Here is a 72,089-nt window from a genome sequence, read left to right on the forward strand (position 1 = left end):
CTTACATCTGAACAGATACAGTGAGGCTTCCACTGGTTATGCAGTGCTCTTCCCACCTGAAGTCTATTTCTTGCTAAATACGCTACAGCATGTCAGGCATGGCATGTTCAGTTGTGAGGCAGATTGTAGCTATGAGCCCTGGAAGAGAATCTGTTAAGGGTGGAACAAAACACAGGATCTTTGACGAGTCCCCAAAAGAAAAAGTTAAGAGGTGTCAGTTCTGCTGGCTGACCTCGGTCTATCCACTTACCTTCCGATGGGCCGTTTAGGAAATCCCATCGTCAGAGAGTTAGTATGGCTTTGCGCCATTTTGCAGAAACATTCTTGGCGAGCAACGTCAATCTGGGGTTTAAAAAGTATTCCTGTGTATCTAAGTACAAAATTCCGAAGATAGTTTTCTCTTGTGAAAAGAAACTTTGGTCTTCCTCAGTGCACAATACGCATTCAATTTTGGGCTATCACATTCACGTCCCCACGGATTTTAATTCCCTGTCCCAAATCCTTCTATTTTGTTTGTTAACTCTACCACTTGAGTGAAAAGTCGACATATCACTTAAGATAACCTTTACCTTGAAATATTCATCTTTATCCAACCACTGTAAGATTTCCACACATAAGTCCTTATGAGCAATCTTATCAGTGTCTTTTAGTTCTTGCAGCATGACGTTTGGCGTATGTTAACACAACAGTTGTGCAGGTTCTCTGGTTTGAGATGCAACCGATTTTTTAACATAACGTCAAACAGCCATATGTAGCAGCTCTCGAGAAGCACATCTTGGGGATTTTGTGGGACTGTTCACGAAGTTTAGTCTTGCTTGCTCTACAACGTCGTTAGACGCACATCGACGACCTGAGGACTTGTTATGTCGTACTGAACATCCAGTTTCGATTAAACACTTGTGCCACTCATAGCTAGTAGGCCTACTGGGAGGATCATTACCGTATTCTGCACGAAAATAATGTTGCACAGTTGTCGCAGGCTTCAACTCTTTAAACCAAGGGCGCCCATATTATACACTACTGGCCATTAAAATTGCTACACCAAGAAGAAATGCAGATGATAAACGGGTATTCATGGGACAGATATAATATACTAGAACTGACATGTGATTGCATTTTCACGCAATTTGGGTGCATAGATCCTGAGAAATCAGTACCCAGAACAACCACCTCTCGCCGTAATAACGGCCTTGATACGCCTGGGCATTGCGTCAAACAGAGCTTGGATGGCGTGTACAGGTACAGCTGCCCATGCAGCTTCAACACGATACCACAGTTCATCAAGAGTAGTGACTGACGTGTTGTGACGAGCCAGTTGCTCAACCACCATTGACCAAACTTTTTCAATTGGTGAGAGTTCTGTAGAATGTGCTGGCCAGGGCACCAGTCGAACATTTTCCGCATCCAGAAAGGCCCGTATAGGACCTGCAACATGCAGTCGTGCATTATCCTGCTGAAATGTAGAGTTTTGCAGGGATCGAATGAAGGGTAGAGCCACGGGTCGTAACAAATCTGAAATGTAGCGTCCACTGTTCAAAGTGTCGTCAGTGCGAACAAGAGGTGACCGAGACGTGTAACCAATGGCACCCCATACCATCACGCCTGGTGATACGCCAGTATGGCGATGACGAATGCACGCTTCCAATGTGCGTTCACCGCGATGTCACCAAACACCGACGCGACCATCATGATACTGTAAACAGAACCTAGATTCATCCGAAAAAATGACGTTTCGCCATTCGTGCACTGAGGTTCGTCGTTGAGTACACCATCGCAGGCGCTCCTGTCTGTTATGCAGCGTCAAGGGTAACCGCAGCCATGGTGGTCTCCGAGCTGATAGTCCATGCTGCTGCAAACGTCGTCCAACTGTTCGTGTAGATGGTTGTCTTGCGAACGTCCCCATCTGTTGACTGAGGGACTGAGACGTGGCTACACGATCCGCTACAGCCATGCGGATAAGATGCCTGTCATCTCGACTGCTAGTGATACGAGTCCATTGGGATTCAGCACGGCGTTCCGTATTACCCTCCTGAACCCACCGATTCCATATTCCGCTAAGTCATTCGATCTCGACCAATGCGAGCAGCAATGTCGCGATACGATATCCCGCAATCGCGATAGGCTACAATCCGATCTTTATCAAAATCGGAAACGTGATGGTCCGCATTTCTCCTCCTTACACGAGGCATCACAACAATGTTTCACCAGGCAACGCCGGTCAGCTGCTGTTTGTGTATGAGAAATCGGTTGGAAACTTTCCTCATGTCAGCACGTTGTAGGTGTCGCCACCGGCGCCAACCTTGTGTGAATGCTCTGAAAAGCTAATCATTTGCATATCACAGCATCTTCTTCTTGTCGGTTAAATTTCGCGTCTGTAGCACGTCATCTTCGTGGTGTAGCAATTTTAATGACCAGTAGTGTACTTAGTGAGGCGGGGGGAGGGTGGGGTATGGAGTATATTTAATAACCTGGAAGATGAATGATGACTTGTAAGTAGCCGTAAAAAAGTTCCAGTTCCGCTCCCGTTAAATACCTACATAAAACCGACTTTTAAGTCACTTTATTGAGAGAAAAACACTAGAGTGTGCTGTCCTTCCTCCTTTCTCTGAGATCTGGGAGGGGGGGGGGGAGTGTTGCAGCCTGCAGCTGTCCTTGCCCCCTGGGTATGGGTGCCCTTGCTTCAAGCCAAAACACACACCGAGCACACTCTGAACTGGTGAAGTCAGCCATCTTTGCTTTAGTTGCTGCTAGCACTTGCGGCTGCGCGATTCTTTACTATTGTACCAAATGAGTCAATTTTAGTTCAAGATGGTACCAACACTAAGTCTAAATAGTATGAATAGTTTGTGCAAATTTTCGAAATTGTAAAGTTGTTTCTGATACACCCTGTATTTGCCAAAATCTTGTATCTTGAACGGTATCTTCCTTCCTTCACTCGATAGTTCGTTTCCTATTTTGTGTGCCAGTTAACTTCTACACGTCGCTCATTGTGTTGAATAGACTACACGTCGCTCATTGTGTTGAATAGACTACGTACCGCTCTTTATTTTTTTTTTAAAAAAAAAGAAACAGTATATGTAATTCGAGCATTGATGACAACCGACAACCCAAGCAATGCCAAATTGTATGTGAATCGATACGAAACACTAGTAAATAAAAGTTTGGGCAAGCAACATTAATAGCTGCCTCCAACTGAAATCTGTTGTGAATCAAACGTTACTCGAGCGACAGTGCCGCTAACTACTGGCTTGCCTCCCCTGTTTTCGAAGTATATTCAATTTTTGTGTTAAGTGCACCGAAAATACAAGTGCCAATCCAGGTCTCTCGATGAACTCTATCTCTTAATGCCCTGAGCCAAGGGCGCCCATACCTAGGGGGCAATGGCGGTCACTCCCCCCCCCCCCCCCCCTCACCCCCAGCTCTCAGGGAACGGAAAAAATATAATGAGTCAGGCGTTTTTCTTTCAAGAAAGTGACAGGAAAGTCGCTTTTACGTGGGTATTCAACAGGGTCAGAACTGGATCTTTTTAATGGCTTCTTTCAGTTTGGATTCCGTTGCCCTAAGCCCAGGCCTAATTGGTTGAAGTGTAAATCGAGTTCTGAAATGGTTCAAATGGCTCTGAGAACTATGGGACTTAAATTCTGAGGTCATCAGTACCCTAGAACTTAGAACTACTTAAACCTAACTAACCTCAGGACATCACACACATCCATACCCGAGGCAGGATTCGAACCTGCGACCGTAGCGGTCGCTCGGCTCCAGACTGTAGCGCCTAGAACCGCTCGGCCACTGCGGCCGGTAAATCGAGGTCTGACCTCTATACAAGCTTTGAGTTTGTGAAGCATCAGGCAACTGAAGCAAAATGCATAATTGTTTTTCTTTTTCAGTGACATCTCTTGAAGAAATGTAGTGGCCATGATGCGCTTGATCACCAAATTGACTGAAAAGCGGCGGAAAAGGGGGAGGGGGAGGGAGAGAAAGCTGTTACAGCAGTGAAGACTAACATGTGTTTTTTTACATCATCTGCTATACTGCAAAATGTAAAGTGGAAGTACTTGTCTGCGATCACCTTAACTAACGACTAGAACAACACTAAGCAACTGACTCGCTTACGAATGAAGTTTTGGATAGCCAGTCTGTTTTGTGGTTTTTACTGTTTTTAATAGTCATTTGAAAAACCACTTTCTGACGCAGATCTTAGATCGGGCTCACAAGGTACTATGAGTGGACAATTAGGCCCAGTTCCAATAACGGCTGGCGCGCGACTAAACCGCGTAGCAGGGTCTAGGTTGCCATTGAAATGCAGTCAGCGGCGCGGCATAGCCGGCTCTGCGTCATGTCAAATCGCGACCGTTGCCGCGTGCTGCGTTGCCGATCCGCGTTGCCAATCACAGAACACGCTGAACGTGACGTCAGGTACGGAATCCCTCGCTATACGAACTTTAGCCGAAGCGCTGGCGCAGACGCGACGGTAGCTACGAAATACTTATCACCCAATTTCAAGAAAACTATTTGATCGAAAGAGTTTCATTCTACTGCGTCTCACAGCTTGATATTTTCGCCAAATAAAGGACTAAATTACTTTTCGTTATTCGGCATGGTTACTTGCTGTATCACTACACGAAATTTTATTGAGTGTGAGGTAAAAACGTACTGCATAGATTTTACGTATAGTTCATTTTAGGTAATACATTACTGCGTATGAAATTTAGCCAACATATCGGAATTGCTTTTAAGGTTGAGAACAGAACGGTAGCTGTAACGGTTCTCGAGACTGGCGAATGACATGTCGGCGGATGGGTCGAGCTGGGGCCACGTGTGGGTCGCGTCTGTACTTCGTCCTGCTCGTCTTAAATCATGTGGTTGCATCAGCTCCGTATTTCCTAAGCGGTTCAAGATATCGAAAAATGGTTTTTCGCAAATGGTAGTTCTTCAGGAGTCAGATATTTTGTCACAAGATAAATCTGCAAAATCTATTTCGAGATGTGAAAGTAACTATAGTTTTTCGCAATGGATCGATGAACTTTTTTAAATGGCGTTAAATAGCATGTAAAATGAGAATCACATTGACATGGAACATGTTTACAATATTCTGCATAAACCTACAGAAGTTAAACCGAAACTAATTTGCTAGCGTATCATAAGATGTGATTTGCTAAGTAAGAAACGCTTCTTTCTTGCTAAAGTGTATTTTATTTGTTCCAGACGCGTTTCACCTTTTACTTTTGGGCAACTTCAGTGGAATCTACAATGATTCAATTTTGTTTTGATACACGATATTTGTAGATTATAAAATATTCCACGCCTTCTTTTACGTAAATAAGTGATTACTTACAGTTAATCCAGATTTTGGCTGACATCCGCATTTCATCTCACCTGGTCACATGCCTGGTGTCGTACTAAAACTTAACTCACGAAACATTAGCACATTTTCACGTTCGAACTTTTTTCTTCATGTTCTTTGAGCTAACTGGAGTGGAGCAGCATTTTTTTACTGTCACTAGCTGTAGACATTTTACCGAAAATTGTGATTTAAGGTCGTAACTACAGAGTGTTCACTTTGTCTCTTCCTATTTGGTTTGTTTAGTTGAAAGTGAATGCAGTAGTTGTCAGAGAGTGGTAGAAAGTTATGGTGTTCATCTGATTCGAGTTTTGGCTTAAATGTTTTGTGGAGGGGTTCATGTAAGAGCAAATTCACTGCTTATGTTAATAGATAATATAGCAGAATAACACTTCAACAGATGATTATTAACAAAATATTAGGTCCCAACCCCTTTCTTCGCCTCACTCTTACATGAACCCGCCCACAAAACATTTACATCAAAACTCGAATCAGCTGAACACGAAAAGTTTCAACCACTCTCTGACAGCTATTACAATCGCAACCAACTTTCTACAACTCGCCCTGAATAACTACACACACACACACACACCCACACACCCACACACCCACACACACACACACATATATATATATATATATATATATATATATATATATATATATATATATATATATATATATATATATATACATATGGCTTTAAATCAGTTTTTGATAAACTATCCGCAACTAGTGACAGATGAATAATAGTGTCGTTCGCTCTCTATAATTTGGCTTCCATTACGAAACCGACAATTCCTTGATGCCAAAGAATATGTCCTGTCAACATATCCCCTCTTTTAGACAAGCTGTGCTATAATTTCCTTTTCCCCCGCAGTTCACTTCAGTACCTGTTCTTTAGTTATACGATCTACATAGCTAATCTTCAAAATTCTTCTTTAGCACCACATTTCGAAAGCTTGCATAAAACACTACCGAAGTATTTAAATTTATATTCGATGTCAACAAATTTTCTTATCCAGAAACGCTTTTCTTGCTATTGGCACTCTGCATTTTATATGCTCTGTACTTTTGCTTCTCACTTACTGCTTCACTTTCAAGTCCTTGAAATCTTTGAGCTGCAGTTTGGTTTTTGTTCAAGTTGTAGATAATCTTGGGTCCCTGTGTTTTGCGATACCGCGAGAGTTTCAAAGAGTGTCTTTCACTTGATTGTCACAACCTTTCACTCGTGCTCCTACTGGTTTGTATAGCCCCTTCTCCTCTCCTCTCTACATACACCTTCCCCCTTCCAGCCTTCCCTTCGTTCTGGTTTGCCAAATAAACTCTTGACAGTTGCTTCTCTTCAGAGCAAAATTTTCTTTCCTCTTTTTCTTATTTACTTTCGGAATCTATGTTTTCCACGTGCAAAACCGCAGTCGCGATTTTTGACACTCTGTCAACGTCATTTTTAGACATCTCTATTTCCTATGCCCTACTTTATTTACTGCATATTTATATTGTCCCTGTTGTCAATTAAATTCAAGAATGTCTACTGAACCATTTTCCCATTTACATCCTCTGCTACCTTCATCAATTCTTCTCTCGAAAATATCTATTCGTATTGTAGTGGATTCCTTCTTCAGTCAGTCGTTGCCTAGTAGTCCCTTTAAGTTCATTGAAAAACTCTGGGTCCTAAATTATTCAGGTTCCATTGCCTTAATTTGCTACCGTTTATTGTCTCTTTTAGTGATAAACGGCATTTCATAAGCAATAAATTATCGTCGCAAATTAAAACTGGGTGCCGGGCCGATACTCGAACTCGGGACCTTTGCCTCTCGCGGGCAAGTGCTCTACCAACTGAGCTCTTTTTCTACAATTTATTACTGAAATTGAGTAATTACATTTTTTAGGAAACACTTTTAAATTAGTTTTTTGAATTGAGTAAACAATTTCAATTCGTTTAGTCGATAACAGAACCAGATGATAAATTATTTTAGCAAATAACACTGTTTTGGAAAACAATTACAAAACACTCGCTTTCAGTATTGTATCTGTTCTCAGAATCAGTGACTTTTGTAATGACACCTGCGAAGTGTTCCAAAATTAGTGTTTAAAAATGTGATATTATATTCCGTGTCTGTAAAAACATAATGGAAATTAAAAATTAGGTACAAACGCATTTGTGATTTATGTTAAAAGAGACATACCATTTTTAAAAGTAATTACGAGGTTTGAACACTATTGTTTTAGTTTGTGGACGTCCTGTGGTTTCAACAACAATATTTCGGATGTCCACAAGCTAAGGGCCATCATGTTCCCGGCAAGTACAGGTAATTAGCGAAAACACTACACTCTTAGGCCTTTCTGTTCTGGACACCGTTTGGACAGCTATGCTTGTTCCTTTCAAAATTATTGGAGGCACCGGCAATAGAGCCTGTTCAGCAGAATAGAATGAACCTTGATAAAAAATTGTATATGATCAGATTTACTTACAAAAAAGTCACTTGTACACCAGTTCAATTCTCACCTCTTGGAACAAGCACAAACATTTTTGAATGACACTGTCGTAAAAGAGATGCTTACTCTTCAGAGTGATATGGGTGTACTTCTCTATGGAAGGTAGACTTAACTCGCTTAGTCTTTCCTGCGACTGTATGTTTCTTAGATATGTGTTGATTCTTTTAACAGTCGAGAAAGATCGTTCCACTGAAGATGTAGCATACGGAATTTATTGTCAGTATCAAAGTTGATAATATACGCATTTCATCGAACCCTTAAATCAGGCCTGGTTCGTACATTAATGAAGCTAACTTACATACATTGAAGAAAACTCAGGTGAATTGTACAGTATAATGAACTTTTCAAAGCAACATAGTCTAACAAGAGTGGTCCATGAATTAGTGACAGTTTATGTGAAATATCATCAGGCAGATTTAGTTTATAGTTTTTGTAGTTTTTAGAGTAAAGCAGGTGCATAAGTTCCAGCTTGTTGAAAGCAGAGTACCTTTATTCTGTTTCTCACCGAAGTGATCAACAGTTACTTCACCACTGCATTCACCAGGACGCTGTCAAACTATTGCAACAGCTCTATTCTTTCTTTAACTGTGTTGACCAATCTGGACGACAAGTTCCATTAGTTGGGGCAATTGATGGCAACTTTCTTTGAACGAATTCATATTACGCGAAAGTTCTTTCAGAAGACTTTGAAGGAAATGAATGTGCTTGCGCGCATATATCCAGACTGCATCAATGAGTCCTTTCAAAATTTCTCTCTTCTATTTAACTTGTTCAGTGTGCCGCTCATTTATATAAGATGCAACTCTGTCCTTCGCAATCATTTTAACTGCAAAAACGATGTATATAATTTGGTGATTTCGAATGTCTACTTGCAGTTTTTCTTGAAGAGATCTCACGGAAAACGTCTTTATAGCAAATTACATTTATTTCCATTCTGAGTTTTGAATTGGAACAGAAACGCAAAAGCTATCACGGTTTTTAAAACGAAACACTGCACTGTATTTCAGGCGATTACAAACATCTACAGCTAAAAGCAAACTCCGGAAACCCGTTTGTCAATGTGTCTAGAACACACAACACCCACGTGCGAAAGCCAGTCTAAGCGAGCTGTGCGGTGCTTTCACCGCACACCATCAGTGACGTCAAGTCGCACCCTTCCGTGTTTCCCCTCCTGCCCTCATTTCCTCGACGATGTGTGCGACGTCGCCACAGAAGGCGTCCCAGTCCACGAGGCTCATCTTAACCCGCTGGCAGGCACCGTTTTTTTTTTTTTTTCCTTTCTGTGTTCCTGCTCGTTCGCTGCCGTGGCTCGCAGTTAGTCGTACTCATGACCAGTAATAGAGAACGTACTCTCATTGTCGGCCCGTCCGCAATTCATTTTCCAAAGATTTCAGAAACTGTATTCTAGAATGAACAAAACTGGACCAGGTTGATTACCTGGGCTGGAAAGGGGACCCCTTGACGGGTCTGCCATCATCTTTAAGCGATAAGAAATAATGTTTCCGTTTGTTCCACTACAGCTCTCTTCAGACAACTGGTAGCTTTAGGAAGATGTTGCAGCATCCCAGCTGTGAGAGATTCAGCCTAATGTTGGTATTCATTGATAAACTCACTCTTGCAATCACGTCTTCCAAAGAACCTGAAGGAGGAGAACTATTTTAAATGCCTGGAAGGCTACATGTACAATGCATGTATTCCTATAGTTAAGAATTCACATTATTGAACCTTTCCCCCTTATCCTTGAATGTAGCGTTTACCTTTCCGTAATGCCTTTTTCTTTCACTTTTATTTCTTCAACAGTGATTCATACAGTGCAGGGATTTCAATGCCCATCATAACACAAGCATTTAAACTATTTTATGTCGTTACATTCTCTTCCCATGGTGAAGTTCCCGTAAGTGGCACCCAGTATTTAAACAGAACGGCTTCTTTCATGATACTCTTCTGTTTGGCCATCAGCAGAGTCGTCAGTCTTAATAGTGGATTTAGTTATCTACTCTTACAAATTACATATCCCTCTTTTACGAGACTTCACAGTCTACTCGCCTTAAAATTAAGCTGGTGTGTTGGTTGACGATTAAGTGAAGAGTTTCTGGAAATATGTTTCAACAAGGAATGAAACCCTAATTCGTTTTACAAGTCACCAAGAAATTTTTTCTTCTGCCTTGGAATCTGAAATTACTGTCTATGCGGCTTAGGTAAATCATACATAAGAAAAAAGTATACAGCCCTGTAAGATGGTTAGTAGCTATTTGCTACTTCTCGCGAGGATACTTTTAATTTTACCACTTATGTAGACACATGGCATTGTCAAGAAGATCCACTTCTCTGACCAAAATGTGGTCGGTTTACAGCACCGTAAAAAAATCTTATGCCAAGGCTAACCGCCACAAGGCAAACGGTAGGGTAACGTAAATGCCGTGCTTCACAATCGCGTAGGTTTTCGAAGTCTAAACTTTAGATTACAAGGGCATATGTGGGCTATGCTTTTGAGCTGAACTATTTATTTCTTAAAGTTATTGCGTCTGAAATACTAGAACAAATATTTGAGAAAATTTAGTTTTCGTTAGAATTCGAGTTAAGTACCTGTCCGAAACATATCTGGGCTAAATTTCAGTACACGCCTGTATAATGCAGAATCTACCATTGGATGTCACCTGAGGCAGACTTACCAGTATAAAAGATCTGCGAATTTTGTTAGCAATGGAAAGGCAGTAACAACAGAATTAGTCAGCAGTGCTCACTGAAATCGAAGGTGGGCTAATCACTGGATGTCTCCCAAGCAACAAAATAAGGGATATTTCAACCCTTCTAAGGCTGCGAAACTAGACTGTTGGGGAGGTAATTGTGAAATGGAGACGCGAAGCCATATCTAAACCAAGACCAGGCCGACCATGTACCGACAAACAGGAGCCATCGATCATTGCAGTGGTTGGCTATAGCAAGTAGCACGAAGTCAGCGGATGGACTCAGTAATGAGTTCCAAATGGTTACCAGCAGTCCTACTGCGTGGAGGATTAGAAGAATGGGGTACATTGGTCGAGCAACTCTTCAACCACCCGTTGCTGCAGTCTGTGCTAAGCGACGTTTGAGGTGGGGCACAGAACGTCGTCATTGGACTGATAAATACGGCTTTGCCCTGTGGTAATAGCCTGGAACGATTTAGGCTTGGCCAATGCTTTGAGAACATTAACCTGCCATTGTGCCTAGTTCCCAGAGTGGAGCCACGGAGGTGGTGATGGTTTCCGTATCGGGGTGCTTTTTGTGGTTAGGGCGTTGTGCGCTTGCTGTGCTCATGAAAACTAAATGCGGAAGAATATGAACACTTTCACAGCTTTGTGTACTTCGTGTAGTAGAGGAACAGTCTGGAGAGAAGATTGTATCAGCATGACGACGGAACCTGTCTAAGCAGCATCTGTGAGGGAAAGATTTGTGGATAGTATGATTCCTGGAAAGGACTGTCTGTACTTTACTCCAGAACACCGCCTTTGGGATGAGTTAGGAATCCAGCGTCCAGCATCAATGACCTTTGGTTTTGAACTGTTTATTCAAACACCTCACAAAGTGTCCCGAGCAGAATCCAAGCAGATACGAAAGGTGGGTGCATCCCACTTTTATGTCCAATATGTTGTCCAGATGTTATTGATCCATTAATTATCAGTATTGGTCGAGGAGATATTTTGTCAGAAGTTTACGGAATTTTACTTCATTTACATTTCAAGCTATACTCCCAATTTCCCTTTCCTTGCTCGAAGCTGAAGTAGATAACTCGGGATGTTAAGGGCAAATCTGCGTGGAGAGAGACGACATTGCTGAAGTAGTTTAACTCTATTTTACGATTTACAAAGATTTTTCTTCCCTTCACATTTTAGTCTACTAAGGCTACAGTTATCTGATCTTGATTTTTCCAATAGTTATTTTCGAATCTGCTCCACATTTGTGGGTGGGCTAATTTAATTCTATTATTTGAGTGATTGTGGCTCAGCGGAGGTATGTGTTGACAAGGTTTTAAGAAGACAGGTGACAAAAGAACAACGTTCGGCTTAAATATATGCATTTTATTTGCAAAGATAAATTAGGTACATACGTATCACATGGAATACTAGCAGATATTTGGACACTTAGTGCACGTAGCATAAAACAGCTCTTAGAATCTAACCAGATAAGGGTATCGTAGGACTCTACACCTGCAAGTCTGAAGTCTGCTTTGTTTCATGCAGTAATAGCCTCTAATTTCATTTGGATAGGGTAACAGACGAAGCTTCCTATAGCACTTATGCAGGATTTGACAGCTTCTTAGCTACATGCAGTGTTTAAAGGAAGAATACATTTTGTAACTTTGAAATTACATCTGTTCACTAAGGAACAAAGATATAGTGCACGTGCATTTTATAGTGTGAGTAAATATTTCATTGTTTACAGTAATTATGGTGCAATTGCCATGTGAAATAATACATACGAGATATGGCAACGAAGTATTTGACAAGAACCAAACACTGTTATTCCATAAAATTGTTACAAAAACAGAACATTAAATTATAAACAGTAAACATTTATGTTCATACACACAAACACACAAAACATTCACACAGTAACGCTTAACCCTCCTGGTAGGTAAGGAAAGGATCATAATTTAACTGCCTACGTTTAAGTCCAGATAATTAAACTTCTCTACACAGCACACTAAAGAAGTTAGAAAGCTGGAATTAGAGATCATGATTTTGGAGATAAATAGATCTAACGCACGAAGGAGGTCAAGCGCCCAAGAATAAAATAGTTCTACAGCTACAATACATAAGATGTGATACATTTATACAATTTACAAATGGATATGACGGCGAGAATGACGAGCTAATTTATTTTTATACAGCAGAGGAGAGACGGGCTTGCTGAATAGTCTTCTCCCCACCTCGGCGTTTCCTGGCACAGCCTTTCAGCACAGCGGGAAGGACAGCTTACGCATGAACATATACGCGGGGTGGAGTCAGGGCCCCAGCGCACAGTTGCGCGTACCTGGTCCTCCGCCGCCGATCTGCAGGCCGCGCTCAGAAGCCACGCCTCGAGACTAGTACGTAGCTCACTTGGTCCCATTTCCCATCTCTTATTGCGGGGAATCCCCTTTCAGTGGCACAGAGAACGCGCTGCTAGTGGACAGCGAGCCGCGTCCCGGTAGTCACTCGCAGCGGCAGTTTGCTAACAGATGGCGGGCGCGTCGGCACGTGTGCGCTGCGGCGCCCGCACCGGACTGGCGCCACCCAGAGGGGCGCTCGCCCTCCGGCGCGGACGTCACACTCGCCACTCTGCGCCGCGGCGCCGCCCGCCAGCGTCGCAACTACGACAGAGACGCGCGCTCGACTCCCGTCTGACGGAAGCAGTCACCGGTAGCAGCCGTCTCTCCTGCACCGCTAGCGTGCGCTGGATCTGCAGCGGGAACTATACAATGGGTACAACGATGGGGACGATGCGGACGCTAAGTTCGTGGTGAAGTGCAGGGAAAACGAGGTCACGAGGAGAGTCCCTTAAGCGAAGTTGGCCTTGAGCTTGGCCAGTGCGTTGTTCAGGTGCAGCATCTCGAGGTTGAGCTGCGAGAGGCAGCCCTCCAGCCGCTCCACGGAGTCCAGCACCTCGACGCGCTGGGTGTGCGGGTTGTAGCGCACCTCGAACTTGCGGGACATGCCGCTGGCTACCCACCTCCTGCGGAACACAAAACCACACGTTAGACACCATTGCACTCAAATCTTACGGGCGTGTGTAGTTGAGGCCAGACAAGAAGATGAAAAGGCACACGTCGGTGCTGACAACTCGTGGCAGTTAAATTCAGCGGATGGTTAACGCTACTCAGGGGGCCACCGTATATTAAGATTTTCATATGGCTTCCATCCCGATCAGGCCTTCCGATTTGATGCCATGAATTGGTCTGAAGCAATCCAACGTGTCCTTATTGGGCGAAATACCACCATATTGCAGAGCGATATGAAGTGGGACAAGCATGTCATGGCAGTTGTGGGGAAGGCGGATAGTAGTCTTCGGTTCATTGGTAGAATTTTGGGAAGATGTGGTTCATCTGTAAAGGAGACCGCTTATAAAACGCTAATACTACTCTAGCGTTTGGGATCCACATCAGGTCGGATTGAGGACATAGAAGCAATTCAGTGGCGGGCTGCTAGATTTGTTACGGGTGCGTGATCATCACGCGAGTGTTACGGAAATGCTTCAGGAGCTCTGGTGGGAGCCTCTGGAGGAAAGGAAGCGTTTTTTTCGTGAATGCTACTGAGGAAATTTGGAGAACCAGCATTTGAGACTGACTGCAGTACAATCTTACTTCCGCCAACTTACATTTCGTGGAAAGACCACAAAGATAAGAGGTTAGGGCTGGTACAGAGGCATATAGGCAGTCATTTTTCCTTCGTTCTGTTTGGGAGTGGAACGGAGAGAAGATGCTAGTTGTGGTACGAGGTACGCACCGCCACGCACTGTATGGTGGATTGCGTAGTATGTATGTAGATGTAGACGTTTAAATGAGCACACTACAGTTTAAGCTCAAAATCTAACGGCTGAGTTTCTTTCAGTTACTAGCTCTTATAACTGTCATTCTCTGCTCAACAAGAAGCCAGTGTACGAAAAGGAAGTATCGTACTATAGCCATTTCGTTAATGCTTTTCTTTAATCATCACGACACCAAGGAGTGTCATTTCGTAGGAATCAGGACAAATCGTCCACAATTGCGTTTGAGGAACTGTTTAGGCGTTTGATGGGCTTTTCCTTTATATCCCTTTGTGATTCTACTGGTTTGACACACTTAAGCTTCCGTCTTGCCTACCTATTTATCAGTGAGTAATATCAGATACATATTAAGATCTCAGTACGCTCGTTCGATTTACTGCCCCCTCCCCGCCTCTAGCCTCTCAGTTCTGGCAATGCCCTTTCCAGCTGTCTACGGCTGATTTCTGCTGTAAGTGATGAACTTCACCATTTAATAGCTACGGCCCGCCTGTGAAATTATAAAATCGCTATCTCACTTCCTGTGGGATATTCGTGCAGTGAGAAACTCGGTAACATCCCGTGGCAATTTTCCACTTGTAACGCATTGGCAAGCTGGCGTCGCACGTGACTAGTGCTCTCACAGCCGTCGATCGAGAGCTGAGTTTCCATCGAGGACTGTACAGGCGAAAGTCGCGCCGCCGCCGGCACACTGCGTGCGGCGAAAGTGCGGGTAGCGCACGCAATGTCGCTCCAAGCACGCGTTGCGCACTTCCGAGACGTTACGGAGTGCTGTTTTCCTCTTTGCAGGGATGGGGGCCATTCTGTCCTTCAGGGTTAGTTATCGTAAACATAGCGCTCCAATTTTTATCGACAAATACACCCCGATGTTAAGACTGACGGGGTATACAGGTATATTCGATTGACACGATTGTAGTTCCAGTCGGGTAATTACACTAAGTAGTTCACGTGCGTTACAGGGCGTTGGCTTTTAGGTAAGTTCTGCTGAATCTTTCGCATTGGTCCTCTTACCAGCTGCATAATAAACTGCTTGGAAAGGGTTCATTATTCGTAAACAAATTGAAGCTTCGTTTTAACTACGGAGAGTAACGAATATGGCAGACTACATGAACAAGTTTCATTGTACTGACGTAGTACTACATCAGCGTCACACAGCATAGAGAATGCTGCTGTGCAACAGTTTAGGGCTATTACAGAAAAGCAAAATGAGGTGCAATGGAGACTTAAGTGCGAACATCTTTTTAATGCTTAACCACTTTCCTCAGCACTAGTTCCTGCGCTGGAAATCTCTCAGGACATTTAGAATTCCAATGAACATGCCATTTACTTAGGAATTTTCACGAAATTTTGGGTTAATTTGTGACCTTGAAGTACCATGAGAATGATCTATCAGTATTTTAATTAAAAAAACTGTAGTATCGAATCCTCCTCTGAAGTGGAATGGAAGGACTCATCCTTATGTACGTTAAGTGTTTTATGGTTCGCAGTTACATCATTTTCCAGAAGTTCGAAAATAGTAGTGGCAAAATTGTACTAGATGGGAACTTCGCTTGTGCACAGGAACATGGGAAAGAAATTTACTGTGCCATCAGTTGGCAGTAGCAGGTCATTACACACGGAGCGCAACCTCAGCCTGGGCAAGGAAATCGGCCGAGCCTTGTGGAAAGCATCTCCCTGTAATTTTTTGCCAAAATCACGAAGATAAATCTGGGTGGCCGAATGGAAATGTGAACCGCTGCTATATCTAACACGAGGCCACTGTGGCGTTGCTGCGGCACCTCTTACAGTCATTGTCGAAACGAAGTGGCGAAACGCTGTAGAGCTAGCCTGTGGCGGGAGGAGAGTTCTACGCACCTGAACTTGTCCTTTGCGTCCTCGAAGCTCTCTGCGACGTAGTAGACGGGCTGCACGTCCTGGTCCTGGTAGGGCTGGATGGCGGTCAGCGAGGGCTCGAAGGGCCGGTGCTCAGGCTTGTCGGACACGGCGTGCAGCAGCTCGCGCGTCGACGACAGCAGCCCGGCGCCGTACGCCTTCAGCTGGCCCTTCTCCTTGCACAGGCCGAACTCGACCGTGAACCAGTACACTGTCGACAGCTTCTCGATCTCGGCGTCAGACGCCCCGAGGGAGGCGAGGCCGATCTCCTGCGAGAACTGCGCGAAGCTGGGGTCCGCCAGCAGCGGCATGTGACCGATCAGCTCGTGGATGCAGTCGCTGCGGAAGAAAAAAGCGCGCCCTCTTAGCTGATCGCCGTCTGCTCAGTAGTGTATCCGACACGAGACATTACGGTTCTGCAATGCTCTCAATTTTACTGTGCCAGGAAAGGTAATTTGTACTTTCAAGTTGTCAAGAAAACATCGAAATGGTGCAAAAAGAGGGCAGCTCGTTTTGTATTATCACGTAATGGAGCAGAGAGTGTGGCAGATATGATACGTGAGTTGGGATGGAAGTCATTGAAGCAAAGACTTCAGTCGCGGCGAGCTCTATTTACGAAATTTCAGTCACCAACTTTCCTCTTCCGAATGCGAAAACATTTTGTTGAGCCCAACCAACATAGATAGGAATGGTCAAAATAAGAAATCAGAGCTCGAACAGAAAGGTTCAAGTGTTCGTTTTTCCCACGCGCTGTTCGGGAGTGGAACGGTAGGGAGATAGTCATTGTGGTTCGATGAATCCCTGCCAAGCACTTAAATGTTAATTTGCAGAGTAATCAGGTAGATATAGAACTCCCTAATCCGTGTTTACTAATTTAAGAACTCCAGTTCTGCTGATTTCTCGCAAGTTTTTCAAAGACAGGAAACCTCGTCCCAACTTTTTAGTTAATTCACGTTTAAAGAGAGATAAGGACAGGCGGAATACGCTCAAAATCCAAGAAGAATATAGTAATTCAAATTCTAAAGGACGCAGGTGCTGACTGGCGTGAATATTACAGAACTATCAGTTCGATAAGTCGCGACTGCAAAATACTACCAACAATACAGAAGACTGGAAAAAGTAGTAGAAGCCGACCTCGGGGAAGATCAGTTCGGATTGCAGAGAGAATAGGAACATACACACACACAGGGCAATACTGACGCCAGGCTTCTCTTAGAAGGTTAAGGAAAAGCAAACCTACGTTTATCTCATTCGTAGACTTTGAGACTGCTTCGGATAATGTCGACTGGAATACCCTCTTTGAAACTCTGAAGGTAGCAGAGGTAAAATACAGGGAACTAAAGGCTATTTACAACTTGTGCGGAAACCAGACGGCAGTTCTAATAATCGAGGGACATGAATAGCAAGCACAAAGTTTAGCTTGTCCCTGACATTGAATCACTACACTGTGCAAATACCGAAGGAATGTAAAGACTTTCGAGTAGGTATTTAAATTCAGAAAGAAAAAAAGAACTTTCAGGTTTGCCGAAGTCACTGATTCTGTCATAGGCAGCAAAGGACTGAACAGCAGTTGAACTGAAAGAACAGTCTACATATAGATCATCAATAAAAGCTAAACAAGGATATTGGAATGTAGTTGAAATAGTTCAGGTCATGAGAGGATTAGATTAGTATACGAAACACTTAAAATTAAGGAGTGTTGTTATTTAGGCAGCAAAGTAACTTATGATGGCCGAAGTAGAGAGGTTATAAAATTTAGACTGTCACTGTAAGGAAACTCGTTTCTGAAGAGTTAATTGCTGTCATCGACTATAGATCTATAAAGTCTCTTCTGAAAGTATGTAAATGGAGTGTAACCATGTACGAAAGTGAATAGTTTACACCAGAGAATGAAAGCTTTTGAAATGCGGTGCTAAAGAAGAATGCTGGGTAGATCCTGTAGTTAATGAGGTACTGAATAGAATTTGAGAGAAAAAAAATTAGTGGCACAAGTTGACTAAAGGAAGGTATCAACGGTTGACAGGACAGACATTAAGGGATCGTCATTTTAGCTGCGAAGGAAAGTGAGGGGGTAAAAATCGAAGGAGGAGACAAAGCTGGCAACAGTAAACAGATTCAGAAGGTTGTAGATTGCAGAAGTTGTTCCGAGATTAAGAAGATTGCACTGGATAAAGTAGCATGGGGAGTTGCATCAAACCAGCTTTCGCACTGAAGACTGACATCCTTTGTTCAGCCATACGAGTGCTAGTTGCCTGTTTGTCGAAATAGATTTTGTTGAACAGTTATTGTAACTTACCAGAGTTCATTATGACAAGTTGCCATGCAATGAACGGCAGTAAATCTTATCGCTTAGTAGATTAGCGTTTTAGAGACAATCCGAAATGGTAAATTACTGTACAACGTCAAATTATGATCTCCAACCACGAAAATTTTTTGAAGCAGTATGTGCCACAGTAATATCTGCACAGATCTGCGTTAACAAAATTGTGGACTCAAACACGCCTTTGGGACCAGAGCACTGAAATGCCACACTAATACAGGATACATGCCACGGCGACTGAGCCTGTTGCGACAGATTTTGCAAAAGGATCCCTGCAGTATATTATATTGGGTAATTTGCACTTTGAGCTCTTAAGGAGTCACTTAGATGGGCGTCTATTTTTGGTTTTGAAGCCTCAGCTTAGAGTGATACAAACAACTGCAAGTGTGCGAAGTTAAACTCCGCAGCCTGAGAAGTTGAGGGAAGAGCAGCTAGTTGCCTGTGTTACTGCACTTTATAACTGAGGGGATGAGGGGGAGGGGAAGATGGAAAGGAAACTCTTCCGAGCGAGCTTCAAGGAGCGAGCAGAGGCGCGCAGTCCAGCGCGCCTGGCTGGCGGGCTGCAACAACACGGCGCGCCGGGCCAGCCGGCTGCCCGCCGTGATTGCATTAGCGCGCCCGTAATGGATCCCTCCTCATCTAGCGCCCCACTGACGGCCAATTAACCCCGGGCTTTTAGCGATGTCATTCCAGTCGCTGCTTCCACGTAATTCGATTGCATGCGGCGTGATGATGTTCCTGTCACGGGAGAACAGTTCAGAAAGGAGAGCGGAGCGGAACGGAACAATCTCCAGAGGATGAAGCGAAACTGCTACTCTGCTGTGTGACGCGAAGCCACATTGCTGTAGTCTTCGCAGCTGAAAGCCCTGTATAAAATAGGAGTGGAAGCAGTTTTCTGTGAGCTGACTTCCTATTTGGGAAAGTTACGGGCCTTGTTTAAAGAATTTGGACGTCAAAAATGCTTCAGATAAAATTTGTTGCTGCTTTACTACTATTCGCGCTGAAATTTGTTTATTATCCCTGAAAACCTAAACCATATTCAGTTTGCTACTAATTCATGCAGATTGTTGGAGGAAATATTTGTTCTCTCTACACACATTTGTGTTTGAGCGGGAGGCATTTTTTCTGCAGGTATCACTGAAACATTGTCATTTCATTGCTAATATTAGTTTATTGGTATTAAACCGTGATCCAAGGCATCCTTTGACTAAGATCTTCCACTGCCAGAGATTTCAGAAACTTTAACGGCATATCAGTTTGTCTCAACGAACCGCAGAAAACCGAGCTGTGTATATGTATCCACTCAACAGTCTGTTCGTGATAGACTGCTGCCTTCCACCGTGCAATAGTACCGAACTTTGTTCTAGAGCTTTTAGTGAGGAAGAGTTGGCGCGTTTGTTTTATTTAACACAAAGGCCCACAACGTGTAATTTCAGTCTTCTCCTATTACAGACTTTCTACGAGCTCGCTTCATCCTAGCATAGTGATGATTAGATATTGATAAAACCGCAGTATCTGAATGTGTGGTTCCTGGTCCCAGGGCATGTTTTGCTACTGCTTATTTATCCGCATTGCCCAGGCGTTAATTGCTCTAATTTCTTACGGCGGGCGTTGACGCTTATTTTCGTAGTTATGCACATTTCACCGCAAGTGCAAATGATTTTGTGTACTCCTGCTGTGGCAACTGGTGGGCGTTGGTCCTCTGTAGCGTCCAAATATTAGCGCATTGGAACCAAGAAACAAAATTCGTTTCTGACACTGGTTTTACCAAGATCTAATTGTTAGCACATTTGGACGTAGGGGCCATAGGAATTCAAAAGCTCAAGAAACAACTTTCAATTCTTTGCTATTAAAGTAGGCAAATTGTGGGCCTTTGTGATAACAGTGCCAGCTATTCCACACTAGAAGCTAAAAACCAAGAAACGTTGGTGCCAATCCCCAAACTTAGGCAACGATGTAATGACGTCACGAACCGATCGTTGTATGGAAACAGATCGGTTTGCTGAGCTTATTTGAGACTAGCTGTTTCCCGAGCCGTTCACACCTGATGTCTCCGGCACTGGAAGATGAAACAGAAATATGCTGTGGACCATGGCCTGATGCCCACAAAATCTCAGTAATGAAGCTTGCGTAGTTTGACTGAAAGAAGATATTGGTTATCTGATGAGAAACTACGAAGAGGTACAATAAATCTATACCGTTCTTACGAGAGCGATTGACGTTCAGTGATTTGTGAAGGAGCTAAACTTTTGGTGTATATTATACAAGGTGTGACAGGGAAAGTAACAAAGTGGACATCGGAAACATTTAAGACGATTTTTAACTTTCATTCGTGATTGGAACGACGCGACTCTTCAAACTTTTTGCATGAAGAAAACTGCACAGAATGTCTTATACGCTCTGGCTTGGTACCATCATTAGATTCTCAGTTTTTATCTGGATGGAGTCTCCTTTAATTCTGCAAACAGATGCAGATCCACAGAAAAATCTGTAAAGACTCATCCGTCTCCGTCATACTATTTGACTTCTCAGATGCAAAAATAATTTCACTAGACTATGGTAAGTAAGTTACAATGATACCCAAGTTTTCCTCAAGGGCACGAAAATTATTTCTCTAATTGCGAATGCATTTTTTTTTCATTCCAGAACGGAATGTATTGCGGCGAACGTTTTCCCGTTATATTACACTAACTTGACACGTTAAATGTGTTTATTGACTAATGCGTAAAACGGTAGGTACGAAGTTTTCTGTCCTGCGATAGCTGAATTAATTCTCAAAAGACTTCTCCGTCAGAAATTTTTGCCTGAAGGTAATTCAGCACTGAAGAGCTGAAAGAGGAAAAGAAGTAAAATACGGCGCAGTCTCTTTGAGAATCTTATTAGCGTCTGATCGGGCAATTTTTCTGATCGGCCTCCGAGGGACGGCTTGCGTGGGTCGTTAATTGAGAGTAGCGGCTCAGATTGAGCCGCAGCCCGGCTCTTTCTTTTGTTCGTCTCTGGGGAGCTGTGCGGCGCGGGGGCAAGCCTTCGCCCTCCACCAGTTCTGCTCCCAACTGCCGCTCTCCGTTACTTTGGGCGATATTCCCAGATGGAAGAGAAATGCCCTGATTCCTTTCCGTGAGCCCACTGATTCTATTTGTGTTAGCTTGTTAGGTTTGACACAAAAATGATATTTTTAGGCAGAGGGTGCGAAAATTTGTGGTGTGGTGCAGTTTGCGCCTATGCGTACTGAGTTCGTTGGAGTTTCCACATTCGTGTTGGTCAATTTTGAACACTCCATTAAGTTTTTACTTTTGTCATTACGTAATAAACATTTCTAATGGGAGTGCACCGTTCTTTATCTTCTCGGTAACTCCAGTATATTGCGGAGAGAAACAAGATTAAGACCCAATCTTAAGGGGGATACTCTATCGAGCAACCTGTGCAGTTTTAGTGCAGAACAAACAACCTACAACTTCTCTTCTTGACCGATTGAGTAAGTGCAAGATCACCGCATGTCAGCAACACTCATTGGAGGTAGAGTTTAAGTTTCTTGCTTCTGGGCAGAAGTATCCTATCTAATGATTTTGCACATTGTTTTCGGTTTTAAACATTTAGTTGTCTTATTCTGACAATATTTATATTCTTTATTCCTTTTTATTTGTAGCTAAAAAGTTTAGGGAAAAAATGTCCTAATGGAACAGTTTTTTGGTCAGATCAGAAACCATCAATTTGATTTAGCTTCTGGGACAAGTAGAAGGTATGAGGTGCATATTGTAAAAACGCATTCATTTGAAATCCTGCACATTCGTTTCCTTTGAAAGTGCACGGTTCATGTTTATACCAACTGCCTATACTTTAATTGCAGCCGTACGTTTCAACTAATAACCAGTGCGTGCATGGAAGCAATTTTTAATCCTCACAAGGAAGTAACCAAGCGATGGGTAGGCTGTGAATTTGCAATCGCAGCTGGTTTTAGGAATTAGTTTGGAGATGTGTAACCTCTTACAGACCCGATAAAACATTGCTGTTTGAGGATTATGACAATGTAATTACTTTTATTTTACGTTACAGCCAAGCGTAATCGAAGGAGAATCTCTTGTAATAAGAAAACCAAACGTAAATTGCGTCTAATACTTTAAATTGAGATCATTTCCCCGCTCACATTTTTCCAACTTAACGTCAGTCCAAGTGGCAGTTTCCAGGGTTGATTATGTGATGGGAGGGAGTATCTAAACGACGCCCAGGTCATTTCCGTAATGGAGTATTTCGAAATCGACATCTTTACATTTGCAGGGACGGCGTTCTAGTATACGTCTACCACAATAAGAAATAGTTGCTGACAGATTCTCGAAGGAAACACTATCTTCACGGAGCTATTTTGTTGCAATTCTCTGAAATTTCTCAGTCTTACTATAGAAGGATTTATTTTACGTTATTGTATTATTTGGTTAACGGAGTATTTTTTTAAGGCTAACGAATTTCATATTTCGTTAGTGCTATAAAGGAAGCGTGTTCTTTCTAACTCTTGGCAGGTGTTCGGCTGATGTGTTGTGACAGGGATTTCCAGTCGATGGCGTGTTTTCTTCGAAAGGCGACTTCCCGACATCACCACCATTCGCTTATCACAGTCGTTACTGGAGCGTCCACCGGTCTTTAGTTAACTGAATTCTCTGAACTCAGTCCATTTTAATTTGTTTATCGTGTTTCCCGTCTTCTAGATAATACATTTTACGGTAGATGTACAGTCCAGACGTTTGATTTTTGTTTTCCTTTTCAGCGTAAAATCGGTATTTCGAATTACACTTATTTGCTTCCCTAGTCTTATTTTATGCCGTGTGAGTAGTGTTGCTTTGGTATTAACACCGTAACTGGCACATTAACTATTAATGACGGTCTGGAAAGCTTAGTATGAAGCTTTTCATGCTGACGTTTCCTTTGATTATCATGGTACATCGCTTTCACGTGTTGACATCTGCATCCAACAAATGGGTTACTTCTACATTTAAAATTTGTGCTCCTGATGTGGCTTTCGAAGGAGGAATTAGGGAAGTCAGTTTTTCTTTGAACCGAGTAGAGAAAAGTGACACTGATGTTGCCAGCCCAAATATAATTAAATGTTGTAGAAACAAGTTTATTGTAACAGTTGCACACTAACTCTTGCATGAACCAGTTACGTTTCTATCATGACATCATGGTATTACAACTTTTCAGGAACAGCCCAACCCATATATTTCTGGAACTCCAGAGCAGAAGCCTGCTTCTTAGGACAGCCTTTTTCTGTTCGTCAGGTTGATATCTTGCCGAAGATAAAGAATTTTTGTGGTGACCCAAGCTGTTAAACTATCCGTTATTTAAACGGAGCTTCAGCAGACAATTCTACTGTTCAGTACTTGGGAAGTTACGCACCAGTTGTCGAACGTGCAATTTTCACCACTGCATGCTTCGGGGCTGCGTTATTATAAAGTGCTTAAACTTCCATGCCATTAGGCATCGTAACTGGAAACCCAGTAGCAGACATGCGTTGTAGAACATGAAAATCCTCTTGCGACATCTTGTGTCTGAGTGTTCTACTCAAGCTAGGCTTGAAACTGCAAGGTTTTTACTTTTGGCAGTGCATTGTAGACATAGAAGTTTTAAGCAGTTGATAATTGGGTGACAGTCCCGTAACATGTTGTTGCCAGAGTTTTAGACTTGACAAGTGTGGCATAACTTCAGTACTGAGTCATGTGTGTTTTACGCTAGCTTTAACAGAATTCTCGCTGTGGCAATGAAGAGGAGCAAGAAAGCACTCCGTCTTCAGGTCAGAGGTGGCCCATCGCGACCATCCGACCGCCGTGTCATCCTGGGCTGGAGAGGCGGATAGGAGGGGCGTGTGGTCAGCACAGCACTCTCCCGGTCGTTATGGTGGTTTTCTTTGACCGGAGCCGCTAGTATTCGATCGAATAACTCAATTGGTATCACGAGGCAGAGTGCACCCCGATAAATGCCAACTGCGCATTATGGCCCTGATGGTAATAGATCCAAGCGCCGGCCACGCCCAACAGCGCTTAACTTCGGTGATCTGACTGGAACCGGTGTATCCACTATGGCAAGGCCGTTGCCGAAGATGTGTAAGACAGTAACAACTTATTCGTAGTAACGAATATAAAGAAATCGCGCCCTAACTTATGGCAACATTTAAACTGTCTTAGCAGTTTAGTGTTTGATTTTGAATTAAATTTATGAAAATCATATGCCACACAGGAGTCAATTGGCAACATAGGAATTTAAGAGTGGGTTACGATTTACTGTTGTAACCAAGCTAGCTACTGCATGCAAGCTGATGGTCCCTGTCTAAAATGAAGCAATGGAGCATTGGTGTTAATCTTTAAGATATGTCTGTTGCTAGGCAGATGAGAGGCACAAACACTAAGACAGATGCGAGATACTCACGGTTCAGGAGTGTGCGCGGGCGACGAGGTGTGCCTGACGTACTGCGTGCTCTGGAAGATGCGGAACGCCAGACTGGCCAGGAAGTCGCGTGCCGTCAGGAGCCCGGCGGCGGGTCGGAGCCGGAAGCCCGTGTGCTCTGCGGGCAGGCAGGCAGGTCCAGGTGTGGGATAAACAACACAATGGAAGGGTATGTGGTCCTCAATGAAAGTGAGATCTCTTAAATAGAATGAAGTAATTACAAGATGTGCTCTGAGAGTACAGCGAAAGACAGCAGTAGTCATTAAACTCTTAGTATCAAAGCTAGGCTCTGGAGTATGTTTAAGAGAATATCCGTTTGGAGTGCAGCATTATATGGAATTCAGTCGTGGACTGTGGGAAAACCGAAATGAGAATTTAAGCGTTTGAGACGTGGTGCTCTAAGAGGATACTGAGAAGCTGGTGAATTAATATGAAATGCAGAAGTTCTCCGCTGAATCGGCGACGAAAGGAAACAATAAGGTACAGGACGATAGTGCGTATGATAAAACATCATAGATCAACTTCCATTGTTCTGTAGGGAACGTAAGAGGGCAAGAAGTAGGTACACAAAATACATTCATTTATTAATCTAGGCTTTTGGTTTAAGTTATTCTGAGGTAAACAAGTTTATACTGCAGGGGAAATCGTGGGGCTGTCACATGTGCAGATGTAAGTCTGCAGTCTGTAAATAATGGAAGTTTAATTTTAAATCTCTTACATAATCTCTTATTGAGGATCACTGAAATGAATAATTTTAATTTTTGACAATACTTGGTTGTAATAGCCAAGAAACTAGCAAATGTCTGAATGATGGATTTAATGAAAGCAAACTTTAGTATTAAACCCGTAAACATTAAAAGTTTAAATTTAATTTATGTACATAATTTTACTGTTTATTGACTGAGCATCATTAAAATTAATGAAACTCAAGTTTTTCTAATTACATTTTTGTAATATGTTTATCTGGCATGTTCCACGCTCAGCGGGATTCCCTCTTTTATGGGTCTATGGAATCAATAATTACTCTAATGAAATCAGTCATAAGACTGATAATAAACTTAGCGCTATAATTTTTGATATGGCTGTGACACATTGAACGAAATATTCTTACACTAAGTAAATAAAATGTCAAACTACCACTGCGTATTTTACCTAGTTCTTTGAGGGTTTTACATTCGTCAGGTGACACGTTTGTTGAAGGAACTTCACATGTGTCGGACAGTCAAACTACAATAAATGAAGGTCGTGTTACAATAGTGACTTCATCCTAGTTCTAATCTAATGATCTTATCTATTTGCTGCTCTTCCCGCTTATTTTTTTTGTAGAGTGTTGCTGTGAGGGTTTTCATAAAGGAAGCCTATGTATTTCAGATCCAGTCCAAGTCAACGTCCGATGTTTCTAATTCTGTTGACATTTCGGAACCCGGCAGAAGTGAATTTACGAAGAAATAAACAGTAGCTGGAATAAAACTGAGGTTCCAGTGTAGACAGAAACACGGCCGGTCTGTTAGTGAATGACATAGTATTGCCCAAACAATTGATGGGCGTTTATTGTTTTAGTAACTTACTGAAAGCTTCGAAGAAGTTAACTTACGTTAAAGCCAGTTACCTTTATTCAGAGAATAATTTTGTGTTCAGTAGTAGCTTTTTACTCCCGAACACTTTCGAACCTAACTTTTACATTGTTTTTACTTTGTTCTGATAATTCTTTTAGAGGCATTTTTGTCTTGCCGAGTGAAAGCCTCCTCGAATATGAATTGTGAAATAACTAGACTAAGTGAATGTTGTGCTTTGGAGTCTTGCTGAAACCTGTCTTACATACCGTTTGTAAACCAGTGTGATTATGAAACACTACATAGTCTAAGGTTGCCATTTCAGAAATACTTAGCGGCCGTAAAAGATATTTTAATATTGATTTCGCTACGAGTTATCGCGAGAAGCGTAGACTGCAGCGACGAACGAGTGCTGTACTCACTGCTCATGAAGTTGGACATCTCCTCGAGCTGGGGGATGCGCTCCTCGGTGAAGATACCGGCCTGCTGCAGCAGCTTGAAGACGCGTCGGTACTCGACGCACGCGTACTTTGGCAGCAGCTCGATGGTGGAGCGGAACACCTGCTTCCACGTGGCAGTCTCCTCGGGCGTGTACTCAATGCGGGGGATCGGGTCTCCGCTGTGGACGAAAACCAGTGTGTCAGAGAGTTACACGCGGCAGCAGCGCGGTAAGGCAGAAAAAGCTATCTGGGGTGAGGTACTCACTACTTGTAGGCGAACGCGATGTTGGCTATCATCTTCCTGCGCTCGCGGTACACCTTATCGGCGAAGCCCGGGTGGTTCATGTCCAGCTCTGGCTCGTACTTTGTCATCAGATGGTTGCAGTTGTCCAGGTCGCTGGCGTGGCGCGGAAACCACGGATCTGAGGAACAAGCACACATCCGTTGTCAATACCGTCACGCCGCTTTCAACAAGCCAAGACGATTATAAATAAAATGCAAATTTCACAGCAAGCGGCTAAACTTCCTAAAGACAAGTTTTTCTTTAATGTAAAAAAAAAAAAAACAGCCTTTAAGCTGCGTCGTTTATGCGCAGTCATTTTGTCCGTCGTGGCTCTCGTTTAGAAGTACAATGTTTTGACAAGAAACTCAGTTATTTGTGGCATTATTGAAATTGCCTAATTACAACTTTGGTTTCCGTAAGTTAGTGCCTGTAACCAATTTTGGGAGCAGCCGTTTCTTTAAATGTAAATACCTTCAGATTTATTTTATTAGTGAATGCTAACAGGAAATTTTTTCCAGGTAACTGAATTAGTTTATGCGTCACTGAAGTGTCTCTCAGTGTTGAGAAACCCGAAAAAATGTATCAACCGCAGAACTATTTATCACGCGACCCAACCATTTAGCTCTGCATCACTAGACAGGACGATTCTGAAAAGCATACTCAAAGTGTGCAGTCTATGTTTTATCGTCTATGCAATCATGTACGGTTACAGCCGTGCTAAGTAATAAAATTTTTGCTGGCTTGTCACAGTTAGCTGATGCGTACGCAACTAAATATTACTGGCGCCAAATTTTAGTTTTGAACTAAGACGTATCTCCAACTGTGATTACAGTACTTTGCCTACACTATTTATACTCTCGATCTTAGAGGATGAATTTCTTGAAATAAAGGCATGTTTCAAAGATAAGCTAACATGTGTCTGCATACCCTAGATACTCTAAGTTTTCTAGGTGGCGTAGGTGCCTTTTAGCGCACAGTAAGTTCATCGAAAGTGGTTGCACAGTGGCTAGCGTCGTGACATCAGTTGTCTTCCTGTATTCAAAACCTGATTACTGTTTATTTTTTTAATATGTTGTACCTATGTTCGTAGAGGTTAAATAGAATGTTTTTTTCAAGTTCGGTGAGACAAGGGTATTATATTAATTATAAAATTATAAATGTTTCACAATAACTGGCTTATGTTTATCACGTATGTGAGTATGGTTTGTCCGGGTTTACAATCTTTAAATACCTCTTTTTACATTTCGTTCTTAACTTTTTATATTTTATTCTTATGTATAAGATTCAGGAAGATTTGCTGTATTGCTGGATGATACCAATCGTTGCTACGTTCTGGACCGAAATTCTGAACGACTCCGCTAGAAGCTAGGTTTGTCAGACCACCTTTCCATTCGGTCTCTCTGGGAAGAAACGTCGTTGACAGTGCTGAAGACTTCACGCTGAGCAGCAATTTTGCGACAGACCGCGAATAGCTGATCACATTTGTGGGAACTGGCGCTCGTTTTGACGAAACAGGAATTTCACCGCAAATCATTTCAAATAATTTTTCTCATTCACTTTAATTCCATTCAGGGGCAATTTAACAAATAAGAACGTTATTTTAACATACAGCGCAAAATATTCGTGCAATAAAATTTCGTACACTAGCCACAAGAGTGGCCAACTGCGACGCTAGCCACAAGAGTGGCCAACTGCGACGCTAGCCCCTGCACCGCTACTTCGGTTGGCGTGTTTTCCCGCTAGGAGGCACAAATTACCTCGAAAAATGACTTGTTTCCACAATAACGGTGGGATAGCTTATTTTGTCCCTTCTTCCACTGAGCGCAGGTTCTGGGTAATCGGGCTGTGACATGTGTGTTCTTCAGAGCACGGATGTGTGTGAATGTACAGATGTGAGTTGCCGAGTAGTACAGGAGGTCAGTGAAATGCTGGGTGGGACGCACCCGGGTGCAGACTCACCCTTGATGCTGACGCTGTTGTCTGCCATGAGTGTGACTGCGGACAGGGCGGCGCTCTGGCGCAGCGAGCGAAGCAGCAGGAGCAGCGCCTGGCGCGTCATCGACACGCGCACCAGCACGTCCAGGCTGCCACTCTCTTGCCGCGACTCGCGCGTCTCCAGGTGGCACACCTGGCCCTTGAAGTTCTGCCGGGTAAGACACGAGGCGGTCAGTAAGCGACACTTGTCAACAGTCCTTAAATTTAGAGATTTTATTCACTAATCTGATTTTGCACGACTCTTCAGTAACAGTTTCAGGCAATAACTTCGAAGAAAGCCAGGAAGGTGGTAAAACACACACACACACACACACACACACACACACACACACACACACACACACACACACACACGTGAGAAACATGTAATTTATTCTCGCGCAACTTTAGCACTACACATTCGACTGTCTTACTTGAGGAGTGGGAGATGACCATACCAATAGATTAAAATTCTTTTTCTCGAAATACGAATCTTTCACAATAGTAGCAAGCTACACTCTGTATAGCAATTCCAGCTAACAAACTGTAGCTGTTTGTACTGTAATGAAAATATTCGTGGTGAGCGACGGGAAGCACCGTTTTCTTTCTGAATGTAACAAATTTCTTAGTGGTGCCACTTGAATCCTAGCTGGAACTCTGGAGGACCGAGGTTCAACTACACGTTCTCCAATCACTTTAGCATAGTCCGACAAACTCATGCCCAGTCGCTTCGCCGCAGTTTTCTCCAAATGAGAGAGGCATCACGTTTTGCTGACATTCAGGTCCTCTTCCCAATGTAGTTAACGTATCAACGGGCCAGATCAACAAGGCAACGGGCCCGCTGGTTAAACGCGTAACACGTTTGCAAACGAAACTACCAGGTTTTGTGAGAACTAAGCTACGCATATACATGTTGCTGTTAGTAAGCGGTTCGCGTACAAACGCAACCTATACCTGTCGAGGAAATGGGTTTACCATCTCTTTACCGTAACACTACGTTCGTGTTGCTACACAAGTACAATGTATCTGGGCTATTTTATGCGAGGGATTGAGAAATATCCACCATTCCAAAGGATGTCAGTTCGATATTTTCAAACAGACATTCTAGCCTCTGTCCGACATTATCTGGTTGCGGTTGTATCTGCTGACCAATTTCTAGGAATTGGTTTCCATCACGTAGCAGGATCTCACGAAACCATGTTGAAACAGAAAAATTTCTATCTTTATAATCATCGATTAACTGACGTGCAGATGAAGACATTTGCACGACTGCTTACACGCATAAGTAAGGATTTACAATGCACTACTGATTCAGCATTTTACTACAATCAACACAAATGCAGTTTAGTTACCGGAAACAAAACGTAACTCTAAATGACTGAGAATCAGTCGTATGTTGCAGACTGCTTTTTGACCGAATTAAATGAGTTTACAATGAAGCTCCGTGTTATTGTTTTAACGGTAGATAAAGTGCCAAGTGATTAACGGCGGATCACAAGACAGGTGGGCTATGAGAGCTACGGCCGCGATACGCAACTAATGTGAAACACCTCCAACCGGGCGTGGAGAAAGGTCACCTGGTAACGAATCAAAGGTTTTCTCATCACTGTTTTGACCGTTTCGCTCTCCTCTGTCAGCGGGATATTCTGTTAAGCGCGGTTTGTCAGCCTGAAGAACTTTGATGAATTAATTGCAACCGTCTCTTGGCAGATGTTCATTAGCTTGAATTTGATGTAATTTCTGAGCACTTTTCAGATGACTTACGAACCAATGTAAAAAATCCGCATTTATTGCCTTAGTTTAATCGCTCTGGGACACAAAGGCAGGGAGACTTACCTCTATGGTCTTGAGGATCCTGGCGAGAGAACCGAGCCCCTCGCGCATGCGCAGCACGAGAGCTGCCTTCTGGATGGCCTGCTCGGCTTCTGCACTCTCGCTGGCCGCGTTGGCGAGCAGCACCTCTTCCTCTGTCATCTCCGCATCTGCACCACACCAGGCAACGTCACGTTACAGCTCCTCGAGTAAGTGTGGCTACGGTTAGCTCAAACTGAACTACAGCTGTTATTACTCTCGTGCATTTAGGGATACCAATACAATCAACATGAATTGAAGAAATAGGTATATCAACTGGCTCGTTATGTTTATATTACGTGTTATTTTAGAAACTTTCTTCATGACTTAGGAGAAGAAATAATTTCAAATTACTCTCATACATGAGTTTTCTAAATGTCAAGTACTGTGTGGTATCGAAAGCTCTGAGGATAACTGCTGAAAATTGTTAAGATTATGGAGAAAATTCACCTCATCTGTAAAGACTGTTCTTGAGCTGGCTCTTTCATCCCAAAACTGACTTACATCAGAATGTGTAGTACATAAAGATATGAATATTAAATTGCGTTCTTGCCTGATCCTCGTAAGTACGAAGTATCTGCTTAACACCTTGCAAGAATTAAAAACATGCTACCGTCGTAGCAAACTTCTTGGTAGTCTCCTGGCTGTTATGCAGCCTATTAACTCTGTGCTGTGAGACAAGAGGGTCACATCTGGCGAGAATGGTTTGCCATTGGTGAGCTTCCAGTTAACTGTGACAAGTCATGTCAAGAATACTTATGCAATTTGCGTCTTATGTCCGATTCCATAATTCCTAACTTAACCCTGTTTTGTGCAAACGAACCGCACAAGGCTGTTCGTTCAACCGTAGGAGTGAACTGAAATGAAGGTATGACGTGGGCCTGACACAGCCGCATGGGGCTAGTCTGACTTCGGCGTCTATGAAGATGTATGATTAGGTCAAGAGATACCCAGTCCTCGAGCGAAGAAAAATCTCTTATCCGTCCAGGAATCTAGCCCGGGACAGCGCGATGTTAACCATTAGACCACCGCGGAGAAGTTAGATTCTTCATAGGCTGGTAAGAACTTTATGAACCAAATTTGACAAACGTTAACACTTTCCTCGGTAACTTAATCTCTAGTAACCTGACGGGGCACCGGTACTGTGAATATTTGAGATGCTACATGTACAGAAACGACATTGCAATTGCATTGTTTTTCGCTATTGTTCCTAAATGTTTACCGAGACCTTTGTGGTAACGGCTGCAAATATCGACACACACGTTGCCGTACGAGTGTGACGGTACTCTCGCCGGGAGTGACGTGCTGGGAGAAAGCGCGGCGTGACTCCCCGCCGAGGCACGTGCCCACTGCCCGGTCACCACTGCTGCCTTCGCAGGTAGTGTGGCTGTGCGCACCACCAGTGCGGGAACAGGCTTTCTTTTTCCTTCAGTATTCATTTTCGTCACACGTTTGCATTAGCGAGACTGGAATACTACAAAGGCTCCGGGTTCCATCGGTCCATTTTACTACCCACGGGAAAGTTTCGTGTGTATTAATGAAGTCACACTGAATTTCAATAGAAACCCGAAAATTCAAGAAAATCCGAGCAAATTAAGCCGTATTTCTATTGTATAAGCAAATGAAACCAATTCACTAAGCTTTTTATGTTTTAAACTTCTGCGAAGAAGTACAATAACCGTGCTGCTTGGGGCGTGTGAAAAGGGCGAACAGTGGCAAATTAAAACCGTGTGCTGGACCGATACTAAGTCGGGACCTTTGTCTTTCGCGGATAAGTGCTCTACCAACTGAGTTACCCAAGCACGACCCGTCCTCACAGCTGTACTTCCACCAGTATCTCGTCTCCTACCTTCCGAACTTCACCCAAGTTCTCCTGCGAAACTTGCAGTCCTGAAAGAAATATTGCGGAGACATGTTTCGTAACAGCGCTCATAGCACTGCAGAGTGAAAAATTTCATTGTGGAATTTGGTGATTATCAGAGTCTGTTAGAGACGTGATGTACACTGCAGCTGAGCGTGCCATCGACTTTCTTCCTTGACGGCAGCAGGTCGCGTCTTCTCGGCTCCCTGACCTCTCGCCTGCCTCCCCTCGACAGCTCCCCACTCCCGACCACTCACCGTGACCCTCCACCCAACTCCCGCCGCTTTGCCTTAACAGCAGCTCTTTTGTGTTACGACCAAAAAGGTGGCACCAAGTGAATTTCCACTCCATTTACCCTCTTTTAGAGCTCCAACACTTACGCCCCTTTTATATTTCCTCTTCACAGTTCCGCCACTGAATGCAGCATTTCGTATGTGCTTATTTCTTCCGTACTGTGAAACGTTAAACATTGCAGCAATGGACTGGACTATATCTAGTTAAAAACTATAAAGTTTACGTATAAGAATCTCGCAGTTTTATGTTGCTACTGTTTAACTACAATAAGTCCACTTTGTTTCGAACAAGGCCGGCTAATGAGATGATATAAACCTTATCAACTAGGCGTAGTTATCCATAGCGGTGACTTCAGGCTGCGTTAAGCTTGAGTTGCCACGACAACCGAGTTATTTTCAGGATTGTCCTAGGAAATAAATAGTTTCAGTGGGTGCACTTTTGTGATACTGAACATGAGAAGGATTGCTGTGGCAGTGGTAGAAAAAAAGACAACCAAAGTACGGTAACATGGCCTCGCAGGTGAATATCCCATGGCAGTAATGCAGGAAGGCGTGAAGACTAAATTACATTTCTTTTCCGCATACTGTGACACGTTCTGCTGGAGCTGATTCTACCTAGATAGAAGTTCCTCCTCTGTAGTGTGAGTCGTAAGTTTGTGGAAGCAATGTCTATGGCTTTTTCAGGAAATTACAGTTGCTACGTACTATAGGGTGAATAGAGGTCGAGGTGTGGCATACCTGACCACAATGTTGGCAAGATACGGATAGTGTTAGAAGTACTTAGCCTCAGACTCTAATCGACTGGTTCTTCGAAGAGGGACTGACCTGCTTCGCCGCTGGCTGCGTGGCCGTTCTGCATGGGCTCCTCCGGCTGTGTCTCCTGTAGCTGCGGCTCTACGGCGTCGCTGGGCGGCTCGCTAGAGTCTTCGGTCACTTCTGCAGCGCGCGGCGCCAACAACAACATCAGCACATCACAGTCATGCCAAGCGCTCATGCGGGATAAGGCTCTGCAGCTGCCGGACATGTCCGATACTCCACCCTGTTACTGCTAGGTCGAGTCCGATCGTAGTGTTTCACGGCGCTTGCCATCCATTTACGTGACCAGCTTCTATTAAAAATTACTGTTTGACCTCGTTACGGTATCTGTACTAATTCATATCCCATTCCGTTAGTAAAGCTTTATACGCGGATGGCCAAGCTCGTTTCGTTCGTACGAGGCTGTTAGAATGATCGAGTGAAAAACAGAGTCGCCGGTTTGTGACTAGACACTGAATGTCAGTAGTTGCCGCCGCTTTTTATTTGAAATTATCCACCACATATTTGAAGAAGACACGTAGGAAACCTTAACTGAGTCACTTGACTAGCTATAGGAAGAACTGTTCAGAATTTCGTCAAACTCTCGATTTAGGTATTCCCAACTCATTAACATGGTAAATTCAGCGACGGTTTCCCTTGAAAGAAAACAATTATATCTTCTGCCTGTTTATTCTGTGGTGGTGTGTCTAATGACCGCGTTACGATTTCCCACCTTCCACATATTTTTGCTACGGAATCTTAATACATCGCCATCTACGTGTCTTTCTTGAAGTTACAATTTCAGATTGACCAAAATCTGTAACTTAGGTGTGTCAAGGCGTAATCCTATTCTCCACCGTACGTCATTCATTCAATAATTTAGTTTGTTCTACACAAATGAAGTGCGCTGATCGTGTTTCGTATTTTTACCCTGGCCAAAATGACAGCTTACCAATCATACCAGTTCCGTAATGTTATTACGCACGCACGGTCCTAGCTATCGCTAAATTGTGTGGAAGTAGTTTATTCAGAAGGAATTTAGAAAGGAAACGGCTACAACCCACAAGAACTTTCATGTCCGACAGCGCAAAGATTTCGTGATCCAGGGAGTTTGCTCGGAAACGATCTTACCTGTTGTGGATACTTCCTCTTGCGACGTGTTCTCGATTTCTTCTGCGGCGGGGACATCTTTCTCCTGAACCTCGTTTACCTCAGCAGAGTCAGTTGGAGCATCTAAACAGGGTGATAACATCCACATGCAAGGGTAAGACGAAAGCGGGCTAATATACAAGAACTAAGAAGGCGGATTAAGGATCGTAAAAACACTGAAAGCGTACCGGTCTACTAATACAATTTCATGCGTAGCATTAAGCTGTAATTTACCACTAGCTGCTGAATCAAGTGGAAGTAGATGACGTTACTATTGATGCAAATTTCAATTTTTGGCACATGGCTACAGATTAGAGGCTACGGTTTTCCAGACTAGGCTGCCGACTCACCGTTGTAGATCTGGCGGGCTTCCTCGAGCACGCTCTGCTTGGTCTGCTTCACCACCAGCGTCTCGAAGCGCGCGTCGTCCACGAGAGAGCGGCGCCGGGACGGGTAGCCGTTCTGGAACATGGCGACGCGCGGCGCTCAGCACACACTGTCTACACGTCTACACTCTGGTCCCATTGCGGCGGCCGGTGGCGTTTTCCCTGCCGCCGTTACGTAAAGCGGGGCTCCCCTAGCCGCGGCAGCTGCTGCCGCTATCTTATCGATGCTCAAGCCATTAGGAGACGACCGGCTGGCTGACGGTTCGTCCGTTTTACCACGAGAAGAGGGGAAAAACATCCGGGACTAGGTAAAATTTCATAGACTTAAGTTTGTATTATTTTTACGATAATGAAACCTTGGGGGGGGGGGGGGGGTGGTTGACAAGCAGTAAATACTATTACGTGGAAAGCACCGAATCGTAGAAAGTGGTTATCACCTACGCGACTGGCATTATTTCTTTGTTAACGCACTTTATGTGCTGACTGCATACAGTGAATTGCGTCACAGATCTGCCGCCAAGAAGTGAAAGTGTGCGCCATGAATGGTACGTACGTTCACAGATACTTATATTACTTGTGTTACAACTACTACTTTAGGTATCTAAAAATGTACTTATAGGCGCTACAGTCTCGAGCCAGCGACCGCTACGGTCGCAGGTTCGAATCCTGCCTCGGGCATGGATGTTTTTATGTTAGTTAGGTTTAAGTAGTTCTAAGTTCTAGGGGGCTGATGACCACATGTTAAGTCCCATAGTGCCCAGAGCCATTTGAATGTACTTAGAAAGTAATTTTCTCGCACCTTTTATAAATTACAAGAATGAATAATGGCACCGCACTGAGGAGAGCTAGAGGAAGGCGCTGATTTTCGTGAAAGCTTCGACATTCAGCTCCAATAAATTTAGGGGACTATGGTAAACTTAAGTGAGGGAAGTAAGACAGGAGTTTTTACCTTCGTTCTCAAAATAGCCGTATCGTATCAACTATAATTTAGCTGTTTTGAGCAAAGATGAAGACTTAGCTTCATTCGTATCATCCTCGCGATTCATTCTGAGGACCGTAACGAAGCCGTTGTCAGCTGGGAGCTGCGAGTCCCCCCCACTAGAGCCGCGCCCCCTGCCGCGGCGTAAACACTGTCGCAGACCTTGCCCCCAGCGGCTTCCTGCTCCGCAGGTTGGGCACGAGGTCACTGGTCGACAGCTCTCTCCAGCCAACGGCCGCTCGCGGCGAACTTCCATTCGCTTCTGGCCTCCAACTATATGTGGTTCGTTCTCCCGAGAACCATTAGCCGCCGCACGCTGGACATGTAAGCCAAGGTTAGGCGGCGCGGCTAGACTTTCCTGCCGCCCTGCTACTACCGCGGCAGGCTTACGCAAACAGTGCGAGGAGGTGTGCAGTGTCGCGCCGTTGCACCGCGGTGACGCAATGGCGCCCTGCGGAAAGTCACCGGTGCAGAATGCAGATAAGGATCTGGCGTAGCGGCTGCGAGCACCCCGCGTGTGACAGGCCACGCCCTGCCAACTGGCCGGGCCCCTCCGTAATAACTGGTAACAGTAACGGCGCACGGCCTTGGCTGCCTGGCTGCCGGCCACGCAGCCGCAGATACAGGCGCAGCGACGCACCGCGGGTTGCCCGCCTTACACCTCCAGGCGGGTAGCCGCCCGCACATTCCACTAGCCGCACACTCGTTCGTTCACTTTATTGCTATCTACTGAAGAGTACCACCGAACGTGACCATATTTTCGTTTTTACTTGACCGAATCGTCTCATTAAGGGAAAGGAAACAGACAGTGGTTCACTTTCTAGCCGTTCACTCAGCCAATATCAATTACTATGTACTTACTTGATTATTGGAAAATTCATCACTAGTAAAATAACAATCATGGAAATTCAGTTTCCGTGTTGTAAGCTTATTTGTCCGTCACTGACATAGGAGACCGCAAACCTTCCCTTCCCGTCTGGACAAGCTGTGCAATGACTAGAGTACATGTAAAGCTTACCCGGACAGGCTAAATGCTAGCTACAATGAGGTCGATAATTCGATTGTAATACTGGCATTTTAATTTTCTATTCCCACAACTGACAAAATTTACAAAAAAAAGTAATTCTTTGTCCATTCACACACTCCTGAGAATAGCACATCAACAATTTGCAATTACGCGCCTCTATTACCGGCAGCTAGGTTGATAACTACTCGGCACCTCGCAAGGATAACTTCTAGATCGAGAATATTAGGTAAGTTGTTGGAAGTGGTTAGGCGTTGGTGAAAATCTAGCTTCTGAGCACACTGAGCTGTAGCCGCAGAGCTCTGCACGGAACACCCGTTGGTGCAATGCTGCGATACGGACCGTATCTCTCCCTTCGAAGAAGATAGCCAAGACGTCTACAAGTCCGTACCTCTCGATGGCTGAAAGGTAAGTCCATCTTCTCCTCAATTCCCCATCTCCCAGGCGTACGAAAAATCGGCGGAAGAATACTCAGTTTCGGCCGATGTCTAACGCTATCATCGCCGAAATCCCGCCAACGGCATTTCTGAGATCTACCCAATGATCGAGTAGGTCATAACGCTCTAGGCAGACTAAATTCCCGTCTTCGTCACTTGTTGCCCAGCACAGGTGGATCCGGATGCCGGGTTATCCCCAAAAGCGCCGTATTGTCCCCGCGTTTCCGGTGGCCGCTACCTGCCGCCCACGGCGGCCCGGGAAGCTACGGCCAGATGCTGATTTTATATTCCACAATTCTCAACTTCCGACACTTTTCACCAACGCTTTAAGTTAGTGACTTAGTCATGCAGACATGCAGGGAATAATGCTCGAGAGTGCCTCATATTTATTATAATTCAATAGTAATGATCTGATACACTTACCAGTCCCTTTACTATTAATATAAAAGTTGGTAAGATAACGTGTAAGTGTCCTGCCCTGGCACCTTACAGTGTGTCACTATCGTAACGAGACCTTCAGAACGGCTTTGAAGATAATCTACACGAGCAAGCAGTGGGGGATACTTTTAGATTATCACAATTAGAATGTAAGATGCGTTAGGAAGTAGGCAGTTTAGCCTACATTGCTAAATGATTTAAAGGGCTTGATTTGTACATAAATCGAAACGAGAACTCAGAATAAGTTGTTTTGCCGAGTTCACTTCCACACGGCATGCACCCTGCAACTGACGTCCCAGACCTGAATCTAGAGTCACGTCCAACTTACGATTGAGTAATTTCCGCTACGGTCAGCGAGGCGGCAATTCTGAGACGAGAGGCTTTTGTGCGGGTGGCAGAATCCAATTTCCCGAGAGGACTGCCTTTTGTCTACGCAGCTGATGCTCTAACACGCGACCTAACAGGATATCGTTAAGACGACCCACGTCTTATTTTAATGAACGAAACTGACGTATTTTAAGGAGAAACTTTACGGCCGTCAAAAATTAAACTAAGATATGTATTTCTTGGTCCTTAATATTTTACACATTATGCGAAACTGACGCGTTGCGAGGACTAACCTCTCCGTGTCTTCAATAGAATGCTTGAATAGCTAACGGGTCTATGCCATAACACGAAGTCGTGATACCTTTTTATCAACGGCAAAATAAATTCCAAGGCAACTAAAGCGTATGCATAGGTTGCGGAATCTCACTTCACAACGAGAGAAAGAGCTGTGAGGAAGTATTCATTTCTTTACGGAAGACTGCCTAAGTTTCAGTAGTACTTACATTTCATTGTTCTCTATCAATTTCAGTACAGCTGTCCGGAAACAAAGCAAGCCCCATTTCCATGGCACGTGATTGGGTCACACTCCTGGGGATACGAGAATTCGATTCGCTTGCCGCCGTCTTCCTGCGAGCTATCGTTCCCCGTGGGATTTGCGAGAATCCGTCTTGCAGAGAGGGACGATGGAAAAACGTGCTGTGCGTGTCTAAGAAAAATCCTCCAGAGAAAAGGCGCGGTACTGAGAGCCGGTGTTTTATAGAGAGAATAATACTAATTCTTTGCATTCGTGTAAGTCAGCTTTTATTTGTTAATTATGAGGAGTTCTAATAAAAAAACTCGACACTAATACCTCAAATGCAAAGCTACGACTAAAGTTTTTAAGTAGGGTGATCTACCGTAATTACTTGTGGTTTTGCTAACTGTAGAACTGACTTAGCACCAATCAGTGTAAAACACCGCAGGAGTGTTCATAGCTGCACAAAGTTAGTACTTAAATTCTCGCTTAGTGGCATGTTTAGGACTGAAGCCTAACATATCTAATGTAAGCATATTGTTACAGAAGCAACAAGTTCTACCTACTAACTTTGTTGTGGATGATAATAATAATAATAATAATGATAATCGCTTGTGACGAGGGCTTCCCGTCGGGTAGACCGCTCGTCTGGTTCAAGTATTTCGATTTGACGCCACTTCGGCGACCTGCGCGTCGATGGGGATGAAATGATTAAGACAACACCCAGTCCCTGAGCGGAGAAATTCTCCTACCCAGCCAGGAACCGAACACGGGCCCTTAGGATTGACAGTGTCGCGGTGACCACTCAGCTACCGGGGGCTGACTTTATTATTTGAGCTGTTACAGGCACGTATCACGACAGCTCTCGGCATTCAGTGTTTTAGTGTATCATCGTCATGTAGTTCGTTGGGTGCATACTTTATTAGGATATTCTTTATTTGAGGGCGCCACTATCAGATGCAAATACATCGGTAGACATTTGAACCCTGGAGGAAAGAGGAAATCTAAAGAGTTGAAACTATTACCCTAAGATTATCACGTTCCTCGTTTCATTTGGTGTATGACATCGGTAATAGTGCCCCGTTGCGATCCGTACTAAGATTTCATCTTAAAGGACTGAAATAGTTGCCTCGTTCTGCCCCCTTTCGCGCTGACGACGGAGCGCCTTTCGCGCTGCACGAACAGTTATTGGAGAACAATCTGCGGCAAGCGAGTCAGTGGCCATTATAGCGGGGACAGCGACGGGCCCGGAATAGAAAGGCAGCCGAGGGCCCAGTTAGGCAAGTCGAGCGTGACGCGAGCGCCGCGCCGGCCGGGCCGCTTCCGACCTTCTTAAAAGGTTCCGCCGCCGCCTTTGTCGCCACGGAAGCTTCGGACCCAATTACCGCCCGCCTCCGCCGCCAGCAACAGGTTGTCGGGCTCGAGGATCCGCAGGGGACAGGAATCACGTCTTTTGCAAGTGTTACCGCGCGTCGAGAACTCACTTTGCCAGCACTCGTGCCATCTGGTAATTGAGCTACGTGTGTCATCTGTCGTAACATACAATCTTATTACATTACGTCTAATTTAAGGTCCCATCTTTCGCGTACCCAGGGCAGAAATGAGCTCAACTCAACACTGTTAAAGCAATATTGGTGGGGGGTAGAGAATACTCTAACAAATATTGTGGCTACCAAACGTTAAGAGTCTACAGGTCCAAAATGAGAGCTCCTTTGTTGACCTAGTATTTATCCTAGAAAGTTTTTTCTCACAGTAATACTGAGTCAGTGCGTGGCTACCAAACGTTAAGAGTCTACAGGTCCAAAATGAGAGCTCCTTTGTTGACCTAGTATTTATCCTAGAAAGTTTTTTCTCACAGTAATACTGAGTCAGTGCGTGTTACCTAGTAGGAACAACATTATTAATATGCTAGAGGAGGGGTCTCCCAATTTTTTAGTCCGCGGGCCGCATTGACTACTCCACGAAGTCATGAGGGCCGAGATCTACCTAGTGGGATTGAAACACCCCAGCACTCCATGATCACCGTAAAGTAAGGCTGAAGGAATAGCTAGCGCTGAACCGAACTATTATTTTATTACATAATTTTGATTGGTGGACGTACCTGACCGAAGTTCTGGCGTATTTTACTCTGGCGAATTTCACCGACAAAAAGTATGTCACTGCACATTCTTCACGAAAGCGTCCTGCAAAGTCAACGAAATCTCAAAATCACTGTTAGCAACACTATTACTGCAAGACGTAACAAAGGTAGAGTATGTCAACGCATTCCAAGCGGCGCAACAATAAGTTTAGTTATTTAGCCTTGTAGCGAGTAGCAGAGCCAATGTCGCTGTGTGTAGGTCGCAATAGGCCTCTAAAGTCAATTGTTGGTACTGCAGGTACCACTGCAATTATTTGGCGGGCCGGATCCCGGGGACGTACGGTCAGCTAACGCTGGCCGGTTTGCCGGCCCTCGCGGGCCGGTTTCGGCCCGCGGGCCGTAGTTTGGAGACCCTGTTTTAGAGACAGAATTAAATGCTGAAAATTTAGAGAAGATATCCAACTTTATATAACCGTTCCGACTGTACACTGGCGGTAACTAGTCTCGTCGAAACCGCCTTTACAGATGCGTTAAGTTCCTTCGTCCCCTATGATTAATACAAAATGAAAAATACCCGCTTGAAAGACTTTTAGAAGCACGTCAGATGACGTAAGGTTTACGTACGAATCTTATGTGTCTGCAGACTGATGATGCTAAAGATCAGTCTTTCTCGATGGATTGTCTCAGGAGAAGATGGTATGAAAGTTTGTTTCCCCGAGAGTGGCAGCCAGAACAAAGAGACTACGGGTGCTCCAGTTGGGATCGTCGGTGCCGCACACCTTTGTGCCACCTCTAGCTCTGCACACTTGTCAGCGACCTCGGCAGGCTGGGCCGGGCCCGCCCTCGCCGTGAAATGCCGTTAACCTTGTGGCTTGTGGCCGGCGGCGCATTCACTCGCCCGTCGCCCGTGATCGATACTCTGATGTTCAGGCACGCCTCCACGCGGATCCTCCACACGGCAGGAGCCCAGCAACGCATACTTATAGAGCGTCTGCTCGCATCCCGATTGAGGTTGCTATACTAAAGTTTGCCTTTTCATAGATGGTTGCACACCTTTCTGGGACGAGGGAACGAAGATTTTTGCTTTTGCGAACGTTCACGTAGTCTCCGTTACCGAGACGAATGCGTCACCTCTAGTAAAGTTTGGCTTGTGAGGCTTCAGTTGGGTCAGTTCTGTTTTGTCTCTTCATGTCAAATGCTCAGTGCAATCAACAACAGTAGCGCATATTAGTTATGTTTTAGTCTTGATTAGCAGCAGTAATTTATCTGCGGGGAGGAGTGGGGGCAGTAAGAGTAACAATTTTGAGGGAAGCTAATTTGCCACACGAACAATTATATGGGTGACAAAACCCTATCCAAGACTTTTCGCCATAATATATAAACATTCTGTAATGAATTAAACAGTGCTCCAGCTTCCAGGGCGGGGGAAAATGTCTTCTTTCCTCCCACAAAAGCGCCTCTGTCGTAACTAAGTATTAGCGTCATATGTGTGTCAGTTTATTAACGACTGATTTAACTGATCTACCCTTTGGGCAGTCTTAAAATGTGTGGAAATGAAATGAACGTATGGCATTGTTGGCCGGGAGGCCCCATGCGGGGATGTTCGGGCGCCGTATTGCAAGTCCTTTTTAGTTGACAATTCGGCGACTTGCGAGTCAATGATTATGAAGAACACACAACACCCCGTTATCACGAGGCAGATAAAATCCCTGATCCCGCCGGGAATCCTACCCGGGACCGTGTGCGAGGGAAGCGAGAACGCTACCGTAAGACCACGAGCCTATTATGTGAGGAAAAGGCGTTACTACGGAAGCGTTAACGTTTCTGCTATAGTCAAGTATGTCAGTTTCAACCAGCACAGCATATTACGCTCTGGCGTCTTTGGTAGTAGAAAACCAGCTTTTTTTTTTACTTACAAAGCCATCTTTGGATCCGTCTGCATTTGTAGATATCATGCACGCCAACTGGGCTGGCACGTTAGTGTGGGGGTACGGATTTGGAGGGGGGGTGGGGGGAGTAGTGAGAAGGGCGAAATAGAGTTATTTATAGCTGGTAATTTCGGTCTCTTCATTTGCCAGCTTCCAGCATGTTGGGTTAAAACAGTACAGCTTTTGTTAACCACTGACGCGGAGAAGGTAGTAAATTCACTTTTATTCAATTGATGAATATTTGCTGGTCATCTTATCCCGTTTCCAAATCATCCGAACAGAATAGTGTATTATGTAATAGTATGCAAAAAATGTTAAGGTTTTAAATTTGCACATAAACGACTTCGATATAAGGGTATGTAGACAAATGTACGATTTGAGCATGGTTTGCACGCTGTTACGGAATACGTCATTCTGCCTGGATGATTAAGGAACTAGTTCTGGTAAGTTGTCACATAAAATGAGTTTTGCAACTTCGGCTGTTTCCTGGATCAAACTTCATTTGTATCTCCCGTGCAGTATGCTGTTACCTCACACAGATGCCGACGACATATGTAGGCCACGGTTACGGCACGAGGCGTGGACGCCGACTTACACGGCGACAGGCCGTGTCCTCGCGGCTGTCACTGCCAACCACAGCTGCGTCCGTGCCCTTCCCGTGCTACGTCTCTTATTAACCTCCCTGCTAGGATGTCAGGGACCGCATTACCAAGCTGCAGTCGGCCTTTGTCACACGGTGAAAGACATGCCAAGCAGTCGCAGAGCACACCTGAGGTGTACAGTATAAACAATGCAAAAGCGGTTGATACCAGACTTTAGCCCTAACGATTGCATTATGCATTTCACGTCCACGGTATTTTTGGGTTTCTTGCAGTCTAAGTAAAAATCCTCGACATATCTGCAGCACGATATTCCAGGAGTGACTTCGAGTATGTTTTCCCTGTGTATCCTCGCAGCCTCAGCCGGAAATAGATTCAGCAAGTTGCCTGGAAAGTGCCACCCCTGTGAGATACATTTAGTGTAGTGATTTTTGAGCTATCCGTAGCTGATCTACCATGGTCTAGCTCATTTAACGAGCATGCTAACTTGTTGGTTGTTTTGGGGAAGGAGACCAGACAGCGTGGTCATCGGTCTCGTCGGATTAGGGAACGAAGTCGGCCGTGCCCTTTCAGAGGAACCATTCCGGCATTTGCCTGGAGTGATTTAGGGAAATCACGGAAAACCTAAATCAGGATGGCCGGAGGCGAAATTGAACCGTCGTTCTCCCGAATGCGAGTCCAGTGCCTAACCACTGCGCCACCTCGCTCGGTAGCATGCTAACTGTGAGGACCTTCCTCTATGCTGCACCATTCTCTGCCTAGATGCCTACGAAGAGATCTCATCCCTCCGCTGCAGACGGAGCGCGTCATGCAGTATCTATAGCGCACCCGAGTATTTACGCGGAGGCAGCCGTTGGTGCAACCAGCCGGCCTGCTGATTATATAAGCACAGCGACTTACGACAGGCGAACCTGCCGGGAAGGGACGGGCCTTGCCTTGGCGCTTACGTGACGTGACACCGCTACTCTCACCGGACGCCGACCTTGCCTTCAGTCTTGCGGAGACCCCAAATATCGAACTTTAAGCAATAACGTCGCATTTGTCACGCTGAGTGCATATTTAGTATCAGCGTTCACGTTAGTAGTGCGAAGAAACACTAAACACTGCCGATATCAGCAACTATCCCACGATTACGACGAATCAATAATAAACAGTGCAGGCAAGACTTAGGATGATGTAACGAACCTGTTGAACAGCAAGGAGTACGGCTAAAATGGCTGAGCACTATGGGACTTACCATCTGTTATCAGTCCCCTAGAACCCAAAACTACTTAAACCCAACTAACCGAGGGACATCAAACACCATGCCGGAGGCAGGATTCGAACCTGCGACCGTACCAGTCGCGCAGTTCCAGACAAACGCTTACAACCGCTCGGCCACACTGGCCGGCCAACAAGGAGTACCATTACGTGACGACTTTCGTAGTGAAACGAAATAATTTTGCTGCCTCAATGTAATTCTTTACATCAGAGGGTGCTTGCAGCCCACCATGGTTGAAGGAATTGGTTCCTATGAAAGGGTTTCTAACATGCCGCTAAGGAGGACTATGCCGTCAGACGACGGCAAGTGAATCAGCAGCACAAGTTTATGCAAATTTTACAGTACCTAGATTCGAACCATTTCTGGAATTCAAATATTTGTCATCTTAGGATATGCTTTTACACGTTTTCGAAGTTGACCTCGAAACTTTTTTAAATGATTAAAATCTTAGTTTACCGGAATGACTTATAAAAATATAATTTTTGGAAGCTATGGAGGGACAAGTGTTTACAGAGCAAAGAAATTAACGTAATACCAGTATGAGAGTTACGGGATGAAGCTGACAAGTATCTGATGCTCGTTTAAAGAACTGTTCGCTTCATTTACGCGAATTAGATTGTAGTATGGGAAGCAACACTAAACTCTCCTGGTCAAAGTTTGCAGTATCATTCAATCAAGACTTGACCAAACATCCCTATTCCACGACAAGCGATGAGAGAACAATTGTTAATTGAGAATCCTATGTTTACTAAAGATTTAACATACAAATTCTGTGGAAAGGCAATCTAGATGTTCACATACTCAACCTGTTCAAGAGGTTTTTACCTCTGCGTCAGCTACGTTTAAGGAAAAGCGGCAGTTTTGTTGCAGTGCAAAGTTTTGTAATTGCCCTATTACGAGATGTTAATTTGCCGAACGAGTCCATGCTTTAGCTGGTGCTGTGTAGAAGTTTCTCACAGGTTGTTTGGCTGGCTACGTTCTCCAGGGACGCAAGCTACGCCGATTGCGTCAAGAGCAGTGACTGCGACGCGTAGAGGACATTCTTTGTTTCTCGCAATAACTGGTTCCCCACGAACCGGGAACTGTTGCTACCAGACCTCGCACGAGGAAGCTGCCCCAAGGTTTCGCCGTCCTCGCGCAGCACACGCGAATCTCTGGCCTGGCCGCTTCTGCCGACACCTGTTACGGGTGCACTTTTTCTGCAGCTGCCTGTTCCTCACCTTTTCCGTGAAGAAATTTCACCGTTTGTTTCGTACGTGTAGAAATATTCTGCAATCTAGAAGAATTATCTTTCACTAAACTATATACGGTTCGATGTTCACACCACGGTCTGCGATACACAGACACGATGTCCCAAGGAGCAATATTTCCCCGCTCTTTCTACGCTTCGTTCGCGAAACACGAATGAAGAGTAAGAATTAATGATAACCAAAATGCTCAGAAATAAACGTTTTATCCCTTTTAGATACTCGCTATTTTTCCTCTACAGCACTCTAGTGAAAATTTCCCGTTTACTTTCCGCTATCTCGCACAGCTAGGCTTTTATTCCACTTAGCACGGCTTTCACTACGTTGGTGGACAACATTTTAAATGTTTCAACTTTTGTCCTTTTATAAGTTATTTTGCAATTACCTACCATACGTTACGCTACTTAATGCGCCAAGCAGCCAATTTCTTTCAGGAGACAATGGAGTACTTAAATTTAAATGTTCTACTGGCGTTCATTCACCGTAATTAGCGACTGGCAGTGTCATTAACTTAACTAATGACTACAGTTGCCTGTGTTCGACTGAACGGAAGAACTAATTGTACCATGTTCGGGTATAAAGTATTTACAGTACGTAACAGGAGTTACGTATTCAGTTTTACTTTACATGAAAAGGTTTTTGCCGTTATGTGGCTAATACTGTTGATATGACTTGTTTGGCTAATTTATGCCTAATTGAAGTTTTTCTGCAGTCAAGACCTTGTATTGGAGAATCTAACACGCATTTGAAACAAATGGCGTTCCTCAGTTTTCATTAAATATTTCCGTTTAAAAAAATTTGTAGGGCGAGTTAAGGTTCCAGAGTAATCGCGCAGCGTCCTTTTTTTACACTAATTTCATTATTATTAACTATTCCTCAATCCAAGGAAAAACTTCCATAATTGTTAGTGAAAACTTATCACTCTGAACTGCTTTATTAAGGAGTTTTTCGGTACACTATTTTAATATGTCACGAAGCTTCCCGTTATAGTATGTTGGCGGTTTATCTACTGTGTTAGCCAGTATGTACCAGTCACCCTCGTTTCGTTTTACATTTTTGACAATACTTTGCTAATTTAACTTTTTCCTATCATTTATTTCGTGCGCGTTCCAGAGGTTCTTCATTGCAGTTTGACTAGTGGTTTGGTATTTTGAACTATTATGCGTTATTAATGATCTACGCCTGTACGAAACGGGAGCTTTCATTAGCATTAGTTTAATATTGCACACAATGGAATTATTAGAATGCTGCGAGGCGAGCTGGTTTTGTAGGCTAAATTAGTCTGGAGGCGATGTGACAACGCGACGACAAACTAGCAGACAGCTGAGTTGATAACGGAGCTGCGGCATGCAGAGGCTAAGCTGGCTGCTCGGGAGTGGCTGGCGCTCAAAGTAAACATAGCGGGACGGCGCCTCGCCGAGGTGTTGCGCGGGAGGAAGCCCGATCGGCAAACACAGCGGCGCCCTGCCCGAGGCAGAGGGTTGCTTACCGTGAGTCGTCGTCACGTCAGTACAGGAACCACGTGGGTGGCGGTGTACCCTGAAAGGAACCGCTCTAACTTCGCCCCCAAGCGAATTTGGCGAAAACCTAAAGTGGAATGGTCACGCGAAGAATTTGATGACCGTCCGTCCACTATTCCGACAGCGGGACAGTTTATCCAAGTAATATGCTGCGGGAGGAGAGACGTGGGGTTTGGAAATAAAATAACTGAACCACTGGAATTTTAAGTTTCTTTTCCTTATGACAGAGCAGCTGCGTGTCTGACCATAAATCAAGGTACCGGGTTCAGTCCCCAGTTGCTCCTAGCACATCGCTTTGGCAGTAGTTCGTATTAAAAACAGTGCTTTACAGTGACTTCAGAGTAAACCGTAACTCCCCTTGTTCCTGTTAGATGGCCTGAAGAAGCCAAGGGCACCCCACCTCCAATAGGGCCAGCCTTTGTCTTTACGAAACAGTCACCAGTACAATTTAAAACCTGGATAATTTTAGCTTTCTTATAGAAATCTAGTACAGTTACTAATTACACAAGGAAAACAGGTTTTCCCTTAATTTTATTTACAGAAAACAAATCAATTTTTGCACCTCTACTGATTCTACGTGACGCTAGAGAAATTAAAGGAATCCTAATATCCTTTCATCAAAGAATATTCCACGTAGTGTGAATAATTTTTTCGCAATAGTGCCGTTAATGCTATTAAACAGCTGAAATAACGAAATTTTTCGGTAGAAAAGTAAGTAGTCATGAGCGAAAAGAATTTACATCATTTAAAAAACTAATCTGACAGTCAATTTAAGTAAAACTTGTGAGTTGGCATGAATGTTTTTGTTAAGTGCACAGATAAGCCAAACGTGTAGAACAGTAAACGGCACAATTATTAACTAAAACGAAATTTCACTTGTCGCCATTTTCCCGAGCTTCGTGGTGTGAACAAGTATGTAGACAAAAATATGTCAGCTTCGAGCCATCACTACAATCTTTCCCAATTCTTGCAATCAGAGTGACATTTTAATATAATTCTGCGAAATTCAGTTTTGAATTTTAGGAGAGAAAGGTCATAAGAAAGTTAAACTTGGAGAGTGAGTAGACCGTGTGCTCGTGATCATTTGAGAGCATCCGCGTTTTTTTTTTTTTTTTTTTTTTTTTTTTTTTTTTTTTTTTTTTTTACAGAAACGGTTGCCTGGGTTGCAATACCTGGCATCGGTACGGAAGTGCCCGGTAACAAGTTGTGCAGCTGCCTTGCTTCCCAGTTTACCGCGTGCGTTTCATTGCGACAGAAGCTAATACGGTACTGTGTAAACATCATAAGGGAACTAACTACATGCTGCCAGCGGGCCGTTGTTTCTCAGAGAGGCAAGTAAGTAAACAGCCACTGTTCCTACAAAATTGGATTGCGTTATCTTATTTGACTATGGTTCCCTCACACAGAACTGGTATACTGATTTGCAATGTCATTTACGCGCTCCAAGCCAACAAGGCTTTTCGCTGCTCTAAATTTAAAAACTGTTGAGAGGCTTTTCTTTTTTTTTTTTTTAAATCAGGAGTTAGTTTTGGTGGATTCAACATTTGTGTCAATTGGAAAATCAAAACCGAAAATCGGCCGCCGTTGCCGACATCGGAGTAACGGCAGAAACCTGTTTTAGGATTAATGAAATACAGACTTTTAACAATTTAAAATTTTAACGCAGGCAACATATCACCAGTGGTTGCACTGAAATATTTAACAGTTTCGGTTTCTGATTTAGATTATATCTTTTACAAATCTAGAGTTCTTTATCTTTGAAGATAACACCCCACCCTCCCTCATAGCAAACGAAAGTTTCTAATTTTAATAACAGATTCGCACATTGAGCGAGATTGAAACACAGTTAAAGTCATAACTGGTGGTTACAATGTCTGTGGTTATACAGTGTCACAGTTTCCTTCAGACATGCAAGCAGGTCTGAAAGAACAGATATTGTTCTAAGAATTACAACTGTGGAAGATATTACGAAATACACACACATTCTGCGACTATGAATTGACGTTAACTGTTTATGATACATGAAAAATTTGTGGCGAACCAGCAAAACTTTTCCATGTGGCGCAAATAGCTAATGTCAATGGATAGTCGTAGAATGCGATTCTAGTTCGTAATATTGAAGGATTAAGAGTTAGTACGAGATAACTGCATTTCCCGAACGAATGCTCGTGTTAGACTTTAACTGCCAGTTTTTCCAGCTTGGACGCGACAGGAAACTCACCTCGATGCTGTAGGATTTCTTGATGGCGAACATCTCGCGGTTCTTCTGGGCAGCGGCTACGGCCATCATGTCTGAGGGTTGTCGCGTCTTGGGGCTGGAGGGTCTCGGGGAGAAGCTGTGGCTCAGTACGCCGAACGCTGCGAACTCCAGGCTGGCAGGCGAGTGGTGACTGTCGCCGAACGGACAGAGACAGAAGGAGCTAGAGCTGAGGTGTTGCCGCTCGCCGGACTCTGCACGACCACTGACTCCGCTAGTCGTACACTTCACCACTCGGCCGCAGCTCGTCAGACACCCTCGGCGCTGGCGCGGGCCCTTAAATACAGCGCTGCCCCCACTCCGCGCGCAGCCCCCGAGCGCCCCCTAGCCTTCGCGCGCGCCGCCCGCCTGCAATTATTACGAAATTTCTCGCCCCAAACGTATCGGGAGCGGCGGCGTGGGCTGCGACGGCCGCGAAGCGCCGCGCTGCCCCTTCCTTCCCACCGTGGCGAAGGGGGCCCTTTTTCCCGCCGGCAGCGCGGCCGCCCTCCCATTGGTCAGTGTGACAGGGGTTCCCCTCCTTCGCGGCCTGCGATTGGCGGTGGCTGACCTTAGCGGCGGAGGCTGTTGCGCGACTGCGTGAATGAATGCGGGGACGTCTGCGCGGATCGGGGGCGGCGGTGGACACGAGCGCCCCTGCCCGACGCGCTGTGGGAAAACTACTTTGAATCATCGCGACGAAAACCCTCGCGCCGCCCGCGGTGGCGTCCCCCGCTGTCGCAGCCTGCGCTGCCGGTTGCAGGAAAATGAGGTTGAGACGAGCGCGCTGACGTCACGGCCGCTCTCACCGGCCGCGGCCGCCGCGGTGGCCAGTGCGCCTACTGTTGCCGCCGCCGCCGCCGCCGTCGCAGCATCCGCGTCTCTACGTAAACATTCCGCAGCGTCGCGAGGAGCTCACCGCGCGTCCACGTCGCGTGTGCCAGCGTTGTTCCACTGTCTTCCGAACGGATGCGTAGATTTTGTTTCCTTCCTGTGACTGAGTTTCTTAGTGCCGGTACTGTGATTCCTTGAATTCGTGTGCGCCGTTCAGGGTGGCGAAAACGCACCTGTAGGCTTCTGTCGTGTAGACCGTTCGTCTCAGTAAAGCTTTTCCATTTGTGGATGTGGGACACTGTGACTGTGATGACTAAAGGGTTTGAGAATGAGTGCAATCTCTCGCCTTTTGTGCTAATAACACTACAGGTATCAAGTCGCCTAGCTGTCATCATCAGATGGTACATAGCTCTTTGCTTATAACATTGTGGAGCAGGTTGCGGAGGCGTTGTGCAATGTTATTTGAATCCTGGGGCAGAAATAACTTCGGAAAATGTAGTTAATGTTAGTTACATGTTTCATAAATAATTTGAGCGACTTTTTTAATCAAAATGATGTGCAACGAGTCAGTTTACAGGATATGTATACTTGATTAGTGTTATCATTAAAGGCCGGCCGTAGTGGCCGAGCGGTTCTGGGCGCTACAGTCTGGAACCGCGCGACCGCTACGGTCGCAGGTTCGAATCCTGCCTCGGGCATGGATGTTTGTGATTTCCTTAGGTTGCTTACGTTTAAGTAGTTCTTAGTTCTAGGGGACTGATGACCTCAGACGTTAAGTCCTATACGTGCAACTACACTTGACATTAAGCGTTTTTGTTCAGGCTGTAAGTTTTAAAATGGAAATTCATCCGTGGAATAGGAGCTGTCTAGGAGAAACGATTTTAGGTTAATTTAAAACTTGCATTGCTACCTGTCAGTCATTTTATGTTATTGGATAAATCAAAAAATTTTATTGCTGCATAATGGTTCAAATGGCTCTAAGCACTATTGGACTTAACATCTGAGGTCATCAGTCCCCTAGAACTTAGAATTACTCAAACCTAATTAACCTAAGGACATCACACACATCCATGCCCGAGGCAGGATTTGAACCTGCGACCGTAGCAGACGCGCGGATCCTAACTGAAGTGCCTAGAACCGCTCGGCCACAGCGGCCGGATATTGTTGCATACTGAAATCGTTTTTGAGCTACTGACAACTTTAGTAATAGGTAGCAATGATCATTTTTGTCTCTAGTGTTGTTGGTATGGACATCACTATTCTGGTTGAATTGTGATTTTCGAGTTACGTTAATTAAACAGCACCGCACAAACTTCGCCGAGGTAACAGCTTCCAAGTGCTTCATGCGATGTCCTTTAAAGGTAAAATAAAAATTCTACCACTACAAAAGGCGACTGGTTGCAGTCAATTCTGAAAACGTTTGCGTCACTGTCTTTGCAAGTTCTCTGAGTGTCTTTATAATTCTGGCACTGTCGAAATGTTGACCCCTTGCAAGTCCGTTTAATATTCAGCGGCGATAGAAGAATATGAATATTTCACTGGAAATAGTGCATGTTCAGCGATCAGATAAATCCCTTGTGGAAACGTATTGTGACGACCGCTATTGCAAAACTCGTAAAACATTTTTTCCCTTTGGACTAGTAAGCAAATGTGACGAATATAGTGTTGATGCAAGGGAGTCGTAAAGCTAACGTAACTGATGGTCTTGACTGATGGTCTCCAGTTATACGTGATCTCGACATTCGACTGAAGTATTTTGCCTGTCTTCTTCCATGCATAACCCTTTTTGCTATTTTGGAATGTGCTTTTCGTAACAGTTTCGATGCACTGTCATTTGTGAAGACTACGTTATTATTCCCCTTCGTTTCTTTATTGTTTCGATGTCAATAGTGTGTGGAGAAGGAGTCAAAGCGAATACTGCGTTATCAGAGTATTCCCTGTGGACTGTAGTTGGGACCTGAGGCTGTGAGCAAGCCTGTAAGCCACTGGACTCTCATTAAGTAGAACGGGGAATCAGATTCCTGTCCGGAAATCACGATTTAGATTCTCTGTGTCTAAATTAAGTCGATCCTTGGCCTACGAAGGTTGTGCTGTCTTTTTTCGCTGTAGTTTGGCCGCGATATATACTGAGACCAGTCATGTGGTAGAGTGTTGTCCTCTAGAGTAAATAATTGGAGTCCTATACTTATTCGAATTCTGTATTGGGCAGTAATGTTAATATGCTTCGGAAATACGTGCTTCGTAAGAAGTTTATTTATAGAGTCGTTGAGTCACATGGAAGTGGGCCGCTTTGTTCGTTTTCTTTTCAAATGAAGCGAATTAGATTTTTCCATATTTTATTCGTTTGCACATCTGGATATTGTTTACTAAATACAATAGTGTGTTCTTACGCTTCGGTGTGTACTGTCTTGTACATGAAGAAATTAGCTATGGTGTGGAGACAATTGGTGAAGAAAGAGCAGCTTCTGTGAACTCGAAACTGGAGAATTTGAACTTACAAAAATATCATCAGCTGCTGTAGCCATTTTCAGATGTACAACGAAAGTAATTATTATCGAGAGTACTCATAACTATACCATAAGTTATTTTTCAAGTTGCGTCGTTGTTCTACACAAATTCTGCAGACCTAATCGCTAAATTTTCACATGTCATGAGGGAGTAAATAAAATAACGAATGCAAATATCAGTGATCCGTATTTCGCGTATCCAGTATACACTACAATCATTATAAACGTTAATAAAGCTCTTCCACATTACTGGATGTGACGAAAAAAGGATGTACAGACTTAGCAAACAATTGACATGTCAGTCTGACACGTGACGTACTAGAGTAGCAAAGTTCTTTCCAGCTGTTTAAGATGAAGGTTGACTGAATAATAATAAAAAAAGAGTTTAATGTTACGTGGATGACGAGGTTATTGGAGACGGATCACCGGTTCGGATGGAACAAGGAAGGGAAAGGATTATCCTGACATATACACTAAATTATTAGGGAAATCACGTAAGTTTTATATGTGGATGGCCGGAAGGGGTTTTGAACATTGCTCATCCCATTATCACTGTACCATCTCACCAGGTGCTTCACTACAGAGGTGATAACAGTAAGGAAATAAGTAATTAAGAGAAAGAAAGGAGATCACACCTTACTAAGACATCGGTTCCCACATCCATACCTATCCAACTCTAAATAAATCTTAAGAGATAAATTTTAAGCTATATTCTGCACAGTTTTATGCGAATACTGGACTCGTTTCAGAGCATTTTATACTTGCGCGAAACTAATTCTAAGACTAGTCGTAGCATATACCTGAATGTCACAGGAACTATCACCATTATTTTTATAAAATATGATGGGGTGACAGACGAATAATTATTATTTCTGTCTGAGCGAAATATATATTGATTCTTTTGGTTTCTGCAACGCATACGCTGAATTAGACTAAGTGCTCGTGTCAGGTGCGGTGTTGCGTCGGAAAACGGGACTCGTCACGACAGCGGGGCCGGCCGTGTACGGTCTCCCGTGAACTTGACCAGCCGAGGTGTGTGACAGAGAGTAGTGCTTCGTCTCAGGGCTTTCCACCTGCGAAGCAAATCGCGTTGATGTTCACGAGAATAATACGTCAGAAAGTCAGTGAGTCAGGAATAAAAATAAATGCTTAGGTAGGACATCCTCAAATGAATTGTGAAGATGCTAAGCTCAATGTAAGTGGAACGTTACATAAAAACGTGGAACATCGGTTTTCCCTGTGTCGCGACCCACTGCCTTTTCTGTCTTTTTAAGGAACGTTCATGCACGTGACTGACACGTTGCAAAATGTATGTAAAGGTTATACAAGGTCTAGTGGACATCACTTTTTCTTTGCTGGGCGGAAGGCGTCGTCTGCGATGTGACGCTGTAGACGATATCGTTATTGTGGGAAGAGGTTGTTACGAATAAACAACTGCAGCTATCCCTTCTGGAAAACGTGGTAAGAAGCTTTGCTTAGTCCCTACAGAGAGTGCCAAAAATCTTGATGTCCTATTCTATTAGAAGTAAAATTCATTTTTTACAGTGTGTACAACGGCGTGTGAGACACACAGAATGATTTTAGAGCAACTTGGTCACTGGCTATACATAAAAAAGAAGTAATTCTTGGATAGGTAATTTACAATGCTATAAAAACTTATTGACTCTGGCGTGCATTGAAAAAAATCATCTTAGGTTACTGATCCATTTGGGTCAAAGTGACCCTGAAGGTACTAAATCATTTTCCTTTTGACAACGTTACTTTGTAGCACATTGTTCCAAAACGACTCACAGTACTGAGTTCTTCAGCCACATTCAGAGGTCGTGGAGCGTACTTACTAAATTCTGGTATTTCAAGAATGTGGCGCTTGCGTTTTTTTGTTGACCGCAGTGTCACGTACATGTTTTTGGCAGACAGCGACGAGTTTAACCAGTGAAATACAGTCGCTCTACGAGTTCTCTCGAATGTTTCTTCTTCGCATCAGTGAGTGACAAATACCTGTAATTATTTGTAGTGTTGCGGATAATAATCCAAGTGAACCTTCCCGTAGGCAATATTGTCAGATATCTGATACTACTATAAAGTTGCGTTTTGCCGTTGGAACGACAACGGCAGCCCTACCTCATTTGTTGATTTATCAACAACTTGATAGTTAGCATACCGTACATGACAGATCTATGTTCATTCAACATTAAACTGCAAATTAACGTGATTAAATCCAGCTTCCGAAGGTAAAATTCTCCTTTGTTGATTTTGTGGCCTGACAATAGAAACACCTAAATAAAAACGTTCCCATAGACTAGTAAATTATGACTGGCGTACGTGACTTGCGTGGCGACTGAATATCACTGGCAACCAGAAATGGTTGGACGCCTTCGTAGTTTTTACCGCTTGCAGCTTTTTTCAACCTCCAAGGTGATATCGGCGTGCAGTGCTCTTGTTTTTCTTCTCCTCAAGCCTGCTTTTTTTCCATTGTAGTAGGATAGCATCACGCTCTCTTCTGTTTGTGGGGACACCTGCTGGGATGGAACAGGTTAGCCACCATTAAAAGTCGAGAGCGAATGACTGCAGAGCAAGCGTTACGTAATTACGTCCACTCGGTGCTGGACAGAGTGTTGTCAGTGGCGTAGACTGGCTGCGTCAAATCAATCTGCGTACTCAGTCAGCCATCTCTCCCACTAATCGTTTCGCACAGCATTTACCTGAGAGTTCGCTGCCAGTGAACAAAGGACCACAACGAATAAAAGTTTGCTGTGGTCAACTGCAGTTTATTTTTCTGTTTCTTTGCGGTTGCGCGACAAAGCAAAAATGACCACTAAGGTGGAGTTTTTTCTCCGACCTTTGGTGTGGGAAGTGTAGTCCTTTCTTGCATCTGACAATTTATTGTTGCTTCTTTAGACCGACGGGGGCCCTTGACCTCCACAGGGAGTTAGATTATTTTTTATTTATACCTCGAGAGGAAAATCGTAAATCAAATTGAAGAGAAACCGTAGACTACCCTAGAAACCAGCACCATTGTCATTTTAAGTTTCTTTCACATTCATTTCCATACTCGCATGTATACCAACTGAATCTGCTCCGAAGCTGTATTTCACTGCTCCCGTTTGCAGGTTTTATAAATGCCTATTTCGTTCAGGAGAGCAACATATACTAAGAAAGTCTCAAAAGGTGTTTCATCTCTTCCTATTGTGATAATACTGCAAATCTAACGCCTTCGTGTGTGACTCAATGTTAAAAACCATGCCCAAACGATATCATTTCGTAACTGAAGATTTCATTTGAATGTTTTCTTGGAGATGAAAGGTGTTACGTATATGTGAAAACTGTTTCTTCTTCATTAAACAGAGGATACTAAGTTTCAATATAATGTACTCAACACCAGTCAATTTCAGATACATTTGCGTTAAATAACTCAGGCAATCTCACGACAGTTTGAAACAAAAAATTTTCTTGAAAATGTTATTGAAATGTTTGAATGTTACCTTCTCGCTTTTTCACTACTTAGATTTCTCATTGTTCTTTTATATTCATGTAGGGATTGTTCGCCTTTGCCTTCTCTTACGATGTTATAAACTTTTACTTCTAGATAATAACTAAACACATCATCCTGTACTCGCATCTGATGTATTTCTTCCCTCGGCGACCTAATGTAATCTCGCTGTAACTTAGCAAAAATCCTTCGCTTATTCAATGGTGTCACCTCAATCCATATTTTGGCAAGTTCTTTTGAACTAGTATTTTTCTGCCAAAAGAAATGTACCCTATTCTGCTCATTAACTCAATCTGATTTACCTACCAAACGTACCACTGTCGTTCCCCTTTTCCCGGTAAGGATTTTCGCAGGCTTACTTTTTGCCCTGTTGTTCTTACTATCGCTTCAGTTTGCGTTTTACGCGTTCATATATTTTTAAATAGCCTATCGAGTAGCACTACATTTGAAATATTTACAGTTTCGTCTCCCTCTCGTCCCCCCTCCCTCCCTCGGCCGCTCCTTGTCTCACTTTCATACAAAGTTTCAGTAACATATTCTGTAATTTCACACCAGCACTAAAAACCATTTGATCTGCTGTGATACGCAAAGTTCTCTTGTTCTCTTCCCCGGCGCCCATCTATTTTATATCTTCCTTGCTTCGGTCATTTCGTGAAATGTCGCCTTTATTATAGCAAAATTGCTACAGTTATTCAACTGTACTGTTCTAAATGAACTTGTGGTAAGTCGCTGTTCTCCTTCCTATCAGTCGTCTTCACTTCCGTCATTCCTTTGTTTAGTGTTAACCTATTTTCTGTGTTAAGTAGTCTGTTCAATAGTTCTGAGACTTCCGGCCTGAAGGACTGCGTCACTTATGCTCAATCGTTTTTGTATCTACCCCTCCCCCCTGTTGCTGTTATTCCTCTCTCGATTTTTTAAAAATTCATTGCTTCTACGAAGTAAACCTTAAACTACGGTTTTCAGTCTTGCTTCATGTGAAGTTGTCGTTCTAATTTTCCCTCCCATCTACTTCGTTTTATTCAATTAATGATAATCATACAATATTAATGATTATATGGATGAGATCTTAGGAGGTACAGTCCATATTGGATCTGCAGGATCTGGGCAGTTGTTCCACAGTCCATGCTGACGTATTTGCACCTACGTAAATGCATGTGTCCATTTTTGGAGGCTACTGCTCGCTGGCACCTTCGTTGGCGCACTTTCTTAATTAAACAAGCTTCGGAAAAGAGATAATGAAAAGAAAGCGGGACTATTATCATCTACCGCTAGCGTAAATCATTCAGCATTATTTAAAACATTCAGTACCAGGCAACAGATATAAGAGACTCGTATGAACTGCAGTAGAAGCAAAAAACATGTTCCGACACGGTGAGGCTGCCGGTGAGTCACCATTCACACCCGCACTTTCACAATATCTCTTCCGTTGCGCAAGGATTTTGTGTCTCGAATTCAGTTTGGGGATCACAAACGCTTCGCGACAAAGCAGAATACGGAAAACAAACGAAGTCAGGCTGTCTTCTAATTGTTTTGTTTTAAGTAAACAATATTTTTTCCGTTTAAACTTGAACAAAAAATTCAATAAAACACTCAATTCCAGTTTTTATGAAATCAATATGACTTTCGGAAACTGTCTACCCCTCTCCGTTTAATTCTGGTTCACTATATGTCCATCAACTCTCTGTGGAAACCAGAAGACTCCAGGACAAATGTTTTTAAGAATAGTTTACAGGAGACAACATGGAATGTAATTTATAATGAACCGAAATGGAACATAAAATTGAATGTATTCTGTGATAAATTCATATCATTATTTGAAAACAGATTTCCGCGTAAGGTCAGTAAGGACACTAAACACCCAGGTCAAAACCATGGATCGCTAGAGAGATTAAAATATATTGTGAAAGGAAAAGGGTAATTTGTATTTTAGCAGCAGTTGCACACCACAAAAAATACTTAAAATTACTAAGGACGTTTATTAAAAAATCAAAGAACATGCACATAATGTCAGAAATCACTACTTCCGACAACAGACTTGGAGAGTAGTGAAGCGAGAGACAATATAATCAGTTAGAAAACAACACATCAGCGCTATTGAACTGGATGGAAGGGCTATAAATGACGAGTCACAGTTAGCAAATGCATTTAATAACCTTTTCTTAAACATAGTGGAAGGCATACAGACAAACAGTTCAGGGCAAAAACTCAGCAGTATGTTGAAAATGTAGCTTCACAAAATTCAACCATATGACTGTGTCACCAACTTCTTCTTCTGAAATAAAGAAAATTATATACTCTCTCAGAGCTCATCTGGTTTTGATGGTGTTTCGAGTACAGAACTAAAAATTTGTTCCCATGTAATAAGCCCAGTCTTAACTGAAATATGTAATGCATCACTAACTGAAGGCATTTTTCAGACAAACTGTAAATGCCGTTGTTGAACCCCTCGTTAAGAAAGGAGATAAGAGAGATGGCAATAATTACAAATATCTGTCACTGCTGACATCATTCTCCAAAATTTTCGAGAAGGTGATGTATTCTGGAATAGTATCTCACCTTAGTAACAATAGTATTCTTAGCAAATCACAGTTTGGGTTTCAGAAAGATTACTCTACTGAGAATGCCATTTACATGTTCACTAACAAGATGTGATAAGCATTAAAAAATAAAGTAGCACCGGTTGGTATTATCAGCGACCTCCCTCTCTAAGGCATCCGGCTGTGTGAATCAAGTATTCTCCTAGATAAATTAATATTTTATGGGATTGATGGTATAGCTACCCAAACCATGTCATATCTAAACAAAAGAATGCAGAAAGTTTTCCTCAATAATTCAAGCAACGTAGTTCAGGGACGTAATTCTGACGGGGGGGGGGGGGGGGGATATCACATATGGGGTTCCCCAAGAGTCAGTCTTAGGTCCACTACTGTTCCTCATATATGTAAACAATCTTCCATCTATTCTAGAACAAGCAGAATTAGTTCCTTTTGCAAATGACACTAGTGTTGTAACCTATTGAAGCATACGTACAGAAACAGAAGAAATAATAAGCAAAGTTCTTAAAAGTATCATTGATTGCTTCTCTGTGAATGGTTTCACCCTCAGTTTTAAAATGAACCAGCACATTCAGTTTTGCACTTCTAGAGATAATATGCAATGATAAGTGTAACACGTGATGAGGAAATCATAAATAGGGTGGAAAATTCAAAATTCTTAGAGGTCCACATTGATGAGGATTTAAATTGAGAAAAACGCATTTTGGAAGTCCTAAAACAGTTCAGCCACATTTGCGCTTACAATCGTTGCAAATCTTGGGGAGAGACAAATCAGTAAGTCGACATATTTTGCATGTTTTCATTCAATAATTCCGTATGGAATTGTGTTCTGGGGTAACTCATCTTTAAGAAAGAAAGCCTTCATCGCACAAAAACGTGCTGTGAACATATGTGGTGCTCACCCACGATCATCTTGCAATACATATGTTTAAGGAGTTGAGCTTTCTGAATACTGCCTAACAGTATATTTATTCCCTCATAAAATTTGTTGTAAATAATCCACTTCTGTTCAAGAGGAACAATGAGGTACATAACAACAGCACCAGAATGACTTTCATTACTCCACATTAAGGTTGTCATTAGCACAAAAAGGGGTGAACAATGCTGCAACAAAAATTTGTGATCATTTAGCCAGTGCTGTAAAATGTCTGACAGACAGCAAAGTAAAATTTGATAACAAACTGAGAAGCTCCTTGACAACTCCTTCTATTCTTTAGAAGAATTTTTGTTATTGTAATGTGTAGGAGGTCGTGGGTAGGAATTACAAACTCACATTTGTATATCTTTTTCTTTTTTTGTAAAAAAAAAAGTTAGAAATGTTCAGCATGTAACTGTATGTACAACTTAATGTGCGATGTGAATGTATAATGACTGTTACATATTACTACGATCTATTGTGCAAAATAATCCGTGGAACATGTTACTAAACAACTAACTAACCAAAACAAAATATAATACGTACCTATTCGATAATGAATGCAAGAATATGCAGTGTTCTGTAAATTATTTATTTTGTCACTTGTTATTTATAGAAAATAAGATACGCACAAGAAAGTAGAGGGGCAGCTTTGCTAAAATAGTGTAGCGATACCACAATAACAGATTTGAAAAGCCTGCTGCGATGATCACAGAATCTCACTGATACAGCTCCGATTCTAGATTACTTTTTTATTGTTTGGAAACTGTCTCATATCTACTCGAGCATTGAGCCACACTACCTAACTGTATTTCTAATTTGGGTGAGATCTAGGACAAAAAATACGTCATCTGTTTGAAGAAGAAGCTTAAAATCCAAATGTCTTCAACATTACTGCTTAAGAGTTAGCAGAAAGCGTTTAAAATGTATCATTTTCTGGTCTGTTGCATTTCTATAAACTGTACTATCTAATCAACTGCAAAAAGTACTTAATCCATTTAAATAAGAAAAGTAGATCCTAACTTGAAAGTCGCACGCATGCATGTCTAAAGAGACTTTGAATCGTAATTCAGAATAACAGTCTCTGCAATATAGTATGATCACGTAAGCTTGCAAACAGTAATCAATAAATAGTTGTGTTGTTTCGTCTGTAACAGTAGTTTCTGTAGAGAAATACATAAAAACGGCACTTGTACACGATAAATTACACGGTTCACTAGTTCAGTTCGTAATTAGCTGTTTTTTACGAAAATATTCTTCCACGAATAATTCATGAACTATTGAGATGCCGACTGTAAGCGTTTCACAGCGGTTTTGCTTTTTTCCATGGTTTCTGCTTGTGTTTTGCGAGACAAGCAACTCAATCACTGTACATACGAGTTACACATCTTTGAACACCGACATATTTACTACGAAGGCATAATTCTAACTGACATATCCTGTTTTGTTTTGTTTAATAATGATACAAACAGTGCAATAAATAGCTAATCAAGTGTAGTCTTAGAAAGATCGGCTAATAAAATATTTGTGGACATTAATCACTGGTTCCTAGCCAATTCTTTGTCACTAAACTTTGAAAAATAAAACACACACATTACATGCAGTTCAGAACTTGTATGGGCTGTCCCACGAGTATGTGCCTAACATACGCTGACAAGTAGATAGAAGAAGTGGACAGTGTTAAATTCTTGGGATTACAGCTTGATAATAAATTCAACTAGGACGAGCACACCACAGAACTGCAGAAGCGTCTTAACAAATCTCTGTTTGCAATGTGAATTATGTCAGACACAGGGGATATAAAAATGAAAAAACTGGCATACTATGCTTACTTTCATTCCATACTGTCATATGTGATTATTTTTTGGGGTAATTCATCAAGCTAAGCCAAAGTTTTCCTGGCACAAAAACGTGCAGTAAGAGTTATATGTGGTGTGAACTCAAGAACATCCTACAGAAGCCTGTTTAGGGAACTACGGATACTAACTACAGCTTCCCAATATATTTATTCCTTAACGAACTTTGCCATTAAAAATATATCACTTTTTCAAACCAACAGCTCAATTCATGGAATCAATACTAGAAATAAGAATAATCTTCACAAGGATTTGAAGTCACTTACTCTTGTACAAAAAGGTGTGCATCATTCAGGAACACACATTTTCAATAAATTGCCAGCAGCCATAATAAACTTATCAAACAATGAAATTCAGTTTAAGAGAAGCATAAAGGATTTATTGGAGGCAAACTCCTACTCCATTGATGAATTTCTCAGTAGCTCGCGCGCGCGTCTGTGTGTAAGATATATATAAAATACAATCTAACTTGTGCACCATTTCAGTGCAGTAATGTGTTCATTGTAAATAAGTATTATAGTAGTTCTATTATATATTTATTACCTTAGAAATAAAAAAAATCTTTTTTATTTTAAATTCAGTGCATCAGTGTTTGTAAAACGATTCTTTCATACAGTGTTCATTAAAAAAATTACGATCATTCCACTTCGGACCTGTGGAATGATACATTAGCTTATTTGTTTGATTTGTAAATATTTGTCATGTATTATTGTTTTTCTGACCTGTTTTTACATCCTGGAAGACCTCCTCATTACGGATCAATTGGAATGAAAGTAAACTTATCTAAAAAGTCTAATCTGTACATAAATACTGAGCAACGATATTGTGCCGATCTTTACTTCGCACTTGCATGCAATATACTGACACAATGTTATTGTGTCAACCATACTGAGCGTGTGAGAGCTGCTTAAAGCTGTGCAGACGCAGCCCACTCCTCTAAGAGGTGGTTTCGCCAATGCACCTGACTGGTTTCCTGTCAAGCGAGGACAATGGCTAAGGTTTGTAGTCCCTTCCCTCTCTCCCAGATACGCTGCTGTAGTATAAATGTGTTGCGCGCAGTTTTCAAGAGGGAGATTCTAAGACTGCTTTCTTTCCTGAGTTCCTAGTTCACATTAAGTTCATTAACTATAGTGACCGTCATGAAAATGTGCAGATCAAGGTCATGTCACTGTACCACTTCTAATTAGTGATAATTTTAAATAATAGTAAAAATTCCGAATTTTTTATACATCTCTGTTGTTAGTCTAGAGTAGCCTATGTTAGAGTACTTTCATGTCAAAATTTTTGCCTCTAGTAATGTATAAAAGCGTCTCAAGACAAATATTTTTTTACATAAAGATGTGGAAAAAACAGAGGCACGAACATATTTGGACTGAAAGAAAAATTGTTTCTCATACTTTTCAATTTTTTGTTCCTTCCACGGAATTCGTCATGTTGCGGCTCCGACATTCCACCTCCAATCAAGTGGCGTGGCGCAATGATTAGTGCATACATTCAAGTCCCAAATGAGAAACGTTGTTGTGAATTCTTCCCTAGTCGATGCCTCTCTCCATTTTTTGAGGACCTATCTCTTCACACTTATGGAGGAGCGGAGCCTGGCTGATATTGCTTCATGGCCTGCAGCCATGCGTGCTCTGCTCCTCCACCTTCTCCAGCAGCTGCCCCAGTTGCCTTTGTCCGGCTGCTTCATGCCAGGATCACCAGTGTGGGTGCGACTGGCCCAGGTGGATACTAATCACCCTTGTCCGCCGCCATGGAGGCTCTCTTTGTGACTTTCATACAGTCGATGGGCTGGTGGCTCACCACTTCAGTTGTATTCCTGCTCCCCACTGGAACCTACCAGTTCACAAGTGTGGTCCCTGTCACTGCAGCTCACTCTGCCACCTTCCAACTCAGGTCTGTTGTTGCCTGCTATCGAGGTGGTTACCTCCTTCATGGATGGTGCCCTGGGGCTCCAGCTTTCCAGTGCTGGGTGCTGGTACAGCTCCAACCATAGGTCCATTGCCATAGCCTGCTGTTCTGGTCAGGCCACCTCCGCTGGCCCTCTCGTCATCATCGCCTCAATCATCATCGCTGGTGGGTCCAGCCCCATCTCCTTGGCACTAGGACCTGCCTGCTGATGAAGATACAGAGATGTCAGTGGCACCCTTGTCTCCATGCTGTAATTGGGCGCCATGCAGGCGCACTGCCCTCAGGTTAGCCTGCGTCCTCATACATTCCAGACCTATGCTCTGGAGCCCACCAGTCACATCGTCCTGTCCCCTCCATTGGCACTGACTGCTTCTGTTCCAGATACAATGTATAAGTCTCTTGTCAGGCTGTCTGCATCTCCTCCATCGACTGGGTATTCACTTTGCATCAGGGAGAGATGTGCTGCATCCTACTACTAATGGATGTGTGCCTAGCGTGTGTCACCATACCACATGTGCCCTTGAATCCTCTGCCAACTGTATCAGCACAGGTTGGCTGCTAGGGGCTGCTTTTGGGAGGTGAGCATGTGCTGTGGTCTCCGTCATACCATCTGCCAGCAGCTTGTACATATATGTGCACAGAGCAATGCTAACTAACACCCTATGTTACTCTGGCTTGCATCGTGCACATCAATTGTGCTGAGACTTGTGGAATCCCAAAAGGCTGTTTCCATATTGTTTAGAGGTTATGAATGAATCCATATTTGTGTGACTTGGATCGGATTTTTGTATTATTTGGTTAGTACATCTGAAGTGTAGATCTGGCAGTTAGCATTATATGCTGATGGAGGTTTCCTTTCTGGGTTGCCATTTTGAGGAAGAAGAGATATTTCAGACACTTTGTAATAACTCTCTGGTATACTGGAGGCATCAAAATCACTATTGAATGCTCAACAACGTGGTTGGGTACGCAATAAGGGCATAATAAATTACTGCACATTTACACATACAATACGGCAAAAAATGGGGAAAAATGGAAAGTGTGCGAAAAATTTGGAAACTATGGAGGATTTAGAAAATAAGGAAAAAGTGACCAAATATGGAAAAATATGGATACAAAATGGGAGTACATGCAGTTCCGCATTCATATATAGAAGTAATCGAAATCTCGCAGCATGATCACTGTATACATTTAGGGTCTCTGTTGGTTCATCATGGCCAGGATACATTGACTGGTAAGTACTTTTCAGTGTCCATGAACTTCACCGACGACCGTATACTTTAAGATATTTTATTTTATTCTGAAAGCAACCAGTTACAGCAATTCATTTTGCCATCTTCAGGCCTCATACGGTTTTATCCAAATAAACTAATTTATCGTTTAGCGCCATAAAACAATGGATATCATGAATTCCAATCGTTATACAAATGCTTCGTACGAAGACGTGACAGTAACAATTGCTGTTACATGTGTGTTTCTTGGATGTACTCTTAATTTTAGTTTGGACATAAACGATATTTTCTCTCATGGGAATGGATGGTTGGCAGTTGCCATAGTAAGAGGTGGTAGCGGAGTTCCAAGTGTACCTGGACTCGAAAGTTTTAATGATAGAGATGTAATTTCGTTTCGCACTAATCATATGTTTGAAATTGCTAATAAAGACTTTGGTAAATAGGCTTATGACTCTACGTCTCCACTTGTATTGTATATACGTAACAAAAGAAAACTCAATCCTCATGAATCTGTATTTATTTGGATAAAAGGTAAAGGTGTATGTGAATATGTAAAATTTGTTGGTGACTATACTGTATATTTCCATAAATAAAGATCTGTAGCGTCAGCCACTAACCGGTCAAGGTTACATCTAGAACCCTGAGAGGCATATATCTCCTTCAGGCTGAAGTACCTGCATGTAGTTTGTAGATGTGTCGCAGTGTAGCAGCAAAATCTTCGTCCTTCCTCCGCGCCATGTACGATGTGTAGTCTTCGTAATTTTCCCAACAATAAACGCCACTATAACTACTTGTACTATTTCTTCTCTTACCTTGTGTTACAGGGAAAGCTTCGTTTGGCGCTGGCCTTATACACTGTACACAGTTGGCAGAGCTGCTACACCATGTTCCCATTTCCACCAAGTGGTCAAAACGCGCTCCTGTCGCATTAACTTAGATCGCCCCGTTTCCCCACAGGATGCAGAAGCTCTTAGACATAGCGCTCTCCTACTTCCGTACTGGTCAGACTTAAACTGGAACTATCACATAGACCAAGCTGCAGAGAGGGCTGGGCAGAGACTTAGGAGCAGTTACAAGATGCAGAGGGACTGTCTAAAAACAGCGCTGGAGATCTTGATGTATGGGGTCCTTAGCAGATATGTTCGAAAAAAGGTAACTCGCTTTGAGGTACGAGAGTAGCTCGAATATGATTCACCAGTGGCTGTAATCAGTAAAAGATGTCTCTACAGGATCCAACACAAATATGTGGTAGAATGGATAGACTTGATTCCAAATTGTCGACAGCATTTTGGATAGAATTTCTGCCTGAAAGTGTAACACTATCAGTGACCGTGTGTGCCTATAGACTCAAGACCACTTTTTATGCAGGGTGATGGTAATATACGCGTTATGATCGTGTTTTTAATAGCGCGGTCCTTACGCGAAATATATGTTGTGGGTTGTAGAATCCCTCTGTGGTCATTTCAGATGTCACTTCTCAATAGTGTTCCTCGATAAGAACATCATGTTGCCTCCATGGATTCCCAGTTGTCCTACTTGGCATGTGTAATCCGACTGCTGAAAAAAAAGAAAACACTCTCCATACAAAGTGACTCTCTTGATCAAACGGCTCAAATGGCTCTGAACACTATGGGACTTAACCTCTGAGGTCATCAGTCCCCGAGAACTTAGAACTACTAAAACCTAGCTGACCTAAGGAAATCACATACACTCATGCCCGAGGCAGGATTCGAACCTGCGACCGTAGCGGTCGCGCGGTTCCAGACTGAAGCGCCTAGAACCACTCGGCCACACCGGCCAGCTGACTCTCATGATCAATTTAATTAATTAGGCAATCAAATTGATATCAATGAGGTGCCACCTGGTGGATGGAAGAGATGGACAGGGCGCCACGGAATGGTTCTTGGCAAGCGTTTCTTTCTTTTTTTTCGTTGCGGCAATATCTTGTAAAGAAATTTTGATTTCCCACATACACAGGGCGAGACAGGCTCTCACGATTTGTTTCGTAAACGATAGTATGATAAAGCATCACATTGGTAAAAGGGGATCTGTCATAGTGTACAAAACAGTTACATTGTCTAGAATTATAGCTTCTTGTTGTCAAAGTTAAAATGAATGTGGTTTTTCCGACATGTATGCCAATGGCGTGAAAGATTGTCTGAAATGTTTGTAATACACACATGCATGACAGTTTATTTACAGACACTGAACGCAAGAGACGCTCTCAGGTCGTATAATTTGTTCAACAAGTTGAAAGAAATTGCTAAATGTAGATTTTTTTCTGCAGTCGAATGTAAAAGCTATACTGAGTTTGCTCATATAACTAAAAGAAAATTGAGTTTGCCTACTTTTTTTTTTGGAATGAGGACATTTATTATGGTCGCAAATGTGTTTTCCTATTTTTAATACATGCTTGATTATAGACACGTTGACGTCAAATGAAAGTGTTTTCCATCGCAGAACGAGAGGCCTACTGGATGCGTTGTCTGTGTCAGGCCACTGCTGCAGATGCGCTCCCTAACCATTAGGGGCACTATAGTTTAGACGAACAAGTTGCACTTGAGGTGGCTGTCCTTGTGTCTCCTATTGTTCAGTTGGCTATACACGCTACTGCGTTGGCGTAGGAGTGTCGCCTTAAGGCAGTGGCCAGAGGTGGAGAGCCGACTGCTGCAGGACATCTGGACCATTCTCCGGATGGGCAAGGTTAGGCCTGTAAATTTCCCTTTTGTGCTACGGGGTGGAGCCTCAAAGGCATGCCGCATATCGCGTGTGACCGTGGAGGTCCTGGTGGGGCTTGCAGCCATACACAGGTCAGCAGAAAAACAGCAAAGGGTGGGCAGCGGGGGTGTGAGAATCTCTGTGGAGCATCCGACCATTTGAATAAGCATGTGCTCCCCCCCCCCCCCCCCCTGTAGGTGGATGGAGGAAGGGAAGGGTGGAGGGAGGGAGGAAGGAACAGGGCCTCGAATGTCGGCAGTTTGTGGACGCCTATGGAGGAGAACACATGTTCAACTAGCACCCCCTCTGAAATCTTTTAGGACGACGATTTTTACCAGTGTACGTGCTGCATTATGACCCATTCATTATGAGTGCAGGTTTTTTCACGACAATTTCAAAGTGTAATTAAAAGTGACACGATTTTCTGGCTGCAGGATGGTTTTTGAGCAGGCACCTATATAGCGAACTCTGATGTCAAACAGCAACATAATGCACATTTTAAACTCCTCTCTGCCCAACAACAGCATCTCGCCAGTTGAATTTTTTCCACCAAAAAGAATATAGTACCTTACACCCCTGCCTTTTTCCTGCCAGTTTGTAGGTGTAGGGTAAAGTTTGAGTGTCTCTGTCGCTAGTTTCGAGTGGTATTGCGAAATTATTTCCTAGGAGGATAAAACCAGTTGTATGGCATCGTCATTTTGTGAGCTGTATTGCGATTTTAGGCCATCCTTGTGTAGCACTATGCATATAGTTGTGCAATTAGGCCCAATATTTCTGATTAATTACGTAATTAGGATCGATCTTTGCGTCAGCTTCCCAACCAAAATAAATAAAGTACACTGACCTAACCTTCCTCTCCCGCATCTGGACAGTTTCCATGTGTTAGGAGGCGCACTTGTGCTTTCTGCTCAGCAGAATCTATGTTCGAGTCTCAGAAAGTGCACAGCCAATTTTAATTTCCTGTCAATTCCAATTGCCTCTGGCGGTTTAATTGTGTTAGAAGAAGGGGGGGGGGGGGGCACTTGGGCTTTCCACCCAGGAGGACCAGTGTTTGAGTCCGAGAAATGGTACTGCCAAATTTAATTTCTTGTCAATTTCCGGGTGGGGGTTGGGGTGAGATGTCAGCATAGCCCTGGGGCAAAGAAATTTCCACCACAATTCGAAATTCCCGCCAAAATTAGAATTCCCACCAACAGAGTAGGTTGGGGGAGGGGGAGGGGAGGGTGAGGGGGACGGACTGGGGCACACGTGCAGCTGAGAAAAAAACATGACATCATCCGGGGGCGAGGTGGGCGTGGTCGGGGATGGGAGTGGGAGTGATTAATTGATCAATTTAATTAATTTTCATATTAATTTGATATCAGCTCCACTACCCTACTACTTATAACTTCTCCATTTATTCAGTGACACACATTACGTAGTTTTTCGTACTACATCTACATTTACATACATACTCGCAAGCCACCGTAAGGTAGATGGCAGAGGGTCTTTTCCTGTTCTGTTCCAGTCGCAAATAGAGCGAGGGAGAAACGACTGTCTAAAAAGCCTCTGTACGAGCCCTAATTTCTCGGGAGCAGGGAATCCACACATATATCGACATACATACTCCGTAAACGATCGTACGGTGTGTGGCGGACCTTACCCTATACCGCTATTGGTCATTCGCTTTCCAGTCCCACTCGCAAATACAGCGAGGGGAAAACGACTGTCTACATGCCTCTGTACGAGCCCTAATCTCTGTAATCTTATTTTCATGGTCCTTACGCGAAATGTACGTTGGCAGTGGAATCTTTCTGTCAGTCTCAAACGCCGTTTCTCAAAATTTTCTTAATAGTGCTCATTGAAGAAAGGCGCCTTCCTTCCAGGGATTCCCACCTGAATTGCCGAAGCATCCCCGTAATAACTGCGTGTTGCTCGAACCTTCTGATAACAAATCTACTAGCTCTTCTTTGAATTGTTTCTATGTCAGCCTTTAATCCGACCTGGTGTTGAACCCTAACACTAGAACAGTACTCAGCAAAGGATCGCACTAGAGCCCTATATGCCGTCGCCTTTATTTATGAACCCCAATTTCCTAAAAATTTTCGCGATAAAGGAAGTCGATCACTCTCCTTTCCTCCTAGAATCCTTACATGCTCATTCCATTTCATACTGCCTTGCAACGTTCCGCTTAGATATTTAATCGAGGTGAGTGTGTCAAAGCAGCACACTGCTAATGTCTTACTCAAACATTATAGCTTTGTTTTTCCTACTCATCTGCATTTACTTACATTTTTCTCCATTTAGAGCTATCTGCTATTTATTTGACAATGATGCAGACTGTCGATACAGAGATCACTTCCTGACACGCATGTCCAGCAATCTTTATCTTCTAAACTTTCTGTTGATACGTACAAAAGCCAAACTCCACACTTAGTCGGCGCATGAAAGTTACTGAAGCCCATCTACAGGAATTGGAGGAAACTATGGAAACACCAAAACCGCAACATATTAGCATGTCTTATACTGAGCAGAAAACCCGTTGGTATTCGAAACGTTTCTTAGTAGTCTCGAAATGGAGAAATACAGGTCCTTTTTGGCTCTTCAGTGGGATCTTATACCACTCTTCCTGCAAAATACTAGCAAGTTCAGGTAACCATGGATGGAGGTGGACAGCGATTACACAACCTTCTCTCCAACGTAGACCACAAAGGCTCAGTAATATTGAGATCTGGTGACTGTGGTGGTGGCCAGGGGAGATGCGCTCGTGCTCTCAAAACCAATCATTGGCGATGCGAGCTGTCTGGACTGCGGCCCTGTTATTTTGGAACACAGCATCATCATTAGAGAACAAACCACATGTATATTATACTGTACCGTGGAATGGACCTGATCAGCCATAATGGTCACAAAATCCTTGGCCAATAGTACGACCTTCCAGAATACCTATTGAATCCATGGAATACCAAGATATGGCTGCCCATATTTCACTCTTCGGACGTAAACTCGGCCAGTAGTTGGAAACACCCGACCAAGTGGCTTTCTTCTATTGCTCCGAAGGCAAGGTTTCGGCACCACATTTTCTTGTTACTGGCATCTGCATCACTGATAAGTGGTTTCGGAACTGCAGCTGCTTATGGACCTCCCGTCGTGTTGTTTTGGTACTGGCAGGATTCACGAGAGCGACACTCAGTTACGCATTGACTTTTGTAGCTGTCTTCCCCGTGCTTTTCGTTACTATCTGTCACGATCACCCAATACACACTTTCGTCTGCGTTGTGATTAGCCGATAATGTTTTTCCGTTTCCCCTGTATGGAGTATATATCTTCGATAAAATGCCACTTGAAATTTTGTATCCAGCCTGGGAGGCGGACCGTGGGTAAGAAACAGGAATAGGGAAAGGTACTAATCTCTCGATACTACAGATACTGTTAAAAGCACCTTTACTAGTGGATAAACATATGGTCACATCCGTGTTTGGCGACATCGCGATGAACGCACATTGGAATCGTGTATTCGTCATCACCATACTGGCGTATCACCTTGCGTGGTGCTATCGGGTGCCATTGGTTACACGTCTCGGTCACCTCTTGTTCACACTGACGGCACTTTGAACAGTGGACGTTACATTTGAGATGTGTTACGACCCGTGGCCCTACCCTTCATTCGATCCCTGCGAAACCCTACTTTTCAGCAGGATAATGCACGACCGCATGTTGTAGGTCCTGTACGGGCCTTTCTGGATACAGAAAATGTTCGACAGTTGCCCTGGCCAGCACATTTTCCAGATCTCTCACCAAACGAAAATGTCTGGTCAATAGTGGCCGAGCAACTGGCTCGTCACAATACACCAGTCACTACTCTTGATGAACTGTGGTATCGTGTTGAAGCTGCATGGGCAGCTGTATCTGTACACGCTATCCAAGCTCTGTTTGACTCAATGCTCAGCC

General features: G+C 43.4%; 1 protein-coding gene across 1 annotated transcript; it reads right to left on the reverse strand.

Annotated features, from left to right (window-relative positions):
* Positions 1-11,883: 11,883 nt before the first annotated feature.
* Positions 11,884-50,745, reverse strand: LOC126365745 (tyrosine 3-monooxygenase). Its single transcript, XM_050008206.1, has 11 exons — positions 50,126-50,745; positions 35,515-35,626; positions 35,147-35,248; positions 34,046-34,156; positions 31,052-31,197; positions 29,201-29,384; positions 27,224-27,380; positions 26,941-27,137; positions 24,948-25,083; positions 16,196-16,552; positions 11,884-13,534 (listed from the first exon to the last, which is right to left on the reverse strand). Exons 1-11 carry the CDS (start codon positions 50,192-50,194, stop codon positions 13,360-13,362), a joined length of 1,746 nt encoding a protein of 581 aa, XP_049864163.1. The 5' UTR covers positions 50,195-50,745; the 3' UTR covers positions 11,884-13,359.
* Between the last annotated feature and the right edge of the window lie 21,344 nt (positions 50,746-72,089).

This window comes from Schistocerca gregaria, chromosome 4 (assembly GCF_023897955.1).
Source record: "Schistocerca gregaria isolate iqSchGreg1 chromosome 4, iqSchGreg1.2, whole genome shotgun sequence".
In the NCBI taxonomy this organism is placed as follows: Eukaryota; Metazoa; Arthropoda; class Insecta; order Orthoptera; family Acrididae; genus Schistocerca; species Schistocerca gregaria.

Excerpts from the sequence above, each read along its gene's own strand:
- LOC126365745 (XM_050008206.1), bottom strand. The coding sequence starts at position 50,194 with ATGATGGCCGTAGCCGCTGCCCAGAAGAACCGCGAGATGTTCGCCATC. Across the intron at positions 27,381-29,200 it reads CAACAGCGTCAGCATCAAGG|ATCCGTGGTTTCCGCGCCAC; the intron begins GTGAGTCTGCAC and ends CTTGTTCCTCAG. Across the intron at positions 16,553-24,947 it reads CCCGCGCACACTCCTGAACC|CGACTGCATCCACGAGCTGA; the intron begins GTGAGTATCTCG and ends TTTCTTCCGCAG.